Source organism: Nipponia nippon, unplaced genomic scaffold, assembly GCF_047370975.1.
Source record: "Nipponia nippon isolate SJK-2023a ecotype South Korea unplaced genomic scaffold, ASM4737097v1 scaffold_1, whole genome shotgun sequence".
NCBI classification, from domain to species: domain Eukaryota; kingdom Metazoa; phylum Chordata; class Aves; order Pelecaniformes; family Threskiornithidae; genus Nipponia; species Nipponia nippon.
In genome coordinates this window covers 63,708,261-63,779,740 of record NW_028262290.1, presented here as the reverse complement: position 1 = coordinate 63,779,740, position 71,480 = coordinate 63,708,261, and the positions used below count along the sequence as shown (strand labels likewise).

At 39.7% G+C, this 71,480-nt stretch overlaps 2 protein-coding genes across 4 annotated transcripts; one reads left to right on the top strand and one right to left on the bottom strand.

Annotated features, from left to right (window-relative positions):
- Window positions 1-14,609: 14,609 nt before the first annotated feature.
- Window positions 14,610-23,094, bottom strand: TIMM21 (translocase of inner mitochondrial membrane 21). Of its 2 annotated transcripts, XR_015704756.1 has the most exons (7): window positions 22,549-23,094; window positions 21,206-21,268; window positions 21,009-21,106; window positions 18,812-18,885; window positions 16,691-16,796; window positions 15,265-16,596; window positions 14,610-15,122 (listed from the first exon to the last, which is right to left on the bottom strand). XR_015704756.1 is itself a non-coding variant. In XM_009471337.2 (6 exons), the coding sequence occupies exons 1-6, from the start codon at window positions 22,841-22,843 to the stop codon at window positions 16,504-16,506; spliced, it is 729 nt and encodes a 242-aa protein (XP_009469612.1). In that variant the 5' UTR covers window positions 22,844-23,094; the 3' UTR covers window positions 14,610-16,503. The 2 variants fall into 2 exon arrangements, 1 of the variants encoding a protein (XP_009469612.1); XM_009471337.2 differs by having other exon boundaries at window positions 14,610-16,596.
- Window positions 23,095-23,909: 815 nt separating this feature from the next.
- On the top strand, window positions 23,910-50,638 carry FBXO15 (F-box protein 15). Of its 2 annotated transcripts, XM_087736487.1 has the most exons (10): window positions 23,910-24,061; window positions 27,031-27,150; window positions 29,068-29,172; window positions 33,447-33,689; window positions 33,969-34,178; window positions 35,992-36,121; window positions 38,487-38,569; window positions 39,789-39,934; window positions 45,521-45,645; window positions 49,216-50,638. In XM_087736487.1, the coding sequence occupies exons 1-10, from the start codon at window positions 23,910-23,912 to the stop codon at window positions 49,483-49,485; spliced, it is 1,584 nt and encodes a 527-aa protein (XP_087592613.1). In that variant the 3' UTR covers window positions 49,486-50,638. The 2 variants fall into 2 exon arrangements, with proteins under 2 accessions (XP_087592613.1, XP_087592618.1); XM_087736492.1 differs by lacking the exons at window positions 35,992-36,121; window positions 38,487-38,569.
- The last annotated feature ends 20,842 nt before the right edge of the window (window positions 50,639-71,480 follow it).

The window sequence follows — 71,480 nt, the reverse complement described above, 5'->3', positions numbered from 1 at the left end:
AGAAGTCATCTCTTGGGTGCCCAAGTAGAGGTCCCAGTCTCCCCACGGTAGCTGTGTTGGGCTGCTGAATGGATTTTGCAGCTGCACAACTCCAATACAGCAGCAAGCTGCTCAGCCGGCTTCACCATCCTGAGCACGAAGGACGCAAGGATCTGCCAGTACACAGAAAAGTTTCAGTCAAGAATATGAAGTAAGATGCTACCATTTAAAAACATGATGAAAAAGTTTTCCAAGAAAGGTATTCCCTGTTGCTTTCCATAAATCCCGAAGGAAAGGGTGGGGTGCTGGGAAAAGGCCGTTTGCGAGGCTCCGGGAGATTTCCTGCTGCCCAGTGGGAAATCTGCACAGATACAACCCAGCAGCCAGGGCAGAGTGGGGTACGGTCACCCTGGGGTGCCTGGGCTTGGGTGCCCCAAGGCATTTGATGGTGCCATGACCCAGGAAGGGCGGCCAGTCTTGGTTATCCTGGGGAGATAACCACAGGCAGAGGACATTGGCACTGGCCTGCAGGAAGCAAACAAGGTTAATTATCACTTTTTAGTGCAGTGGCAAAATTTGCCTGGATTTTCATGGGGATAAAAGGCCATGTTTCTGCAGCAGAAGCTGTCTGCAGGCAAATCCGAAATCCCTGCTTCAAATTGGAGGTTGCTGGAGCTGCGAGAAGGGGGTTGTGGTATTTCACATAAGGCAGAGGAGAAACAGAGACACATTTTTTGTTCAGCGTTTGCCCCAGAAATGGGCAAGCTATCTTGGCTGAAGCTTTTGGTGAAGGAGTGTGGGGGGAAATTGGCTGGTAACAGATGCTCATTGTATAAAATTTAATTCCAAATTGTTAAACAACTATAAGCAGGACTTTTCTAGCTTTTATAGTTGGTGCTATCTCTTTGTATTCATCAAACAATAATTGCTAATACTGTGTGCCTTCTGTTCTCTCTGTATGCCCTTCATTCTGTTCAAATTTCTAACAACACAGCAATGCTGTCAAATTTGAAGTGCAGCAGCTGGAAGACAAAGAGAGCATCCTTAATGGCATGATTTTCATGCAAATACCATGCTCAGGGGGCTAATTGCAAAGTTCACTTACCTGAAAGACAGAAAACCACTTGGCAAACAAATGTCTTCACCAGGCCAGTACTTTTGAGGTAGAAATCTCTTACTGCTCACAATACTTTGACTTACTTATCAGTCACTCATGAGGAAAGATGGATTGCACTGAAGAAAAGCATTAAATCGAAGTGACTGAGTCCATAGCTCCCACTCTTGCTTTTCTGCTTCAAACTGGACTTGATTTCTTGCAGGCAGCCCACAGACCCTTCTCCAGGCCACTCTTTCACAAGGCCCAAAAGTCCCTGGGTGCTGCTTTTCCCTTTGTGTGGACCTCTGCCACCACCTGCAATGCCGTGGGTGATGGAGAGGAAGACGGAGAACTACCATCAGCCCAGGGCAGCCGCCTGCTCTGTGGGCTGTGCTACCAGGACCATGGATTGTGATGGGCCAGAGCTGTAAAGGGCTTGCTATTCAGTGTTAGCACCTCTGAGATACCTGCTGGCTCATCTACAGTGCTAATGTTCTACAAAGAGAAGTCAGAGCCTGCCCAAATCAATTTAATGAACCAGAGATATAAACATTATGACTGGAAAATGCCATGATGCTTGAGTTCTCCCCATGGCTTTCCTGACTGAGCTACCCATCCCACATTGTGGCTGGTCCGGAGCTGATGATACTGAGAAATCTGAGAGGGGTTTTAGAGATAACGATTGGTGTCTGAGAAGATCTGGAGAGCCAAGGGAAGTACAGACATCTAAAAATAGTTTTCCTGTTAAGTAGGAGTTAATCTGTTTACACTGGGCATGAAAAACAGTAATTTCTGCAAGTGTAAATGTCATGTACAGTTGAAAGAACTCTCTGATATAATACATTTTCTATGCAAACTCCAGGTGCAATTAAAGTAAAATTCAAATTTTAACGGAAGCATCAAAAATATGTGTCATGTGAGCGTGCAGATCTGTTTATGCAGTTGCCTCTGTTAAGCAGCAATACCTGTGGAAATATTTATACGCTCCATTAATTGGGACAAGAAAATAATATATTTCTGTTTGGCATTGGACACTATCATGACATGCTTCAAACAGTAATGCATTTGGTGATTGCCTTCTCAAGGCCACGCTGGAAACGTAGTCCAAACAAACTAAAGATGTGAATTGAAACGGCATGAATCAAACTGCATTACACAGGATTATGTGGACGCTGTTAGCCAGAATTACAGTATTCTTAATTTGATCTGCTCTAGTTCTCCTTGGAAATTAAGTAAGTGAAATTAAGGCCACTTTAATTTTTTAATTCTGAATGAGAATATCCACACAAAAGTGTAAAGAATTTAAACTAATCCACCTCAAAAGACTCATTCACATGAATTTTCTTGAGGGTGCCTCCAGAAAGGATACAACAATTCACATGTGGAGTTCAGGGAAGATTTTAAAGGCTGACACCTACATCTCCTCTTTTCTCATTTATCATCTTCTCGCTGTGTTGTTGCCCAGAGTCAGCAGACGTAAACCTCTGTTCATTCCTTAGCTCACTGCCACAACTAAAACCACTGCTGGTTGCCACTGGGGTTCTGATTTCAGGAAAATAAGGTATGTAATAGAAGGGTGGACACCTGGCAAGGAAAGTGGGATGGTTGCTTTATATGCCACATCGGTATTTTTTTTCTTTCCCAAAAGAGATAAAAATGAGGGGTTGCTTTATATTCACAGTTAGATTATGCTTGAGTAATTGCATAGGCAAAGAAACTAAGACACAAAATACCTAAGAGATTTCCCCCTCGTTAAAAGCATTTTCTAAGTGGAGAATAATTTTACAAGCAGAGAGGGAAGCAAAGGCTTAAGAGGGGATGCAGCTTCAGCATCCAACATGGCAGTGAGCGGCTTAGCCACTGGGCTGTCCTGAGCAACACAGGCAGGACTGCCACAACTGTATCACCCAGAATTTTGTGACCACATCTTGGGGAACACCTCCTGTGAGTCTCTGACAGAGTGCTGAAGTGAAGCCCCAAGCCAAGCAAAAGTACACAGACCTCTTGGGTTTTTTGAAGTATCAACATGTGAGACTTTTGTAAAACAGGTCATGTCATGGGGGGTATATGCAGCTTCTGGGTCACAAGATAAGGAGCTCAGCCTAGAAGGAGGTTTTGCAGAGGGTGACCGTAAGGTAATTTTGTGATTAAGCTTATTCTTGGTTAGCTGATCCAGGATATGCCCCATGCAAGTGAGGGCATGTTGGGGAACATGCAGAAGGGGAAAACTGAAGAATGCATTAAAAAAAAAATATAGATGCTTCACTTGAATTTTCTTTGAGGTATGGGCTTTGAAGTTAATGCAGGTCAGTTACCCTTACGTCTGTCACCTTTACTCTTTTTCTTATCATCTCCTTGGATTATGGAAGAAAATATTTATATTGTGGACCATGAGGCTGCCAATGAAATACGCTTGTTAATTCTGTTTGTTTCTCAAGGACTCATTGAAACTCTTCCTTAACAGTTTTTTATGATGAAGTATAGAAAACAGGTTGAGACTTATTGCCTAGAATGTTGAGCAAATGTACCGTGTTCAGATCAAGCACTCACAGTCTCCTTTTTAATACGAAAATATGCTATATTCAGCATAAACTACAGTTTGCATTAGAAACTTCAGTTTTCATGACTTGGAACCATAAGCCATGGACCCTGAAACCATGACAGCACAGATCCACAGCTCTTGATAGAGCTGCTCTAACTAAAGTGCTACAGGGAGCACTAGTCTGTGGGATAGTTTCTAAAAACTGATGAGGTCTAAAAACTGCTGAGGATGGGCAACCCCATCTCATTACTAAAAATGTCTAGTAATTAAAACAGATGGGGAAATAACCACCCTTCTTTGTATTTTCCTTTTTCTTTGCTTTTGTATGAAGGCTTCAAGGCAAAAGATCTAGCAGTGCAAAGCTGTCATTCTTTGGTGTCTAGGAAGGTGGTGCTAAACTACAAATTATGGCAAAAGCCGAGGGAGGGTGCATTCTTTGCAGATAAAGGACTTACTGATGGTAGTTACTGTTTCTTGAAATCCGGAAAGATTGTAGAGGAAATGTTGTAGGGAGTCATAAAGAAAGGTGAATGGGCTTAGGGTAATATTATTTATTGTCTCCTAATAAAATTCCCAGTTCCATGTTAGGAAAGCTCAGTCCTTTCTGCAGCATCTGTTACTTTTGTCATGTGTGAGGAATCAAGATCTGCTCTCAGCTTTGTGGCTTCTTTCCATGATCGGTGAGAATCTATTATGAAAACTCCTAGAAAGCTTAATTAATGTGCACAGACATTAAATAATGTAGAACTTTCAAGTGTTAACTAAAAAGGTATTGGAAGTTGTAAGTGTTCCCACTTACTTCTGCCAACTTTTAAGCGAAAGTTCAATGAGAGCCAGGTATGATGTGGCTGGACCTGCTATTTGCGGTGAATTGATGAGTATTCATCAATTATTGCCATTGTTTTTGCTTGTGAACTACAGATGGGCAGATTATTGCTTTATTGTTCCCATATATTTGTTCACTCTTACAAATAATTTGCTCATTGCCAACACACTTGAGTCTGTGGATTGTTCCCTGGCCTGTTTACTACAATGTGCTGGTTAGTTTGGAGGCACAGGCTGTCAGGAGAGGCAGCAGTTCCTGAACAGGGATCATCTGCATAATCCTGGAGCTGAAGCAGCTGTAGATTAAGGTCTATGAGATGAATGTCCGAGACACAAACCTGCAAATTTCTTTTTGCAAATGCTTCACAATATCAACTAAAAGTCAGCCGAAGGAGCAAAATCTCGACCAGTCTACCTGTTAGACCACTTGCAGTGTAAGGTAATATCCCCGTGTTTAGCTGGATCTTGTTTCCAGACCTGCTTTTGCTCCCTTCCTCTCACTTAGGGCAGTTGTGCTCATAAGGGACTCGTGCTCGCAGGCTCTGCACCCTGCCCCTGCGCTTGGAGATGGGGAGCTGTGCTCCAGCCTCGCCTGCTCCTCCTCCCCAGCCAGACCCACTCGGTTAGTCAGAGGAACCTTTCTGACGGGTTAAGCTATACAGGGGCAAAAAGAAAACCCTGCAGTACCACGCGATGATTAGGCTTAAAATGTTCTTCCAGATGACATTTTGTAAATTACAGCATTGTCATTTACAGTAAGTGGCAGTTCAATGACTTTTAATTGCTATTAGTCATGCAGCCCATTATATCATGGAGAGATGTGTGTGCTCCCACTCATGGCGTGCAGTGCTATGGCTCCTGTTCGCATTAGAAGAAAGCTGCATCCAGCTCAGAGAAATGTATTTTATGCATTATATGCATAAATAAGTCCATGCTGTCCTCCAGTGATGGGTTTAGTTCTGTTATGCATAAAACTCTTTGGTTTGCTCTGTTTTTTAATCTGAGCTTAAAAGTGAGCTTCTGCTTCTTGTCATGTTCTTTTTCAAGTCCAAAGAGCTTTTCACTAAAACTGGAGATGAATTGCAGCACAGGGACATGGAATGTCCAGGAATAACAGGCTTGGGCCACTGGACACTTTGGCCCTTCATTATCAGCGCTAATAGGATCAGTTTCCTATGAAATGTCCTGTATAATCATGGATTCCTGAGGTATGGCCTGAGGGAAAGGTTGGTATCATGGGGTTTTTTTCTATTTCGTGACATATTATGTAATCATTTCTTTACTCATCACTTTAGTAGACAGAAATGATGAGATCTTCTTCCTGGAAAAATGCTTTTGAGCACCTGACTTGAAATGTGTTTAAGGAATGTGCGCAAGAGTTCCCGAAACCCCGTCCCTCCGGGGTTCTCAGACTTGTTGTTTTGTTTTGAGGGCTCCTGCCTACCTGCCTAGGCTTTCTGCAGATTCAGTCTGTTACCCGATTCTCACAGCACTCATCTGGGACAGGTGATTATAGCAGAGAGAACGACAAAAATACTCACTCCAGGCCCACAGAAGGGACGGGTGACAGAATTTAGTTTAGAATCAGTATTTCCTGAGTCCCAGCCCTGTGCTCATTACTGGTTTATGTGATGCAGAAAATATCTGTATCGTTACTGACAAGTCCTTATTTCTACTAAGTAAATTATTTCAGTGTGAAAGTGTGCTTCTCATGTAACCCTGTACATTGCAGCAGTCATGTATAGGCAGTTCCAAAAATATCCACGTTATTTCTTGTCTTTAAAATCCCAGTGAGATCTGCACAGAGTAGCTGCAGAAAGCATGGCCTGAGGAATGTGCACGGTACACAGAGGTCTGAAAGACCGGCCTTCAGCTGGCCTCCAGCAAACCACCTCTTATTCCCAGGGAAGAGATGAATGACCCTTGAAGTAGAGACAGGAAACTTCCCCGGGGCTCCAAGACTGACTAGAATATAGTTTTTAGAAAGCCATGAAATGTCTGCCATTTGAAAGGTGGAGACTCTCACGAGTATGGCACCAGCGGGCACAGCAGCAAACACCTTTATAAGTCATCACGATGACCTCAACATGGATACGTATGTGCTGGTTGCTCCTGAACTCTATTGCAAGGCACAGCAAAGTAACCACATCGGATTGGGCATATAGCAAAAGTATTTAATGCTCTCATTCAGCAGTCTTGTTCACTGATTATAGCGTTACCTGACAATGTTCATAGAAGTAGAAGCGTGTTAAATCTAAAAACATAGACTTCACTCCATGGAATACATACTCATTTTCTTGACTTTATGATGGTTTCATTTTTAAAGTATTAGTTTTCCTTTGATCTTGTGCATATATGGGTTGATACTTATGTTGTCATCGATAATTATTTTGGAGACGTCACGTAGGAACACTTCATTTAGGAAGCACAGGGCCAGTCCTCCATGGAAAGGAAGTCACTGTGTCGATTCAGTGCAGGAGAGAAGATTAGAGTTGACGGGCTCTAATCTTAGCACAAGTCACATCCTTGTGCTTATCTGATTTCTTCTTTTTAATTCCCCTTGAAATATTTGCCACTAAGAGATGTCTGGAGCTTTTGTAGGTGACAGTCACTGAAGGTTTGGATGGGGTGCTGGACATCAGTTAAAAAAAGAAGGTGTAGATCTGACCCACCATCCAGAATTCACCACTTGTGAGTTGCACGTGGCTTATGCAGATCACAGTGATCTCGGGATCATCACTGGAGACCTGCTCTCCAATGTGACTTGGTCAGTAATGGTAGGTGTCTGTTTTTGAATGGCCTCAGAAGCTGGTTTACTTCGATGTTACCTAGGTGAGGTCAAGAACATATATACATATATATATAGGTACGTGAATAGGTAGTTCTATTGCGTATACATAATATACATTATATAACATATATGCTCTACATTATATATTTAAGTATGTTTATATGTATACGCACATATAGGTATTTATGTAGAGACATATGCCACCTTAAAATGCAGATTGCAGTTGCAGAATGTGGCAGAGGGCTGGTTTGGATGACATTGTTCAGTTTCTGATGGGGCAGGAATTAATTCCTTGAGTTTTATTTTGGATATAAACCGTCATATATCATATGGCATATTGACATAATCATACCTCCAGATTTTCATAGGCAATATATTGAATGTTATACTGCCACTGTTTCATGTAGAAACCAGACACTCAGTAAAATTAAAATGATTTCCCTGAAGTAATTTCACTTTATTTACCTTAACATATGGTAAAATATTTGGTAGCTATAAGACTACTTGTCATCCAGATGATGCTGAATTACAGGCTGTAGACATTGACTTCATATCACCTTTTAAGTGAGTCAGCATGATGGAAAAGTTGGAGTAAACCACAGGAGAAAAGCTGCCAGCTCTAGAAACCTTGGAAACTGAAGGTGTAATATTTCTTCCTCAGCTTTCATTCTGCTAAATTAAATATAGGTAAGGAAGAGAAATACAGACATGGAAGTTAGGCAAAATATTTTGAAGGAAAAGTCAAATATATGTAGAGGCTGGCAGGACTCCCGAAAAAAGTGTTAAAAGAGAAATTCAGAGAAAAGAAGTGGGAAGAATACAAAAAATTAGCAAAGTAGGATATCTTTCATGGATGTTTTCAGGGCAAAATAGTTGTGGCTTATTACGAGGCTTTTATGCTCAAGGCAGTTGATAGAAAGCTGCTTTCTGTTTTAGATCTTGAGATGTCTCAGCTATTTTTCTCCACCATTTTTATCCTTACCTGTGTCACGCACCTGAATACGGCAGCTTTGCAGCCACACGGAGGAGGAGGGGGCGCCTGGACCTTGCCAGGTATCATGCTGAAAAGCCACTGGTGGCATTCTGCAACTCTGCTCTCCGCCAGTGGGATTTGGCTTTGTGTTATTAAACATAGGGTAACTTATGGTCCCAGACAGCATACAAAATAGCAAATCACTTCCAGCTCCTCTATGGATGCTGTAGTGCTAATGAAGCAAATCAGATCTCAGGAAATACAGCCACGTATTTTGTATGTGTACAAAACAGCTGTAATAAGACATTGTTATGGCTGAAATTGTTATGGTTTTAGTGGAAAAAAAGAATTAGGATTGAAATTGCAAAATAACCTTGTTCTTATAAAAAGTGAAAATGCGCTTGGATAAATGAAGGTTAATAGAGTTAATTGTGGCAAGTAATACAAGAAGGCAATTCATGCTAGAGAACATAGCTGTGATTCAGATAAAGGGGAATTGTAATTACATGGAGGCTGGATAAACATAATTATCCTGGAAAGTTTTCCCAGCACAGTACCGGGAGGTTTTAAGATGTGGAGGCAGACGCGTGTACGTGATCTGGAAGTAGAGACGCCACCGCCGCCAGCCTCCCTGGGTGCTCCACCACTGCGGCGGGTTGCCCACACGGCTGCACCACACAGCAACACGGAAAACAGCAGCAATAATTGGCAATAAATTGAGTTAATTTTGAAGTCTATTTTGCCTGTGACTGTAATTGCAAAGTGATGTCCCTGTGGTCATCCCAGACCCCAAGATTTCTCGTTCCTGCTGTATCCCATTTCCACCCCCATGCCGCTGGGGCGGGGAGCAGCTGGGTGGGAGTCTGGGTGCTGGGCAAGGCTCACCTGCCACAGTATGGCTCTGGACCGGAGAAGGTGAGGGCTTCCCACCCCCAGCCAGAGGGACAGCGGTGCACGTGCTCTCCCCACACCACCACCTCAGGCAAAAGCCTGTATCAAAGTACATAGAGCAAACTTTTATATAGACAGGTAAATATTTGCACTTGCCATATATGACAACTAAAACTGACATTTTCTATTAGTTTAAAATCCCTGGTACTTTCTTTTAGATGTACTGTGTCATGTCCTTTATGTAGATAATTATAAGCTTACTTACTACGTTTTTTCCACAACTGGTATTATTTTTTATGTGTATATTTTAAATGAAATGTGGTAGTTTGATACTGAACACTGAGAGGATATAATCCTTCACCTGATCCACAGCAAACACAGGCCATCCAAACTGAACTGCTTTACTGAAGCAGGTACTTGTGCTTATTTCTTTTATTTGTCAAGTTACAAGAGTTCCTTGATGACCTGTATGAGATGAAGGGAAACAAATGTATTCCTCCTAGGACAACCACAAGACTTCCAAACAAGCTTTTTTATTTTTTTTCCTTTTCTTTCCTTTTACTTGCAAAATACTTTTGCTATATTTTCAACTTTCAGCTATATATTATTATTAAGAAATTCTAAATAGAATGAATTTGAATGCAGGATGGTATTAATTCACATTCTTCTGTAATTCCTATAGATTATTTTGCATAACACATGCAGAATAAAAAGCCCCTGAGAACTTCCTAAGAAAAACTATCAAATACTTCTGCTGTTCAATTATTTACAGTACAGTTTGGAATCATTAATTCATACTCCTTGGTATATTACATCATAATGATATACATTCCCAGCTGCCTTAGGAGAATGTGCACTGGAGTTTTATTATTCTCTGTTCTGAGCAAGTGAACATCTCTCTAGGGATTAGGCCTTTTTTTTTTAAACAAAAAAGGGGTGAGGGGGAGATCTTTTTGCTTTCAGATTTCTCTGTTTTTCCAGTGCCAACTGTATTCTAGATCTTCAAGCAGACTTCCCAACCCCATATACAGAGGCCAGTTAGAAGCCCTTACTCTCATCTTTAAGCTTGTTCCTTGAAACTTTTTATCCTTTAATCTGTCTTTTTCCCTTTTTTTTTTTTTTTTAATCTTTGTGCTTTCCTCATGTATTTCCATCAGTTTACAGGCTGTAATGAATCCTAAAAGTGGGCTTTGACTCAAAATGTGCACCCAACGTTTTTTGGACGCAATCTTTAACAGGTTGGGTTGCTGCTAATTTACACATAGGAATAATCCTGTGAGTATTAGAATGGATGGCATCCCTTGTGGTAGTGAGACGAGGCTGAGAACAAAGCGAATTGAATATAACTGTGAAAACCCCCAGCACATCTTGTCTTTTTATTTCTGCAGTTGGCATGTGATACAATAATTGTCTTATGCACATTCCTCTCTCCTCTGCTTGTTAAGTGAGTTTGTTGAAGTTTCTTGTATCAGACCTGCCTTTATTTGCAACCATTCTCAAGATCATGACTCTGTTGCCTAAATTGGTTGTTGAAACTTGATTTCCATGCTGGAATTATTTATGTATCAAGGTCATTTTTAAACTCAATCAGTCATGCACAACAACATTTTTCTTTCCGAGTCTAAAATTCCATTTTCTTTGCATGACCTTCTGTTTACTGAAGCTTAGTAAAAGAGTAGTCATTTTTTGATCTTTTAAAGTTTTCACAGAATTAATTTCCTGAAGGTATATTTCTTTTTGTCATGAGGCAGCAAGTATATACAGGACCTAGACTCAAATAGAGGTCATGTAGATGACAGAGTAATATTATTATTCCCACAAACCAGTTCTAAGGATGTTGGCTGCCTATACTATATACACAAGGTTTGGCATCCACAGAAATGAAGGCAGAGACAGGAAAGTTAAGACAAAGTTACACACCTACCTCAAATACATATTGGCTAGTTTGCCATACAATGTTTCTGGAAAAACAGCGTTTTACTGGTGAGTGACATATTTTCATTTCCTAAAGGAGAACAGGTTTTGAGCATATATATATTTATTAATTCTGCAACGATCAAAACTTAACTCTGGAAAATGTGTTTAATTTCCATGAAAATGTCATTGCTTTGGCTCTGACTTCCTGGCAAATATTTTTTCCACAGCTTTAGTAACAATAACATGACAGTTTTACGTTGGAAGTAACTGGCACATGCTATAATTTTGTGCTTTCCCAGAGAAAAAGAGGAAAGAGCTTTAAAAAGGAAACACTGAGATGTTTATTGCTTGTGTTTACTGAATAGTGAAACTGAACCTCCCAGGTACGTTATTTTCTCCCCAGCCAAGCACCACGAAGTGAGAGGACGGAGCTGCTTGCCATGCAGAAGGAGCTCTGCACGGCTTACTGGCAGCGCAATGACCCAGTGAAGCAGGGACAACTTTTTAAGGAACAGTCTAGGCTAACAGTCTTCCAAATTACAACAGGGGCATTATAAAACATTATGGTGAAACTCAGTGAACGCAGTTGTTCTCCTCCAGTGCAAAACTACCACCAGGTAAACTGGTACTGCAGAAGAGATCAATGTTCTCTAAACCGCATGTCTTGCTGGACTAATCTTCTTCACCTAATGTTGGTGAAGGTGCTCCCATATATTTGCTTGCTTTAAACAGGATTTGAGAAAATAATTTTTTAAACATGGATCCCAGCTTGGCCCACAGGGACTGACAGAACTTCAGCCTCACAAGGAATATGGAAAGAAGTAACTAGTTCCCACAAGACTTCTATGTTAGCAAGAGCCGTTTAACTTATTTTTCTACTGCCAAACTACATATATATATAACACTTGAAGACCCTTGGAATCTTATGGGGCTTAAATAATCTCACTGGTGATAGGTATCTGGCTAGGAGGAGGACGATAAATCAAGTTATGAAGATCCTTTTTTTTCTTCACTGAAGAGATTTTATTAGAAAAAGCATTCCCAAAAGCTTTCCTCCACTGAGATTTGAGAGCATTTGAGCCTTGTATTTGTCATTTGTCCAAATTAAGAACACTAATATATCTAAGCCCAGCTAAAGGTGGATTTCTTCTGCTGCTTCTTTTATTTTGCCTTCATTTTATTAAGTATATTGTCAGCTTTTTCACAAAGCAGGAAAAGTTATTTCCTTTAGAGCTATGTCCCCTCGTTCCAGAAATATAAAGAAAAATACCCTTGTATATCTGTTTAGCTAGCCAGGTGATGCAGGCAGTAAAAAAAAATCATGAGGAACATTTTATGGACTGAGGACACATCCTGATAAATGCTACTTGTAGACATAGACAAGATGGGAATGAGAGAAGTATAAATGGAATATTGTGTTTTTCAGAACGTTTTGAAGGTAACGATAATTAAGGCTGGATAGTTTTCTTAAAGAGCCACCAGTGAAGATCTCACTACCGTTTGGCTTCCTGAACATTTTGTACAAAGTAAGAGAGATGCCCATCTCTCTTACTGTTGTATTTAGCTAACACTTTGGTAACAGGGCTGAAAACAAAGTACACTGCTGGAGTACACTACTTCTTGAGCACTTTAGTTATTCCACAGTAAAGGCAGCTTTAAAGGAAATACCAAATGTTCTCCTGGAATTACAGGAGAACATTTCTAGAGCTAAAAATCCCCTCCATTTATGTGGCCTTTTACCAATGGGAGAGTAACTAGCACTGCATGGTAAAAAGACAATCTGTGCTACGCGATTCATCCAGGGGCACAGCCCATGTCACTGATTATAAATAGGTGAATGTCAGAAGCTAATTACAGATACTGAGGTCTTTCTCCCTTTTCTCTGTGGGGGTGATGATGTTGAGGGAGGTGGCCAAGAGGAAAGCAGATCGTCAGATACAGGGCTGCAAGTGTTATGGCTCCCCTAGTTTGTGAATAACTTTTAGACCCAACCATGACAGGGTGTGTAATGCAGCTTCAGCAAAGAGGATGACTGAACGAACCCTGAAAGGGCTCTGTACCCCTTCCCACCAGGGGGGAGACTGACTGACTTGCTATGTTCCTTGGACTCCAACAAAACAAAAGAAGTGTATTGAGTTTGCCTGACAAGGTTTTGGTAGCGGCGGGGCTGCAGCTGTGAGAAGCTGCTAGCAGCTTCCCCCATGTCCAATAGAGCCAATGCCAGCCGGCTCCAAGATGGACCCACCGCTGGCCAAGGCCGAGCCTATCACCAATGGTGGTAGCGCCTATGGGATAATGTATTTAAGAAAAAACTGCTGTGCAATAACAGCAGCAGAGAGAGGAGTGAGAATATGTGAGAGTAACAACCCTGCAGACACCAAGGCCAGTGAAGAAGGAGGGGGAGGAGGTGCTCCAGGTGCTAGAGTAGAGATTCCCCTGCAGCCCGTGGTGAAGACCATGGTGAGGCAGGCTGTGGCCCTGCAGCCCATGGAGGTTAACAGTGGAGCAGATATCCACCTGCAGCCTGTGGAGGACCCCACACCAGAGCAGAGGGATGCCCGAAGGAGGCTGTGACCCTGTGGGAAGCCCGTGCTGGAGCAGGCTCCTGGCAGGACCTGTGGTCCCGGGGAGAGAGGAGCCCACGCTGGAGCAGGTTTGCTGGCAGGACCTGTGACCCCGCAAGGGACCCATGCTGGAGCAGTCTGTTCCTGAAGGGCTGCACCCCATGGAAGGCACCCACGCTGGAGCAGTTCATGAAGAACTGCAGCCTGTGGGAAGGACTCGGATGGAGAAGTTCATGGAGGACCGTCTCCTGTGGGAGGGACCCCACGCTGGAACAGGGGAAGAGCGTGAGGAGTCCTCCCCCTGAGGAGGAAGGAGCGGCAGAGACAAGAGTGATGAACTGACCGCAACCCCCATTCCCCATTCCCTGTCCCCTTGCGCTACTGGGGTGTGGAGGCAGAGAAATCAGGAATGAAGCTAAGCGCGGGAAGAGGGGAGAAGGTGTTTTAAGATCTGGTTTTATTTCTCATTACCCTACTCTGATTTGATTGGTAATAAATTCATCTTCCACAAGTCAAGTCTGTTTTGCCTGTGACAGTAATTGGTGAGTGATCTCTCCCTGACCTTATCTCGACCCGGGAGCCTTTCGTTTTATTTCCCGCCCCCTGTCCAACTGAGGAGGGGAGTGATAGAGCGGCTTTGGTGGGCACCTGGCATCCAGCCAGGGTCAACCCCCCACAGGAGCATTAAGCTCTAGTTAGGAAGGAGCAATTAGCAGTTCCTGGAGATAGTTATGATTTTGCATTTATAATAGCAATTGCATTTTTCCACTTTTTAGAAGCAATATATTATCCTGCCTCACTAGTATTCTGCTATTTACAAAGCAGGATGATATACAAAAATGATTTTTATATGATATACTCCTCCACTGCAGCTTTCTTCCAGCCTGTGAGACGTTTTGTTTGTTACGAAGCGTATAGAGGGTGCCAGTACGGCTGTGTATCCTGCTGCTTTGAGCAAGTGTGCTCACCCGTCCGCTTTCTTGCGGGAGAAAGACGAGTTGTGAAAATGACAACAGCGCACTCCATGTAAGTACAGGATGAGAAACATTTTATTTATAACCCTGTCATATTGGGGCTACCTGAACCAAAAATAAGCTTGAAAGTAATCCCCTGAGTTGTTTCTCTGGGTTCTCCAGTTTCTTGAACTGCAGTGTATAAAACAGAGGTTTGTACTTTGCTTGTAGACAGTCATAGCATCATGGAGAAATCGTGAAGGTCAGCTGCACTGTGGACAACTCCACATCCATCTGTGTCTTTTAAATTATACTCGTGTCTCTTTCCTTATTGCCAGTTTTGGTCTGTCTCCATTTTTCTCATACAGGTCTGGACCGGTAGCCAAAGGGCCAGGGCTGACAGAAACGCCAAAGTATGACACAGGCACTTAGTGCAAGGACCATGGTACTGACAGCTTTGCAGACAACTTTAAAAACTTCTGATGTCTCAGAGGGACCAAACAACCAGGGATCCGATTTCCAAACAGACAGTTCTTCCACACGACCCTTGAAATACATTATATTTCTGTGTATGTTAGGAAGTCCTTGCTCCTGAAAAAACATGGTAAATAAATCTCATTGCCAATAATCAAATTCTCAGTCTGTCTTCTCAAGCTGAAGCCGAACATACACATTAACCCCAGCGACCAATTCTTGCTGCTTTACCACAAGCCTGACATTGAATTTCACGTACCTGCACTGCTGGAAAAACATCATTATGTGAGGTCATCATCTTTTCCTTCCCAGAAAGTTTCTAGTCCTGACAGTTTCTTTCTTCAGTGCAAACAAGGCTCTAAAACAAAAGTAAACCTAACAGCTGGCCTTTTTGCCATACCTATACCCTTTACTATTAAAAATGGTTTCTACAGTCTGAATGTACCATTCTCATAATACAGGCTCATAATACAACTCATAATACAGGCTGATAACTGAACATCAGTATGTGCTTTACGCAGGAAAAAGCGAACTAAAAAGCTCATAACATGATAGGTAACTACAGAAAAACGCATTAGTTGGTGCTTAAGAAAGTGGTTAAATGTAAGAAGCCAAGGCTTGAAATTTTTTGGTTGGTGCTGCTTGACAGATGGGCACAACTGAGTCTGATTATTAACACACAGGGTTATGCTTGCTATCTGCCATGTTGCACTACAGAAGAAACCCAGGTGAGAAATGTGGTCATGAGTTGAGCTTTTGAGTTTGGGTAAACCTGTATGAATCTGATTCCCAGAAGATATAGATTAGTTAATGCAAAAACTGTGGGCAGTGCTGAGCAGCTACAACACCGTCATTAATTAGCGGAGCAGTACGGCAAACGTTGGAAGGGGCAGAGAGTACTGCTGTTCTGTGTGCTGTTAATCTATTTAGAATGCACCAATATTGAAGTCTTTATCTTCGGTCATTTGCCATGGATGTGTGTCTTCGCAATCCATATTCTTACATGCCTTTGGGCTAGATCCCCTTTGCATCACTAACATACATTCTTATTTTACCTCCTTATCTACACAAAGGCATCCAGAATGAAAACAGTGAGTTTGTCTACACTTAAAATAGCACTGCAATAAAGAAAGTGGTAAGTGGGAAATCCAAGCAAAGAAAGACAAAAGGCTCCCCATCCAAACCTAAAATCTTGGAAGACTCAGTTTTTGGGTGTGTAGAAGTATTATCCAGCATTAAACTGTTTATTATGAGCCATTATTTTCCTATGTCAAAAGTATTTTCCATAAGTGATGGCTCTGCTATTTTTCATTGGCTTCACTTCAAATCCTGTATCTGTTATTCCGGAAGACCTCAATGTAGGCCCTGAGAGGTTACGTCCTGTAACAATCCCAAAGCTGCAACATACAACTGAGAACACCAAACAATTCATGCGTAGACTGGCTACACCAGCATCATCCAATATTCAATAAGATGAGGCGGCAACTTTAATCATTGGCTATCTGTTGTCTTCTATGACAATGGTTCTTCTAGGATAGGTGTCAACATCCACAAATATGTAGCGGACCTCAAATCTTCCTCTCTCAGGATTCTGTAAGGAAAATAATTTCAGGCTCTGTTTTTCTCTCTGCGGTAGTTTAAATTCAAGATTAAGATTGTCAGCTATATCAAGCAATTGTACATACCTCTTTGACTTCCACATGGACTGTCCCCTTCTTCCCTGGTTCAGAGCCCTCAATATAGAACTTCAAACGCATATGTTTCAGTCCATCCTTTACGTATTCAATGTGACTAAAAACAGCAAAAGAAAACAAAACAAAAAACCCAACCCACCCAGCAAGGACACAAATTTAAACTTCTTATTTAGAGGAGCTGCTTAACTATTTTGTGAGAAAGTGTATTCTGATGCAGTCCTTCCGCCACTATGGGTTCCTTCTCTACTACTCTTCCCAAGCTTTATTGCAAGCATATAAGGAGTAGTGGAGTTAGAAGAACGAACTAATTAGCAGTTGAGGATTAACAGATGAAGTGCTTAAATGTCCTCACCCCAGTCCTCCCCTCAAAACTCAACAGCAATCCAATGGCTGAAAATTCTGGAATTTCCTTGTATTTATTCTAAAGAACCCCCAGATTCAGAGCCTGACATCTAGAAAGGAACACCCACACCACCAAGACAGCCAGGGTTTTTTTAGGCACTTAAACTAAGCTACGAAGCCAAAACACACAAAGAATGTTTTGTCAACTTATCAGGTTGGTTAAATCACATCAAAACAAACAGTTTACCATATAGCTTTACTTATTTTGCAATAATTTTGTGCTACTGAAGTTGTGTAACTTTGGCACTGATATAAGATCTCCAACCTAAATGCTGATATTTAGACTGGAGTTAGGTTATGCTCAAATATTAGATAAATAGAAAGGTCATGTCACTCTCAAGGCAACCACTTCCAGAAACCAATGGTCAAACTAGAGTTCTGGTGCCAGTTTATGTTTCCGACTGAAATTACTAACTGCTGCATGCTACCAAGCTCTTATTTCCATCAGTCATGCCCAGATACACACTGTGAATTAAACTTCCAATACAGTTTAAGGTGACCTGATGGGTTACAGATAATAAAGACAAATGAACCACAGTAACTTCACATTCAAGGTGTTCATACACAAAAAAAATCTGTACATTTTTGAGACATTTACGGTCATCCTTATATTGCAGACACAAATGCTACCATCGTGCAAAGTCCTCAGCTCAAAAAATGTATTTAAAATACTAGACTTTCAAAATGATGGAAATTGAATACTAGGAAAGCTATAGTACATTTACTTATTTACATAGTTTGTTTTACAGACAGATGCTTGAAACGTTTGTGCATATGCTTTTGGTTTAGCAGCTCCACTTTAAACACTTCTTCACAGTCTGGTGAGAAGATAAACTTCCACCAGTAAAAACCACCTTCCTCTGGAAAAAAAATTCTCAATTTCATGGTTCAAGTTGTATATCTGGGCTTATGTGTCCCATCCTATGTGAAATCTCCTTGAATAAATTCAAGTCAAAGAACCCAATAAAGACAAAGCCCCTATTGGGTTATAGTGCAGGGAGGATTTACATTTTGTAAGAATTAGTTCTGTTGTTTCCCTTAAAAGGAGATTAATAAATAGACACACTCATGAAAGGTTTAGGTGAGAGATGTTCTGTTAAATACACAGTAGAGATGTGGCCTCAAGTACCAAAAAGCAATGTAAGAAATGGGCAGTCAATACTGTGTATCAGCTCGGGACAATAGTCACTGCAGTGACGACAACATGTACAGTCAGACCCGGCCTAGCTTTAAACAGAGCAAGCTGGATTCTTGAAAGTCTGAAAGTTAGCACCTCCTGCTCTTTCTGGCCAGATAAGAACTACTGCTTCAAAAGGAGAAAAAAACTCTCAAAGAACAATTTTACTCTTATTTGGGGGTTTTCAGACTGTAAACTTCAGTCACATCACTGCTCCCCAGATGCATGCTTAGGCCTCTGTACCACTCTCTTCAGACTCGTCCTATTTTTTGGAGACACCAGCTCTATGTTTACCGTGCTGACCATTGCTTATTTTGAGGCACTCAGAATTGCCATTTTATATTGTATGTGCACTGTACTTAGTGGTATGTGCCACACAAGAGGTATTGCAAAAAACTGCTTTGATTTTCACTCAAAAGTGACAGGGTACGTCACACAGTTCATTAATCTAGATCGAACTTGCTATGATGTGACCCAAAATGTCCTTGCTGTGTGAAAACTAATATCTATATGGGGCAAACACCAAAGGGCACCTGACAAACTGTCGTCTTCCTCTTCTTGTTGCCTCCCCATAACCTTTAATAGATTCACCAAAAACACCAATTATCTACAAGAGAAAAGAGGTTTGAGTTGTCAGAAGGTATCACATTCAAACAGTATCAGCTCACACCCCTGTGAATGCTGTGAATGCATCTTCTTTCAACAAAATGTCCCTTGTGAGCCTGATCTCTCAAGATTAGAAGAGTTTATGAAAGAAAACAGTGTAAGGAAAATTCCTCTGTATTTCAGTGCTTTTCTTTTACAGTCACATATTAAAATCCTACTAATATGTTCCATTTGTACTGTCCTCTGAGATTACGACATTTTAATCTCTCGTCTTACTGTATATTTTCTACTTTACTGACATTTTGTGTAAAAAGGAAAAAAAACATGAAATATTTAGTCATATCTCCTCCAAAAGAATATGTTTCAAAGTTTAAAATGCAAATGTGTTCCCCTTTACATCATCTAAAAAACACTACTGTTTAAGAAATTCAATGCCTTTTTTTTTTTTTTTTTTTCAGATCTATAAAGCCAGACCAAATTAACCTAGTTTTAAACTTACTTTGAAGTTGGTTAGAAAGGAAGGGTGATTTTTACTGTACAAGCACTGGAGAGAAGTTTTAATTCTACAAACTTTTCCAAAGCAGTCTTCATTTTTATTCTAGTGACAACTTGTCACTTCATTTCTAGGTTATCCTCAGAGTCATCTGTGGCAATCTTGTTTGAAAGCTATTCCATGCATTTCTTGTTTTGCCTGAAGCAGTGGTTTTTAAAATCTAGTTTTAGACTGATTTTTGTTTACATCTAGCTACCTTATGTGACTGTGTGATCACATGACTGTTCTCTTTCTCTCTTCCTGTTAGCCACAGGAAGGCTAACCACGTTTCAAACGAAGAATTTAAATTCCTGGATACTTATAGAATCATAGAATTGTCAAGGTTGGAAAAGACCCTTAAGATCATCGAGTCCAACCGTTAACCTAGCACTGCCAAGTCCATCTATACCATGTCTTCAAGCACTGTATCTATCCGTTCTTTAAATACCTCCAGGGATGGAGACTCAACCACTTCCCCGGGCAGCCTGTTCCAATGCTTGACCACCCTTTTGGTGAAGAAGTTTTTCCTAATACCCAACCTCCCCTGGCGCAGCTTGAGGCCGTTTCCTCTCGTTCTATCACTTGTTACTAAGGAGAAGAGACCGACCCCCACCTCGCTACAACCTCCTTTCAGGTAGTTGTAGAGAGCAATAAGGTCTCCCCTCAGCCTCCTCTTCTCCAGACTAAACAACCCCAGTTCCCTCAGCCGCTCCTCATAAGACATGTGCTGTAGACCCTTCACCAGCTTCGTTGCCCTTCTTTGGACATGCTCCAGCACCTGGATGTCCTTCTTGTAGTGAGGGGCCCAAAACTGGACACAGTACTCGAGGTGCGGCCTCACCAGTGCCAAGTACAGGGGCACTATCACCTCCCTGGTCCTGCTGGCCACACTATTCCTGATACAGGCCAGGATGCCATTGGCCCTCTTGGCCACCTGGGCACACTGCTGGCTCATGTTTAGGCAGCTGTCAACCAACACCCCCAGGTCCTTTTCCGCCAGACACCTCTCCAGCCACTCCTCCCCCAGCCTGTAGCGTTGCATGGGGTTGTTGTGACCGAAGTGCAGGACCCGGCACTTAGCCTTATGCGGTGCTTCGCAGAATGACAGAACCCTAGTGAAGTGTTACAACAGAAAAACTGTGCTGAGGAAAGGCAGCAGGCCAGATCTACAAAACTTAAGTGGGACCATTTGCCTCCCTGACCAGCAGAACTCCTTAAGTACTACATTTAGTAGGCACTCAGGTATGTCTATAAGACTTTCTGTACGGAGACACGAGCACACGCTCTGAAAGGGCAGACACTCTTGTCGCATCAGTTGTTGTGCTGTGGTACATTCACTTAACTTGGCTTTTAGCAGGCTAATTCACTCTGGCTCAGCGCTTGCATTAACTTGTCCTGATATAGGCTCCAATCTGGAGCTGACCCACCTCTGGCCAGCTAAAAGCACAGGCAGATCTGCTGGTGTTTGCCTGCTAAGCACCGTGTGCATCTTCCTGAAGCTTTGCTTGTGAGACCCCTTGTGCAAACTTTCAACTCAAAGAGAGACAGTAACTACTGAGAAACAAACTTAGGACTAAGATTCAAAAACCAACCTCAGGGTGAGATCTGCATTTCTCCAAGGCGTCTCCGTAGATCTTACTTGGACTAGAAGAAGAGAATAGCTCTTTAAAAATCACATAGAACAAACCACCTGTAACAGAAACAACAGCAAATGGAATGAAAACTAATCAAATCAGATGGAATTAATGAAAAGTGTCTTCTGATAAACAATGTAATTTTTAAAAATAACCTGTAACACCAATTCCAACAAGCACCACAATAAAATAGGTAAAGTCTCTTCCAGCTTCTTTCACTGAAATAAACAGAAAACAATGCAGGAGTTACAATCTTGGACAGTAAGACTTGCATAGCTTTCTTACATAAATGTTCTTCTATTAGTCTGCAGCTCAAATAACATTTTGGCAGAAGAAAAAATTCGAACAACAGCTTCCATAATGCCTCATCACTAAAAGAAAGAGACCATGGAATGTCTCTTATGTTGTGCAGGGCATATATTTATCTCTGTATTAAGCCTTATTATTTTCTGTTTTCCTACTAGATGTTTTCAAGACTCAGAACAGCATTTACTGCTACTTTTCGTGTACATGACAGCTAGGGTTTTTTTAAGAACTAATGAGGTATCTAGCACTGCAGTATTCAAGCTATCATATAAACCCACAATCATTGCAATACTTACACAGAGAAAGGGAGAAGTAAAAATAAAAAAGTGTAAGCTTATAAATTGCACACACTGACTGAAAATAACTGATTTTATGAATTCTCAATCAATTGAACAATAAAAAGGAGGGATAGGAGACCAAAATACGTATTTTATTTGTTGAGACTGTTAACTGCAGTTTATCTGATTAGTTTTTATGTGTTGGTTTTGATCTAATGTACTAGTAAAAGTGTCAGTATACACTCCAAAAAAGTCGTATGAGATTCTCTGTTACAAAATATTTTTGAGAACTTGGAAAGACTACTGATTTAAGTGATAACGTGTGCCTTTCAGTGAAGTACAAGTTACCGAGAAAACTTTAATAACCATTTTCCCTGCAGCCTTCTAATCAGTTGAGGATGTTTTTCATAAAGCCTTTCAAAGCACTTACAGTTTCTGAGGCTAATTACATAGTAATCACTTTTCACTGAAGTGAATGAGACCAACCAAAGTGATAGCCATCCTATAAAGAAACTAGTACCACATGTAGAGCTTTGACAATTTTGCTGGAAGTAAACTTGTTTTAACAGCATCGAGACGGGTTGTGTGTGGCGGGTTTTCCTTTTGAAAAGGGAAATGAGAGGCTACTACATCTTATCCCTGATGTGACCTAAACACCAAATCAACAAGCTGCTTGGACGAAGCCACAGAATTTCCGTTCTGTTTGTGCAATACGTACACTGAAATGTATCAACTGCTGCAAACAAGAGGATATGAATAGAAAAGGGCCTGTTGGTTTTCCGACAATTGTGGGTTTTTTCTAATTCCCGAGTTTTGGGGCTCTCAAATCTCCGCTGCAGCAGTAACTTTCCCCGTGCCAGCCTGTCTGAGCAGCGCTCAGCATTGCACTCACGAGTGCCTACAGCCCGGCTTACCTCTCTGAGCAGCCGACAGCCGAGTTTCTTCTTTCCCACCCCTCTGCACGGACACATGCTTGCTATTATCGCCAGGTTTTTCAGCTCTCAGCCCCCCGGCTTGCGTCCCGATGCTCTGCCGGGCGGCCCGGAGCAGCGAGGCGGGCTGGTGCCGCCACCTCAGGCAGTGCCCCGGTCCCGGCCCCGGCCCCAGCCCCGCCAGCGACCAGCCGGGGGGAGCGAGCAGCCACCTCCCCAGGACGACCCGCAGCCCCTCGCCGCGCTGCCCCGCCCGCGCAAGGGAGGCGGGCAGCATGCCGGGCCGCGGCCCCCAGGCGCCCTCACGGAAGTACGGCGGCGGCAGCCGAGCTAAACGGGAAGTTTCTGCCTCTCGCCACCGCCACCCTTTGTCCCGGGGGAGCCCTCGGGGGAGAGTCAGCGCAGCCTCCCGCCCTGAGCGCGCCTCTGCGGCCACTGCTTCAGGCCAGAAGCCCCCATTACCCTTTACCCGCCGACAGCCGCCCCTCGCCGTTGCCCCGGCGGAAATCGTGGGGGTGGGGGGGGAAGAAAGCAGCAGCGGCCCCTGGGAGCGGTAGTTTGAACCGGCTCCCTCTTGCGCCCGCCGCTAGGACCGGCTCCCGGCAAGATCACTACAGCGACCGCCGTGCCCAGCGCCTCACAGCCCGCCCGCCCTCGCGGGGCGGGGACCCACCGGCCGTTAAACGGCGGGGGCTGCTCGCGGCGTCGTGCGCCTGCGGTCCCGGTCACCCTTATTAAGCTGTTTTTATTTTTCAAGTTGTTTTTTGATCTCGCACGCATAGGTGCGCAAAAGCCATGCAGTTGACGTTTCCGCGAAGGGAGAGCAGAACACCTGAGAGGACCGTGCTCCGGCTTCCCGGGGAACGGCGCACCGGCGCGGAGCTCGCTGTGGGGCGGGGGAGGGCGGGGAAGCTGACAGGCCGCCTGCCGGGGGTCCTGCCGCGGTATTAACGCTGTCCGCGTGCCCCACGCCGGACTGCTTGGGAACCCAACGCCGCCGGGGCGGGCGCGGCAAGGTGCAGCGCTCATCCTCCGGGGCCGTCCTAACCCGGGTCCACCCCGCTGGCGTATCCGGCGCCGACTGGAAGCTCCCGGGGGAGGCGGTGTCCCTTCTCTACAATTAAACTTCTTAGGTGCTAACACGAGTTCCCGCAGGCTGCCTTCCCCGCGGGCAGGAGGGCGCGGTGCCTCCCGCTGCCTGCCTGCTGCCCCGGGGCAGCGCTGCCGGGCGCCGCCTCCCCCGGGCTGGGCGCGGTGCCGCCCCGCGGCCTCGTGGGAGGCGGCGGCGCCCTCCCCACCCGCCCCCCGGAGGCGGAGCCGCTGCCGCACAGTGGGAGCTGGCCATGGCGACGGGCCGCGGCAGGGCCCTGCGGCAGCACGGCCGCGGCGCGGCGCCAGCAGCCGGTGTGGCGGCTTTCCCTGGTGCCGCCGAGGTCGGGCGGTCGCGGCCTTTTACCCCGGCTGCTGTCGCCGCCTCTCGGGCCGCCGGGCCCAGGTAACGGTCTCCCTGCCCGGCCTGAGGAGGGGCCGCCCGGGGGCGTCGAGCGGGGAGCAGGGCTCTGTCGCCCCAGAGCTGCCTGCTCGTCCTCTGTCGCCTTCTCCGTGGGGGGTGGCTTGTTGTTTCCCCTTGACTCCCATTGCTTTTCTGGGAGACCCCTTCCACCCGCCTCACGGCTCTGGTTTCCGACTCTGAAGTTGCCACAGCTCGGGTCTGCTCCTCACGGTCACGGTGCTCTCCTCTCCCTCCCCTTGGCCCTATGGAGGGGGGTGTCTTTGTAGGGAAACACAAGCATTTCCAGGTGTACGGAAGGCCTAGGTTTAACGCACTGTTTTCTGTCTTGGTAGTGGGTTAAGCTTGGGTATGTGTTTGAGCTTAGAGGAGATAGTGTAATAAGCAGTAGCTCGTCTACAAAGCACTAGCTAGCTTAGTGGCTAATGTATGTATGGTCAGGGTAGTAAGGCCTTTGTAATAAATGGGAGGATTGCATTGTGGAAGGTGTGATTAGCTTAGTTCTCATAGTACAAGTTCAGCTTCCAAAAGTTCAAAGCACCAATCTTAGAAGCGAAGTTGAGAAGGCAGGTTTTTCTGCTAACCCATTTGTACAACCTTGCATTTCATAGCTGTTTCATTCCCCCCGTTTTTTTTGTTTTTTTTAACCTGTAAATGGAATGGCCAATACCCACCTTTTAAAAAGACTTTGGAATTGTTAGCTGAGGAAAAAAAAACAGATGTCCAAACATTACTGTCATTTCTGGTATGCTTTAACATTTGGAGAATGAGACAGGTTTTGTCACTACTTACAACTTTCTATACATTCTTTGAAATAGACTTGTTCCCTGGCCAGCAAAAAAACAATAGTCACACTGCAAGTACTACAGGGTATGGAAGTGAAAATACTGGTACAAAACTGAGTCCCACAAATTAAAAGCTAATGAAATAGCAGTTGAGGTGGTTGTGCCTCTAAGCAAGAGCATCTCAGTTGTTACTAGAAGTCTCTCAGGAGGGGGAGTAACAGCTGTCATAGATTTTTAACTTGGGCAGGCAAGCTTTGTCAATGCGGTGTAAAAGCATTTTGTTAATACTAATGTCAAATCTTGGCACACACAATACTTGAAAAATAGTTTATGCAATGGATATGCTGTTGTTTCTTTATACTTTGAGAATATTTTTATTTTGGAAGATGCAAAAATTAAGTACTTTTTTGAAATGAAGCTTACAAAAGTGGTAGATATGTTGAAGTTTTCAAGGCATGTGTAGGCAACGTTTTTCTTACTTCAGAAATTCCTTCCTGGGGTGAAGAAGAGGGGGATGCAAGGAGTGGTTAAAAAGAGAGCAAGAAGGACTGAATATAGGTAATGCAGCTTATCTTGTACCAGGTAAAGTGTGTTGCAAAATTCAGGATCCAGCTCCTGATGTGAATTACTCCTGTACCTGGAGTGTGTGCAGGTATGTCACTGTGGGGTATGTCCAAACTAGGTACCTTTGTGCCTTCAGCACAGACACAGGGCAGAATAGCCTGGGACGTGCTGCCCAGAAAGATATAGAAGTGGTAGTTCTGCTGCTGTTCAACAGGGCTTGTGTCTCGAAGTCCCTTTAATGGCTTTTGAAAAATGCAGTTTGTTACAGCCTAATCTCATCACCTAAGTGTACTTCTTGATAATGATGCACGAGTAAAATATTTTCTTGACTTTCAGGGTGTATTTGATATATAGGTACTTTTTTGTAGTTGTTAATTTTGTTAGTCTGTTAAGAGATTGGCACCCAAGCTGAAATGTGCATGTCTTTTTGTGCTATGCTTATAACCATTCCCATAAAAGTTCAGGGACTTTTTTTACATAGCACAGTTGACGATGTAGGGCAGAGTTGTTTTTTTGTTCCGACTTTTATTTTTCTTTGAGCATAAACCAGTCTTAAATCAAGAACAGCATGTATTAAATGTACCTGGTACCCATGTACTTCAAAATTGGATTTTTTTTTCCCCCCCAACATCGATTGGTTGCTTACAAATCCAGAGTTGGATTGACCAGGTGTTGGAAAGTCAGCTGTCAGTACAAACCATCACTAAGAGAGTATACGGGGAGTTCTGCCTGCTCTGTGGCATCAGTGGGTATGAATTGTAAGGATTTGATTAAGACTGAAACTCCGCCTGAATATTTCTATGCGGTTTAATGATAGTATTTGCTTACAAAGTTCTCTACTATCAGAAATCTTGGAAAAAATGTGTGGCCAGTTGGATTGTAAGAATTTATTTGTGTTTAGAAATATGCAAAGTTGCTTTCTCTAGTAAAAGAAAGTAATTTCTGTCCAAATTTTTATGTGTTAATGAGCAATACAAACATTGATACCTATCTTGCCTGTTGAACTAACACTTATCTCTGAGTTGTGAGTATTTTAGAAGGGGAGAATCTGAAATGAGACCATAACTTTGTTTCAAATATGATTCTGTTGTGTAGTCAAGGGAATTCTTGTTGAGCTTTGTCAGTTTTTGAGAAAGTTTCAAGGTTTTGTTTTATTTGATATTTTTTAATAGCTTAGCAAAGTTAAACCTCAAAAACCTCTCTGGGGTAATGTTGCAAAATAGAAGATTAATCAGTGAGTTTGACTTACTGCAGGGGCCTGTCTGGAGCTTGATTATGGTGGCCACAGTGGTGCAGCTGTCTGACATTAATAGATCTCTACCAGATTCAAACCGATTTGGTGGTGCGGCACTATTCCCTTCTGACTGCTGTGAGAGATTAATCATAGGAGAGACACCTATGAGTTTAAATAATGAGGTTTAATACCTGATCTCAGGTATTTAAACTTGGTGATAATTGTTCAAATTTGTGAACTGATAATAATGAGTTACCATGTGGTGTATTCCCTGAATCCTGTCTCGGTTGAGATGTGGTGTCTAGGTGTGCCTGATAGGCATATTTCTTCATTTTGTGATGATATGACTCCTAGCAGCTTTTCTTTTTTAGAAATAGGTCAAGGAGTTTTGCTGCCAGGCCTGGGGAATGTTCTGAAACTGTAAATTCTGGAATTAAGAGTCTCCATTTGACACCTTCCATAAAACCGAAACCTAATTTGTGCATTGAGAGGTGAGTATGCCTTTAGTTTAAGAGTGGAAGACCCCTTGCAGACTATAAGCCATCTTTTGACTGCTTACAGTTATGATTTTCATACCTTGGGGATTTCTATGTCAGATATTCTGAGCTGAACAGAAAAGATTTGCTTTCCTGGCTTACTTTGTGATCCTATGTTGACCTTCTAATGTGTTCTGGCATGGTTCTCCCTCACTTCCTTTTCTAAGTTCATACGAAGTATGTAGGTTTTCCAAGTCCTATGAAGCCTTCAGCATCTCCTTTGCAAATCATGGGCTGTGTTGTTCCTTGAGAATAAAAATTGTTATTGTATTACTTTCATAAAAGCCAGTTTGGAATTTAACTTCTGATGTTCTCTTGATGCTTGTTGCTTTGTATAGAGAGGCTGTGGATGTAGATGGTGGAGTGGGATGAGGGGGGAGGCTGCTGCATACTTGCTGCGATGTAAATGTTTCCCTCCCCGTTTGACGGTGAAAGGGCACTTTCAATGTAATTGTAAGTTGTGTTCTTTTTGAAAATTAGTTACGTTTCTACAAAAAACATCTAAGAACATGTTACATGAAAGATTAATTCATTTTCTTTGTTTTATACATTTTGTAGCTTCCTGTGTAGTCATTTCTGTTTTCCATTGTATGTCCAGTTTAATCCCTTATGTTGTTAGTTTGGTGTGAAAGACGAGAAAAAGAAAAAAAATTTCCTTTCTGTCAGCTTCCTTCAAAGAAAAAATAATATGGTTGTAAAAACTGCTGTTGAGAATTCTAGATCAAGCCTATTATTTTAGCTTATTTGCAGCTTTTTAGGGGATCATTTCTAAATTCTCTCTGGAATAAATGCACAAACTGCTTTGGGCTCACAGTGTTTGAGTTATTTCACATAGTAACTGTGCCAGTTTTGGCATGGTCGCCTCTATGTTAGTGCAACTAAGATTCTGAGTTTTATTACAAACCTTGGAGTATTGGCATTATTATCATTCTATGCTTGAAAGCTATATGCTTCTGGAATAAAGTATTATAAATCAGCAACTGTTGTAAATGACACAGTAGTAAATGGACAAGAGACACCGCTGAGGTGTTGACTTTCAAAGCAGCTTGTATTTTCAGCGGTGATTTTGATGTTACCATACTCTCATGCTCCAAAAAGTTAGAGTATAAAATACATCTTTTTATAACTTTGTGCAGTTACCAGATACTACTCGAAGGGTATGAGGTTTCTGTCTGTTAATGCAAAAATCATGGTGACTCATCTCCAGCTTATGTTGTGGTTGTTGTACTTAGGCTGGCACCTGCATTTCAGGCAGCCTTACAGATGCACAGAAACATTAATGTTCTCAAGATGCCGCTCAGCTCTTATTTTGAAGTTCACATCTTTCTGTTGATATAAATGAAAACTGCATGAGACCCCTGAGCACACATGGTTTGAAGATTTTGATGAGGTAGAGCATGATCTCACTGTTTGACTAGGACATTTCTGTCCTGGTGCATCCTGAGACCTGACACCACAGTCAGGAGGAGAATGAGTGTGCACAGTTCTGGTAAATGCTGGTGGTTATGGACTAAGTGTTAAAATCATGGTACAAGCAGTGAGAAACTGAAGTTGAATGAGATAGTTTCGTGTCAAACTGGGTGAAAGTTAACAAAGTTTAATGAAAATGCAAACCCATAACTTTTCATGTAATTGTGCTGTGACACTTGAATAGGTTGTGAATTGTTTTAAGCAAATGTTTTCATCAGAGAGACATATCAGAACGCAAACTCTGCAAATTAACTCTTCAGGTGAGTTTTGATTTGTGTATTTAGAAACTACCAGCTTGTATCTCCTTTGTTTTGCTCTGGCTTGGGATTAAATTCTTTGCCGTTGTCATTTCTGGAGTTTGCAGGCAAGTCTAACAGTATTTCGCTTTCTCTTGTTTTCTAGCATGCCATCAGAAATGCTGATGAAGATCTTTTCCTATTTGGATGCTGTGTCCCTGTTGTGTGTTGGTTGTGTGAATAAGCACTTCTATCATCTGGCCAATGACAAGTAAGGAAGAGGGAGGCATAAGTGCTAGTCTTAATTGTGCAGCAGTTGAGTTTACCTGAGTTATGAATCTTTCTAACTTGGTTTCACTGATGCCAGAGCACTGATGCATGTACCTACTGGCAATTACTCTTCTGAAAATGTACTGCATAGCTCACAGTAGAACGTGCTATATGGAATTCTAGCTGTGCAAGCCCTGTTAAGTTTAATGGGAGTTATGAGGTGAAAACTACATACAGTGTTTTGAAATGTTGCTATTACCATTTATTTTGTTGTAGAATTTGCATATATTTATTTGTATTCACGTGTGCCTGCACAGACTTTTTGGTTCAGGCAGTTCTTAGTGGTGTGTAGCCAGTAGCTTTGTAGAATTGTCATAGCTTTCATAATTTTGAAGTCCTACTTATTTAGCTCTATTATCAGGTTTTTGCAGAGGGTTTGATTTAGTCAAGTGATTCACTAGTGGGTTTTATCTGTTGCTCTTTCTGTCAAATTTTGGTGACTTCTAAGTGAAAACAAAAGGGACAAAGATGAGTACTGACACATTTTTTTGTAAGCGATTGCTTACAGAGAGTTCACAAATTGCTCCTACCAGTATCATTATAATTTTGTGGAAGGATCGAGAGACCCTGGTTGGTATGCAATAACTAGGATGTCTGGATATCCCTTTTTTCTAGGATTCTGCTGCATTAGTGTTGTTTAAATGAGAAAACGTCTTCCTGTATAGGAAGTTGCTGCATCTGGTATTCATCCATTTCTCACTTACTTGCCAGAACTTGTACAGTGAATCGGTTAACATTGGCATTGACACGTGTAGAACTGATGTATTTAAAGGGAAGGCCATAATCCAGATTTATTTTTTCGGGCTGTCAGCAGGTGCATGTAGATAAAAATTGTGTAGTTGACACAAATTCTATATCTTAATATGCGTTTTCCACTTCAGGATAGTGAGGTAGGATAAAATCATTGTGGCTGTTCAAGGGAAGCTGATTTGTCTCTCTCCATCTCAAGAATGTCTGTTTCCATTTTCTAATCTTGACAAAGATTACTGTATGTGCACAGATGGGACTGGAGGAAGAAATACTTTCCCTTATCTAGGAGACTGACTAGTTCAGTGGAACCAGGTCACTTCTTCCTGCTGGATTTCCATGGACCTTCTTGAGTCCCTGAATCTTGTGGTGAATTAACAGAAGTTTTAATTGAAGTTCTTGCATATCTCTCTGACAAATCTGTTCTTGGTTTTTAGGCAGAGTATCTTTTTGAGGATATTTCTGCTGTCCTGGATGTACAGGATGCTGTCCTGGATGCAACAGGACCATCAGTCTTTTATTGTGATATATCTGTGCTGCCTAATGCAGTGCTTTGTCTTTGGGCTCTTCAAATAATATCTGTTCTTTAACAGTTCCTGGGCACTGATGTCTTCATTGTGACTGTTGAAGGCAAGGAAATGTTTCTGATCCCCCTTGTCCCAGCATGTGGTATTATTCCAGCCTTCCTGTGATGCAATGTGGGATGCTCACATAGATGGTCTGTCTGAAAGCCTGAGGGTTTTGATCACCAGCAGAAAGTGCTTGTATAAGAGGAAGTGAGAAGCCAGAGCACAGGGGAAGATCTTTTTGCCATTGTGGTCAAATGATGACTGACAATGGTGCATGTCTGATTCTGGCATTTGAGTTAGCAGTAAGAGGTTGGGTTGTGTTCTTGTAACAACGTCCAATAAGCGGCCTTGAAATGAATATTATACTTAAGACTTTGAGGCAGAAGTGGCACGTATTCTTCTGTGAAAGAGGCAAATTCGTGCTTCCCTGTTGGATGCCTTTTTGAGTTGTCTGCCCTGAATTCTTCAGAAGTTGAGGATGAAGGGGCGGTGATACCTCCATAAACACTTGTGATTCCAAGTCCCCCTTTTTTTCTCCTCTGCCTCCCTGCCCTGACTGAATTTTTGAGCTTCTTGAACTGATTTCTCATCTGCTTGTACAATGCTGGTTTGGGAAAGGAAGAAGCAATATGTAACTGAGAGTGAAGAGAAGGGTGGTAGGTATTGGTGGCAAGTCTGTCTTCGTTCAGATTACATTGCCTGAGACTCTACCTTTAAAATGCAGGAAATGCCTGCTACTAACCCCTGTCTTTTCAGCATCATGCAGCCAGATGCTGAGTATCTCTCCCCATGAAAGAAAGGATGTCTGTCTTGGAAAGGGGTTTCTAGTTAACACGAGAGAGTTATAGGAGGACATCTTACTGGACTTTTTAGGCTGAATAAGAGCAGATGGATGATACACAGCTCAATTTCCCCTGATGATGGTGTGTCAAGGACGTCTCCTCTGTTTTCATCATCCCGCAATTCTTAGCTGCTTTGGAGTTAAATAAGAATTTCCTCCCTCCATCAGGAATGTTTTATACTATCTGATAACTGGGTTGTCTTTTCCAGTCTCAAAACTGAGGTATCTTAAATCTTTGTTTTACTTATGGCATTGTTTTTCATGTCCCCCTTCCCAGATTTTGGTGAAAGGAAAGTTGGAAGCTCATGTTGACTGTGAACCCCCCCTTTACCAGTCACAGAAGCTTTTGTGTGTGTGTGTTTTAAACAGCTTTGACTCAAAAAATGGCAGTGGGCAATTGTACATATATCTGCAGAGCAGTGGGCTGAAAGGCTTTTGCAAAATTGCTGAGTATGTTTCCATCAATAACAAAGAGCCTGGCTCTTGGCATGTGGGGACTTATTCTCAGCAGCTGATGAAGTGAGAGTGGTTTTCATGGGTAGGAGGCAGTGTGGGATGGATGCAGTCCTTGAATGCTTTAATGCTTTAAGGAGAGGAAAAATGCATTACAAAGCACGTTAGTGTAAGTTTGCCTGGGGATAAGTGAGGACTGGTAAAGGTAATCTTGCTGATAAATGGTAGAGAATTTCTCTTGAGAATTAGTTTCTGTTACTATTAATTTTCTTTAGTGCAGTTATGTAGACTGTGTGGCTGGCACTTTAAAATTAGAAAACTTATTGGAAACCTTTATTCACAGGTTGTTGTTTGAATTCTTGTAACTTCTTGTACTCAATATTCCCTGAACTGTCCTAGAGATACTGGGGTGTGGGGGGTAGAAATGTGACCTCATCTTTTTCCTAACAGGAAAGAGGTGAACCCATCATTCCTGTTGCATGTGTCTTTGATCTTTTCAAAAAGACATCTCTTCTCTGAGCTTTTCAAAAGAGAGTGCAGAAGAGATTGATGTGACAGTGGTACCACCACCAAACATATGTGATTCTAATTGTCTTCTTCCACCCCACTTTCAGCTGGATCTGTGTGAGAAACTTGAGTGGTCCAGATTGTCTTTGTTGAGTAAGAGGTATTAAAACACTTTTTCCACTAGCTGATTTTGTGTGAAGAGAATGCATGATTGTTTTGGGGTGGAATTTTCAAAAGTAACTGCTTAACCTTAATAGGTTTTCACTTAAGTTGCTGAGTATGGCTATGCTGTTTCTGAGCTTCATCCTGTATCCTGTATTTTCAGCAAGACAGACAATACTTACCTTTTCTTTGTTTCCTCATGATAGCTTTCTCTCAGATATGTACTGTTTTGGGTTTTTTTGTTTTTGTTTTTGTTTTTTTTAAATCTGCTGTAGTGAGTGTCTGTGAAGTAGCAGCATAAGGGGAAGAAAGGCTTTTTAAAAGCCACATGCTCTAGTGTGCTATTGAGAGGCATAAACCAGGGGGAAGTTCCCAATATCTGATGATCCTACTTTCTAGAGTACTAGTCAAACATTTTCTGTATATATAGTTGAGATGTTTATCAAACTTACTGGCATATTGTAAGAATTAACTGAATAACTTCTTTCTTCCCCCCTGCCCCGTGGTAGAGCAGGAAGTCATAAGTGGGTCTCATTTGGTATGTATAATCCAGAACAAGAAATGTGTTTAGAGATTCCTTGTTCTTTGAGATAACCTAGTAAGCCCATGAGAAATGCTGACATCTAGCATCTTTTGGTTCCTGAGCCTTCATGTTTGCAGCAGGGAAACTGACCTCATATGAGGTGTTGGAAGGTCAAAATGGGGAAGAGTGTACAGCTGTACCTTTGCATTTTTTTTGACTAGTACCTAGGAGGCTACAGTTTCTGGTCTTCTATAAACATGGATTTAGATCAAACCCAGTTTGCTGATAATCTAGGCCTTTATTTTTCTGCTAACGTTATGCTCAGTGGTAGCCGAGACATGCGTATGAGAATAATTAAGTAACTATTCTTGAAATTTATGTGGTTTTCATCTTTATTCTATTTTTATTTTCAGTGGAATCTGGCTGAAAATCTATTCCAGTTGTTTTCAACCAAAAAGGACAATTTGGAAAATGGAGTCTGAACAAACAGAAACTGTTTCCTGGGGCTGTGCTGCACTACATGACAGAAAGCCTGGGTACTGGAAGAAAGAATACATCTTCAAACAAATAGCTGCTGTCAAAACTAGAGTAATGCGACTTGTTAAACCTGTAGATCCTTATACAGGTCTTCCATGTAAAAACAAAGAAGCTATGAAGTAAGCAATGCCTTGTGACAGAAGATGTTTACTTGAGAACACTGTACAGAATATTAATGGCTTTGGAAATGCTGGGGGAATATGAAAATAGAGCTATAAAAATGTATATCATAATAGGAAGATATGATGATAGCCTATAAATGACCTAGCCTGAGAAACATAAGTAGCAGTTAGTAGAAATTTAAAAATTCTGTTGGAAGCATAGTTTCAGTTTTGTCACTTTGAGAATCTTTTTTTTTTTTTAAACATCCCTGTCCCCTCTCAATTCTTAAATAACAGAGTATCTGGCTTGAGTTGGATAATTGTTCTAAAGGACAAAAATGGAAAAGAACATGTAATGGAGAAGGCAAACATATCATTTAAGGACACATCTGTTACTATACTTTGGTATAGTACAAATTGGCCATGCTTAGACATCCTGTCAACCCTAAAACTATTCGGAGTTACGCCATTGCTTCCTGACCCAAGCAGAGCTCCCAGCAAGAATGGGTGAGTTTTAACATAGGATTTTTGAGGGGGTTTTGGTGTAACTGGTTGATAATGTGCCTGTCTCTTCTTTTTAGCAAGAAATGGATATAATCCAGCAAGCTATGACATTAATTCATAGGTTAATGTAGCTACTGTCATGCACGATACAGACTGATAGGTCCTGCCTTGGAAAGCTGAATCTAAGGTATAGAAACAAATGAGCATGAAACAAACATGTAAATCTAGGAGAATTTAATGTGAGACATTTAGATTGGAACAGTTCATCAATGTTTATGTGGCTACAATCAGGTAATCTATATTACTAACATTTATTTTTTTATATCTGATAGTTGTGTATGTGAATTTAGGCAACTTGGTGTTTGGCTGCATGTACAATATAAGTACATGCATATGAAAAAAAAATAGTCCACAGCACAATGTAGGATAGCTGTTGTTTTGTAACTTAAGTGTGTACAATATTTTTCTGGCATTATATTCTGAGAAAAGATGTTTAAATTAAAAGTGAGTATTTGAGGTAGGTATGTATTTGGTTGCTGGCAAGGAGTTTTCCACATCTGTGTCTTATGTGTCATTTTAGTATATGCAGTATCAGCTACACGCTTCTTACACAAAACCACTAGCAGTAGAGCTCTGAAGAGAGAGAATTGTTCACCTACAAAAAACATGGTTCCTCAAGCAGAAGCAAAGTATTTGCCTAAAAAAGATCAAGGGAAGCCTTTTGTCAGCTAAACAAGTCTTGCAGTGAAATTATGTGGGAAATGTAGTTGTTTTACCAAGATGATGATTCATATGTAGAAAATAGTAAAAGAAAACTTGCAGGCAGTTAGTGTATTTATTTCACAGAATCCTAAGTTGTTAGAGCTTGTGAATATACATGAAGGTAATGATTTCACAAATATCAGAATGCTACTCAGAATGTTAAGACTTTAAGGAGCTAGTGCAGGGACTTTGGGAAAGTCCCTGTATAAATACCAGCCTGATTGACTTAAAGATGGAAAGGATCGATGTCCCATCCCTGCCCCAAGTCTTACAGTTCAAGGTAACGCGGTGAAGTTCCTGTTGGTTGCTGTCTGCCTAGCAGTGTGTAGTGGTAGGTGATGCTACTGTGATACTACTGGGAAATCTAGGAACAGTTTTGAATATAATAAGAGCCTAAGTCTGCGAATGGTTTTAGAGTTATTTCTCCATTCTGAATAGGTAACGCAGACTCCGCTTTCTCCTCTTTTTTATGCATCATTAGCCAATGAGAACATCTGTGAAGTATGAACTTTCGTTAAAGGGTGTTACGAAGCTAAATTGCTTTAGTTACAGGCAAAATCTAGAGATAATGTTCTAAAAAAGGAAAGCTTCCTCTAACAGAAGCTTTTAATTTATTATATACACAGTTTGATCCTTTCCTTGGAATTTTGCTTCTGTGGAGGAAGAATTAACCCTCTTAGTAGCTTGCTTCACACTGACAAATGTTCAGTGATTCCATCTAGTACCAACATAGTATTAAAAACAAATTATAAAGTAATTCTGTGGCTATTTTGAACTATTGGGCAAGCATATAAGTTTATCTTCTTTTTTAAGTAGTATATTAGACCATCCTGTGGTAGCTTTTGTTTCTTTTCTTTTTAGGCATTGAGATCCTGCTAGTAAGCTGTAGTTGTTCAGAAGTAAAGCTTAGGGCTGTGCATGCTGAATGCTTTCAAAACCGTTTTCATCATGTGCTGTTGGTCAGACTTCAGAGTGAAAAATGAAATTAGGCTGAACTTTTACATCAATAAGGAGACATAGTCTTGTTGCTACATTCTGTATGTTCTTTTCAAAGACCTCGTCGACGTTCCTTAATTGCTGAATACCATCTTGCTAACCTGACTGAAAGTAGTGTAGCAGTTGGTGCTGATAAGCTTGTCCAGCTCTTCAGTCTGAATCCAGGACTCTTAGTAGGACTTTGGAAGGTAAAATAACATTTTGATTCAACACTATTATGGCTTGAAGAAACAGATTCTTTTGCCTTGTAGTTTGGGATTTTGGGAGGTGTGTCGTCCCCCCCCCCCCCTTTGGATTTTGAAAGATCTTATATAAACTAACAACCAGAAAATACAGGTAGGGACAGCTAATTGATGGCTTATTGTATTCTAAAGAGCTGTCACAGGAGTATCTGTACTTTTCAAAAAAATCCACCTCTAACTGCCAGAAGAGTTATGTGTCATAGTATATTAGATACTGTACTGATCTTATTTCTGTGTTCAATTGTATTTATTTTGCAGTCTTCACATGCCAAAGTTTGATATCCTAAAGACATTTTAAATAGAACAATTTGAGGAGAGATGTGCTTCTTCCCCCTGACTCATGCCTTGCCCTGTCCCCATCACTCAAAGTGATGAATTCCCACAAGGCAACTTTGCTAGTTGTTTCCTTTAATCTACATCAGCAGGTAGTTGTATCCTGCTCCAGCAGTAGGAACACTGTAAATTGTGCCCTTTTGGGGACATTCAGTTCTTGGTATTAAGTGTCTAAGTTAAGGGATTAGTCTCTGTAGGCTGTGTGTAGAGATGAATGTCTTTAGAGAGCAGTGCAGAACATCTGAAGTAGACTTCTACTCTAAAGAAATCTGCGTCTTTGCACTGAATATGCTGGGACCTAGGTGTCTGCCTGAAGTTGCATACAGTTAGGTGCTATGGAAGCCTCTCTAAGGTGTTCTGCTCTTGGACTGAATTCAGAGGTGGCAGCCCTTTCTTCCTCCCCCAGCCACGTTAATGACGTAGACTTACATTATTTGGCACTGGCAAGGAACTTCCCTCAGGGAGCCTGTGAACAGTTGCTCTAAGCTGTGTCTCATTTCCAGCTGGAAACTCTTGCTACCTCAAATGTGTGCAATCACCAGAGGAATTGTTTAAAAGCACAGAAGGAATGGTTGTTTGACTCTTATTTAAAGGTGTCCATTTCCTAGAAAACTTGACAGTGGCTGGCCTGCATGAGTGTATTACGGGTTGTCTCAATCTATGAAAAGCTCTGATAAGTGAACAGCTGTTTCTTTTGTATCTTCAGTTTAGTGGATTGGTGTCCCTGTGTTGTCCCTGTGGTCTTGCTAGCATGTTATCCCTTCCCTTTGGAAAGACAACTCTTTCAGCACCTGGAAATGATTCAATCATAACTAAGTTCCACAAAGTTATTAAGCATTGAGTGCTTCACTGCACTATATTTCTCCTGCTTACTTTTCTGAACAGCTGTTCTTATTCTCTATGTGGGCAGAGTAACATTAGGCAGTTAACTGTATGTAGATGGGTGTAATAATCGTAAATGCCACACATCTTGTTTTTTTACACATAGCTGCATAACCGAAATTGTTGATGCTAGTAGTTTTGACAAGCAAGGACAGGTTATGTGGGCCTTCTGATATTTGGATAGAGAAAGAGTGAGAGACTCTATGTGACTGATAAATCTCTGTCATTACATCTTTTATAGCTGTAATTTTGCACACCAAAAGTACAGGAGTAGCTTAAAAAAAAAGAAAAAGTTCGAGTAGGGGATGTCATTTTCTGATTGGTAAGCCAGAGAGATGAAAACAATAATTGCTTGCTTTTCAGTACAGTGGTAGACTGCTGGCAGTGAATAATTTTGCTATTGACTTGTGTTTGCAAATGTAGGACTTAAAAATGCATTTTTCTTTAAAAAAAAAAATGAGCTGAAATCCTAGCATTCTTTGTTCTTCAGGTAAATAGATACCTCTGGCTCTGTTAGTTCTCACATTGAGCTCTGAAGTTTTCTTTGAGCTATATAGGCCTATTAGAAGGTATGTCTTATCGTTTTCCCAGGAGTACGTAATCTGGTGAAGACATCTGGGGTTTTCCTTTGAAATTCAGTATTTCTATTGAATAGCTCTGTATTCCTCATTGATGTTAGCCCTCTTTGCAAATAGTTCCTTACATATGAAAATAAGCTTGATGCTTTGGTATTTAGTAGCTGGGAGTAAGGCCTGTTTGACTCTTTAGGTATCTGGTTTAAAGTGCTAAGTAGAAGCTAGAGAAGTGCAATTCATGGATCGCTGCTGATAACTTTTGCCCTGGCATAGCTAGTTTCCCTCCCTTTCCCCATAATATAGAAATACTGTGATCTTTTGCATATAGTCTGTACTCTTGTGAAAAGACAGTAGCAGTTATAGGAGTCCCAAGTGTTAAAGCAAGCCATTATTAACATTATTACAGTAACTGGCAGAGTAATAAGCAGCAGCATTTATCTATGAATTTTAATGCTGAGGAAGACCTTGTGAAAAAAAAGTATTTCCAGATGAAAATACATCTACTTTAATTAACTTTTCAGGAGAAAAATGAAATTGCTTTTGTTATGGTGAGTCTTCATTGTCATCAACTTCTTGAGAGAAGCACTTTGGGTTCTGCTACTGTGTAAGTTTTGGTTTCTCCTTTGTGGGTAATAAAGATAACCTTTTGAATAAAGCTTTGAGTTTTACAGTTAAAATTGGCTGCTGGTAAGAGGTTTATATTTAGGCAGTAATTAACTATTCTTTTTTAATATAAACAACAGTTATGGTAATTATATACAAAGCTATAGAAGTATTTTCATACTAAAATGTTGCCATTGTTATGCTATTAAGGAGATAATTTAGTCATACAAGTGTACTAGTACTTGCTATATTGAGAAAGTTAGAAATACACTGCCCATACTTTCTCCTTTTTCACAAGTAGTCTTTTTATTCCCTCTTCCTATCTCAAAGACCTAGAAAAGAGGGATACACTTTAGGAAGTAGGAAGATAATTTTTAGCTGCGTAAGAGGGGAGAAAAAAACTTCTAGTAAACTGGTAAAGTGCCTGCATTTATCTTTCAGTCCTATTGCAAAACTAGCTGGATTTCCTATGAAGTATTTGTGTATATGTGTATGTTGAGGTATATAATATAATACCTGTCTATGCACTGCAAAATGTTTAAGAAGATGGAGTCTTTTAGCTTTAGAGGATGATTTGGGGGTTTTATTTCCCCCGCCCAGCCCACTCCTTCATTTCTGCTCAGATACTGTTGTATCTACTGGTAGTCTTATGTGTCCGCTATAACTTAGTATGGCTCTTTTCACATAGAAGGTAAGACTTAACCCCATCTCCCTTACTACCAAATAGGATCCTATGTAGGAGCTGCTTAGTTGCCTCTGGGATTTGGGCTCTTCTGGTCATTTGTGTGGAGTAGTTTCTCTTTTAGATTACGCACAGACAAAATTATTCAATAACTGCTATTCCAGAGAAGTCTTTACCTAGTTGGCTTTTAGATTTGTAGTTAAGCTGATGCTTTTTTTTTTTTTTTTTTGCATAAACCAGTCCATATTTTGGAGTTAACAGTGTACCTTTTAAAGTTGACTGCCATATTTTCTGCCTTTGGCTAGGCTGGACAGCTGATTAGAAATGTTAGACACTGTATTGGACAGCTTAAAAAAAAGTAGGATGAACTAGAGATGTTTGATTTTCAAAAGCATTAATAAAGAAGAAAAGTTGTATCTTATAATAATTTTTTCCCCTCTTATAACCTCTCCTAAGATGATAGTGTAGGGCTATTTACTATATCTCTTTCTATTAAGTCATTCCCCCTTGCTTAATTCTTTTTTTTTTTTTTTTAAAGTCAATATGCCCTTCCACCTAATGAACCTGTGTTGGATGATGTTGACCCAGAATATGGACTGCATGACTACAATCTACATCTTGATATGCACGGTGGAAGCTGCAGCTACCTGTGTGGAACATTCAAGAGCCTCTTTTGCAGAAAAGGTAGAGACAGAACAGTAATGTCTGTTTTTTAAAATGATCCCTGCTGTTATGGTTTCCCTCTTATATCCAATATCGCTGTTTTAAGGGGAGAAACGGAAATGGATTTTTTAAGATCTTTTTGTTCGTTGAGTGATTTCTTTACATCTACTTGGTGCGTTGTGTGGTGTTGTAAGCTTGCTCTATATGAAGTCTGCCTGCTATTACATTGACATAGTGTCAGGCTTGAGATATAAGTTCTGCAGATTGTCAGGATATTTTTGTTTGGCTCAGTGCTGAGTTAATAATGCAGTGGCAAAGCTTTGGAAGTTCCTTCCACTTGTATACTATAAGGGAAAGTGAGTTTGTCCTCATACATTTTGGAGACCTATTTCTGTAGAATTCTTCTCAAGTATACTTTAGGTGCGTTGACAGATTAAATATTTAAATATATTTGTAGAAGATACCGTGAACTTTAAGATTTATAGCTTTTATTTAGGTCAACTTAAGGTTGCCTATTCTGACATCCTTTCATTGTGTAATAAACAATTTCAGTGATTGTTTTTAACTGTGCTGCTTTTTTCAGTTCTTAGCATTTCTTTTAATGAGGCATGATTGGCTATCCTCGTTCTTCATGTACAGCCCAACCTAATAATTCTACTAGGCTCTTGCGAAATATATGGATGATCTCTCTTTTGACTTAACTTAAACATAACCCTGTCTGCAGCTGCACAGCTGTCTTTCTGTCAGCAGAGACAGATTAAAATATTAAACTTTAAATTAAACAATTCCAATTAAATACTGTAAATTAATTATTGCTCCCCAGTATTTTTCTCATAACAGTACTAAGGAGCCTTCTGTTGATTTCAGAAAATACTGGTTTTGATTAAGACAGCAGAGGGCACTGCTATCAGGCTTGAGTGCTTTTGCAATGCTAGAACAAATTTCCCTATGACTTTTTTTTTTTTTTTAATTTGTATTTGATGACTCCAAGAACTGTCATTTAGAGTATAGCATTGTGCACAGTGTGGAGTGTTGTAGTCCCTTTAAGCTGAAACGTACATGTTTTCAGATTCCTGAAAAGCTCCAAGCTTGAAATAAAGGAATACCTATAAGGGTAAAACTTCAGTGAAATTCTGTCCATGTAGCAATACAAATCTCTCCTGAGGTGTTCAATACAGGAGTCCTCTTTATATCCTCAAAACCCATAATTTCTTCTGTAAATTGGCCAGAGGGTTGGGTTTTTTGTTTTCGTTTGGCTTGTTTTTTTTTTTTTTTAGGTGAATGTCATGTTTTGTTTTCTAAAATGAAAATTTTATGCCTGTAGCAATATAGCTGTACAAGAGAAACCAGTATGTGGCACACTTTTCTTTGTTAGTATCGCTTTTTTTGCAGCTTAGAAGCTACTTCTGTTAAAGATTAAGCTGATGTTTATGCAAATTGTAGCAACTGTCCAGGAGCTACAGTTGTGATGCCATCTCACTTTGCTAGTTATAGAATCTGTTTTATGATCACCAGTGTTTTCTGAGCTGTTTTGGTTTTGTGTCCTTTAGCTGTGTGACAGCCGCTAGATTCCACTGTCTCAGGACATCAGCCAGCTGAAGCCATGGTTCTGCAGGCAATAAATTCATTTGTCATCTAGCCCTTTCCATGTACTTGCACAATAATTTCTTTTGGAAAATGCTTGATTTCCTCTGTAATTTGTGTTCAAAAATGATGTAGTGAGGCAGCTTATGGCTGTCTGCTGTCACATATCTTCACAGTAATTTGTTGTTCACTTTGCTCTTTCTGGTAAACATGGTGTTTCTGAATGTGGCCAACAGCGTAGGTTTGTCCAAGCTGGTCGTATCTGACGGTTTGCACTTTGGTTTTAGGCTCCGTCCTAATGATACTCTTTGTCCCGTTCTCTGGGAGGGCTCTGAGGCATGGAGGGTCTCCGACATAGTGAGAAATCTTGCTATTACTTAAAATTCTCTACCCAATCCAGATTTATTTTAAATTATGGATGTGACATGCTAATGGCAGTTTCCACAAACTGAGACACAGATCAGTTGTCAGCTATTATACTGGGGTTTTACTTATTTATTTGTTTCCATTAGGAAGCTGTAGATGCTTCTAGGCTACCAGGGAATGCTCATTTGTTATTCTGCAAAATAACTGATTTCTTTGTTCATGCTTAGTTTTATTTTTCTCTGCTTTTTGTTAGTGTTCATTAATGTTGTGCTTCATTTTGTTGCTCTGTTTTCAAAAAAAATTATATTGCACTTCATTGAACCAAGTAGGTGGAGTATATATGGCTTCAGATCTTTTTTTCCTGTTATTAATACTTGCACTGCAGTAACTAGCTGTTTTGCAACTCTGTTTTGGCTGGTTTTTAGCATTTTATTTTATGTTTCCTTCCATTTAAACAGAATTGGTAATATAGTCTTGTTGACAGATACTGTAGGGTGAATATGCTAAATATTTTCAAACTGAATTTAATGTATTAGAAAACTTTTCTTGTTTTCAGGAAGCTGTGACAGGCTTTTCATGTGACTCATAGAAGCCATGAATACTACATCTAGCTTTTTAATAACCATTCTTGAAATGTATTTACTAGTTTTTGAACTTTTTAAGCATAGCTTTGTAGCCATATGGTAGTCTTAAGCTTTGGCTTTTCAATGCTATTCCTTTTGTGCTTGCAAAATGTAATGGAGTGCTTTTTGTGTGTTTCAAGAGCTTTTAAGATTTGTTTGTAAAATATCACACAGTGTGTTTGAAATGTTTTTGCTTGACCTTGAAGATTGATCTGCAAGTTTAAATGACCATTTCAGCATGGTAAGGCTGGTGGTTGCCACCAGAATTAGTGTTAAGCACAGCCTTCCCTGTGAAAATAACAATCAAATTACAACTTGCAGCAAAGGCTTGGTTAGCAAAACAAACTTACTTGGCTTTCAGCTAAAATAAGTGCCTTTGAACTATTGGGCTATTTGTTTCTTTCCCCTGAGGTTTGTCTTTGTGATATATGTTCTCTATATTGGCATTCCCTTTATTTGGAAATATTTGTTCCCTGTAACCTATACTGATTAAAGTGCTACTTTGCTGCTGTATGTGTCTTGCATGAACTCTGGACTGTAGATATTATAAGGGGACAATGAAACAAATTCTAGATCAGGCTGAAGAAAGCCCTGTCCAATTTGCTTCCTCTATGTTTCCTTTGGTATGTTTAACATAGCTTGCTCTGCCCTTTAATTTCCTTTTCTTATCTGACTGGGATGAGGAAGGGGAGATTTCAGTACTTAGCACTTCGGCTTCTTGCTTATTTCTAGGCATACTTTTTCTTCTAGATATGAGGACTGCAATGGAGCTTTTATATTTAAAAAAAATGTTACAAAGATTGCATTAGCTAACCCATGAATAATTAGCCTTCAGATTCCCGATCTGTGTCACCTCTTTCTGTTCTGGCTTAAAGTTAAGAAGTAACTGCAACAGGGGATTTAGAACTCGCACCTTAGCCAGGTGACCCATCTAGTATGCAGCAGTTCATGTTATTAATGCCATGCAATAGTAGTGATGTCCTGGGCTTCATTAATTTATTAGCAGTATGCTTTTTTCCAATCTGTCTTTATTCCATTAAAATTTTCATTTGTTTTGAATGAGTGAGAGGAATAGCTGCTTCCATTGAAATCTGAATTGCAGATAACTGAATAGTCCTTTGGAAAAAATGCATGTTGACTGATGTTTAAAGTCTCTTGTATAAAAGCTCAATTTTACATGCGGGCTTTCAATGTTCACTCAGTAAAGCTTGACTATTTATCTAAAATATTTTTATCTTGAATGAAATCTTGTCATTGGATTTGATTTACTGAGGCTTGGAACTGAACCATTTGGGTAGGTATCAACTTAATAGCCTTTTTTGCACTTTGAGCTGGATCCTGAATATGAATTCTGGTTACATTTTCCTCATTGAGTTCTCTGGGACTTCACTGCAAGGATAGTGGGTATCACCATCTGGAGTGATGCATTTTCCTGCAACCATATAAAATATTTCCTGGGCATAGTCATGTTGGTTCCACTGTCTTCACACTCCTATTCCAGACAGTGTCTGTGCTGAAAAACCTGCTGCTTCTGTCCCGTCATGTGTTGGGCTGCTTCCTCCACACAATAAGTGTTCTTCGGACTCCCTGCTTGTGAGTGGTGTCTTTCCAGCATTGGTTTGTGGCCAAGCATCTCTTGGGAGTTGCTTGGCCCTACAGTACCTGGCTTCTGTGGTGAACTGTGGGCTCTCTTTCTCTATCACTTCACCTCCAGCTGTCTGCTTTCAGCAGCCACCAGGCAAAGGCTTTTGCTGCTCCTTCACACGGGCTTTAGCATTTTATCTCAAAGCCAGCCTTTCTGATGTTGCTTCTTCTGTCTTCAGCCTCATGCTGCTACTTGGGCCTGATTGAAGGAGAACCACAGGCAAAACACTTCCCTCTTTTTTTTCACTTTTGCCACTTGTGTCTTAAACCTCTACAAGCCCCTTCAGTTATCGTGCAGGGCCTGCTACTAGATCCTAACAAGCTGTATTTTTCTGGGAATTCCTTCTCTCCCTTCTTATCTGTCTCCTGCAAGTGTTAGATACTTAGTTCTGTTCCTTTTTTTTTTTTTTTTTTTTTTCCTTTGAGGTTTCTAGTGCCTTCATTTGGTCTTTTAAGAGAGTATCTCTTGTTCAAGGAAATTTGCTTAAGTGATGTCCTGCTAAGAAATCTGCATGCATTGCGATGTGATGCATATTTCTTTTTTGTAGTCAGAGATATTGTTTGTTTTGATGTACCCTAAATTATAATTAGATTGTTGGACTCCCTGCTTAACTTTCCTCCTCCAAGAGCAAGGGAAAAAAGAACAATTAAAAAAAGTCAATCTCTTCTGGGAGCAGAGGAAGACATACCAAAGAAATATGGTTATGTTTAGGGAAAAAAAAAAAAATCACAAAGAAATTTTAATAATTCTGTCAAAAAATAGAAGTGAGCCTTTGGGAAGCTATTTAAAAAAATGAACAAATCCATTCCTTAAAAACTTGATTCAAATCAAGGTATACTGCTTGTCAGTTTAAATGATGCAATATCCTTTCCAGGGAGGACTGATAGTTATCCTTATACCCTGTTGTATAGGGTTATTTGAGTTACCATATGGAGCAGAGAGATTTAAAAAAAAAAAAAAAAAAAAAAAAAAGAAAAAAGAGGGGGGTAGGTATCTCATGATTTATTTCATGCGTTGTGTGTTGAACTTGACTTTGGGGGAGTGGGCAGTGATGGAGGTGCTGGTGGGATGAAATTTGAAATACTAAACACAGAATTTACTTCTTGCATCTTTGCGTAAGTCCTTTATGTGACATTCAGATTTTTATACTCAAATATACCGGATTTTTTTAGCTGCTCCTTCTACTGTGAATCACAGAATCAAAGCCCTGAACTGTGACATAAATTCTCTATAACGTGCTGGATATCTAGCTGTTGGTGTCGGGGTTCCTTATGGGTGAGTGGGAGGAAACTAAACTCTCTCCATGAGAAGCAGAGAGAACATTTACACTGTACTTGGGCTTAGTTTGATTTGTACTAGTATAATGTTATATATTGTTAATATTTTCAGGTGACATTGAAAATGGATATTTGAGGCTCACAGTTGTAAGCTTAAAGGATAATACGAAGCACTTGCCTCTTATTGGGACAGTTGGCTTATCCTGGGAAACAGATGTGTTTAAAGGCAATGTAAAGGTCAGTGAGAAATATTTTTTGTTTCTGGAAATGCTTATCTCAAAATAGAATAATATTTATGCATCCTAAATGTGCTAATTTTAAAAAAAGGTTTTTGTGGAAGGCGTGTGTCACTAGAAAAAGAACTCCATTCAAATATTGCAAAAACTATGTGAATTTTGAGGAGAAATAGTGTTATCATTTCTGTCTTAGAGTCTAGATTGCGTGATAGACCCATTACGCATGTGTGATGACTCCAGTGCTTTCTACTCGGCCAGGATGCTGTGACTGACCAGCATTGCTTGGAAATGCTAGACAAAAAATGTACTGCAGATGTGCTTTTTGTGGGGTTTTTGGTTGTTTGGTTTGTATTTTTTTTTCCTGGCAATAAGTCTTGAGCCCCAGGGAAATACTCTGCAGATCTGTTGCAGCATGTATGTGCAATGAAAATTAGGAGCTGTTGGAGAATATCAAAATGCCGATGGACACAGGCAGAAACTACGGTCCACGTTCATGCAGCCAGCGCGTAGCTCTTGAGTCATGTGCATGAGTCAGCTGGATTAACTGTTTGTATTCTAGAGGACTTCTCACTCACTCTCTTGTATAAAATTCCTAAAAGAATTATTTTAAAGAAAGATTGAGAGTAGTTCTGTAGATTTTGCAATAGTGGTGAAAGCATGTATTTTTAAATGTACTTCAGCTGCATGGATATTTCAGAAGTACCAAAAATTCTGATAAATGTAACTTAAGCACTACTGAAAAATGATTTTGTTCAACAGTTGATTTGAATTTTGGCACTTTGAAAAAAAAGTAAAAATTAATAAAACTGTCCTTTTTGCTAATCCTGTGTAAGCACGGAATGGAATACTGTTTGATAATATATTTTGCTCATAGACATTAACATACTTGCTTTGTGGTTTACAGTGTCAGCCAGCTTCCCTATGCAATGAGGAATACAAAATTTATCTTAAAACTTAGTAACCTACTAGTATCCGTTGGGAACATCAACTACAGTTAAGCTTGAACTGCAGTTTCCGTTCAGTCTTTCCTCTCTAATTGCTCATAGCAATTTTTTTTCTTCAAATTCCTTGTTTGCATAGTGACAGGTTTGTTCACTTGCATTTGTTGTCAGTTTGTACTAAACTTTTTTGAGTTCAGTGTTTGTTTTCAAAAGAACAACAAATTCTTCCCATATGTGCATTAATAAAAATAATGTATGTCGGTTATTAGAAGGAATTCAAGCTAACAAGAAAATGCTTTTAAGTCAGTTTTTTGCCATCTTTCTTTAATTGCTGTGAATGTTCATTGAGAACCATAATGCAGAATAGGTGCTTTTTTTGAAGCTTCTGAGAAATTTTAGACTTGAATTAGTTTATTTTTATTTTATTTTTGTGTGTATCCCATTAATTTCATTGGAACTATTTGCATGCTTAAAGTGAGTGGGATCTTAGCACATAATTACAGAATATGCTTCATTTGCTTGAAAAGCATATCATAGGAGGTAGGAAGTCTTGCTGCCGTGTTGGGCAGATATCAGAAAATCAAGGCTCCGGGGATGCCTTACTGTGGCCTTTCAATATATAAAGGGGGTTTATGAGGAAGACTGAGGGAGACTTTTTACCAAGGCCTGTAGTGACAGGACAAGGGAAAATGGTTTTAAACTGAAAGAGGGTAGATTTAAATTGGACATTAAGAAGAAATTTTTTTTTACCATGAGGGTGGTGAGACAGCGGAACAGGTTGCCCGGAGAAGGTGTGGATGCCCCATCACTGGAAATGTTCAAGGCCTGGTTGGATGGGGTTTTGAGCAACCTGATCTAGTGGAAGATGTCCCTGTCCATGGCAGCGGGGTTGGACTTAGATGATCTTTAAAGGACCCTTCCAAACCAAACCATTCTGTGATTCTATATGATTTACAGCTGCTTGGCAGAATTTTTTCTTCCATGAAAATAATCATGAGTACCACATAAAAATCTGGGAAATAACTGTCAGAGGAAACAGAGAGCTATGGCTGTAGCCTTTAGTTTAGCTCTGTCCTGTGTGCTTACAGCGTAAGTTATACTGAATGTTTGTTTCTAGGAAAAAATAAATAATATCAATATTTTTTTTTAAACCCCTCATTTTGTGGTGAGAGATTGCACATGTCAACGCATAGCTGTGGGTAGAATTCAATTCGGCTTTTAACATAAATCTCTCAAACTCTTAAAATATGCGAAGGCCAAATAAAATCAGCCACAGCAGGAGAACATGCCACTACTTTGAATTTATTTGAATTTTGTCCAGTACTCTAAGGGAAAAAAAAAAAGCTTTTTTTGGCACTTAGGGGTATTTTTTTGTAAAAAAATGAATTGCTGAAGTACAGATAGTTGGAAATACATGGGAATAAAAAACCCCCAAGACTCAAGGCCACCCTGCTTTACTTTTCATAATTGGTCTTTGATATGCAAGGTGTCAGACCAGAAAATAGTAATTCTTTCTTGTTTCAAGTAAATTTATAGCTCGTATAAGTGATTAAATGATCTTCAGATTTGATTTGAGTTTTGTACTTTCAGCATTCTACAGTAACAAACTTAGGAAAACTGTATGTATCGCATTACCTCTTATGTTTGCGCCATCTGCTCTGTATTGTTTGATTGCAGTACCGTAATAGTGAAAGAAATGTTAAAGCAATGGAAGCACAACTATGTAGTACAGTGAAATAAAGCGTTCCAAATTAATTTTTTGGCATGAAATATGTGATGTTGGTTTGTTTATGCTTTTGGAGCATATGATGCTCCTGGAAGTAATGCATATATACACCATAATTAAGATAATCTGATTCATTTAGTGATTCAGAACTCATGAGAATAGGTAACAGCTGATGATATTAACAATGACACACAACCCATATGCTTTTAAGGCACGTGTGAAACCATCAGTTTGCAGGTGCCCAAGAATTGGCATCCTGACTTCAACATTATAAAATGATGTAATTGCATAGTGTTTAAAGAAATATTTTCAAGAATTTTTAAAAGGAATAATTATTTGGAGGGCAGAAAGATATATTAGTATTAACTTTTTTGGAACTGAAGCTTGCAGCCATTCAAAATGTGCTGTATACCTTTCATTTATAGCTGGCATATAGGGGTAATTGTTGTGTGTGTACACTGCCTTGGGGGTGGTCTCTTTGTGTGTCTTTGCCAATACTGCAGCATTCAAAGAAGTTTAGCACCTGAGTTTAAACTTAGGTTTCTTGTTTGTATTGAAAGGACTGTCATTATTTGAATGGTAAGGTAACTAATAATTGAGAAACACAGATGTTAAAGGCTTAAAAATGTTCAAGGAATAATGTCTGATTTAGGTTGGCAGTGCTACCTTCTGTAGCACAGTTTTTCATGTCTGTAGGTTGCAATTTTGATTTCTGTAGGAAACCTCTAAATAAGTATTTGCTGCTTTGCAGTAGTCAGTGGAGCACTATTAATTATATTTTGAGTTTTTAGCCTTCATACCAAAAATTGCTCTCTGAACCCTTGATATTTCTCCTAAAATCAGGGATAGATCTACTTACCATGCCATGGCATAGGGAATTAATCTCTTCTGCTTCTGATTGTAGGACTGCTATGTGATGGATGTTACTCTCTTGGATGAAACTGGAAAGCCCTTCTGGTGTTTCAGTGCCCCAGTCTACATGGAACTGTCTTCCAAGGCATCCAGCCTTTATGACTACATGGGTCATATCTATACCACAGACTATGCAGATTCAGAGGGTAAAGTCTGTGTTGAGTTCGTATGGCTGGAAGAAACCAAGGAGTATTTTATAGTCAATTTGGTGCTTTATATAAGCACCAAAAAGGTAAATAACTGGTATGGAACAAATTACTGACTTAATTGGGTCACTAATTTCCTTGCTTTAAAAAAAAAACAAACCAAACAATACAAAAAACACACTAAACTTTTGATGCTTAAAATTGATACCAATGAGCAAGACTGTTCCTGCAAGTTTTATGCCTTTTAGTCTTTCAGTAACAAGTGCAATTGCATAATTTTGTTTTTAATTGGCATTGGAGGGATTGAAGAGACATGTTGATATAAATGAATATTTTTCTTCTCTATTGAACATCACATGGTTAGTCTGTTTCTGCTACTGGGTATATTAAATTCATTTATTTTTAGGAATATTTTTCTTTATAGATACTTGTTACCATGGTTAACAAATTGCTTCTTGTGAGAGACATACTGTGAAGATGCCTTGCCTTACGTAAGCTACGCTATTGTTGAGAACATTGACTTTTATGCCTAGTAGTAAAACAGCATGTGTGCTGTTCCCTTCAGATTCGTTAGAATGTTATTGGTAAATAACATGTTTTAATAGATTTTGTTAAATGCAGAAATACTTTTTTTCAGAAAATACTTCACTTAAGTGTATTTTAGTAGAGGATTTGAAAGATAGACAGGAAGTCACGATCTGAACGATACGGCAGTTAAGGCATTTGTTAAGAAAATCATGTATAACGTCTATTATGAAATTTCTTTAAATTCCTGTTTGTTCTGTTTTCCCATGTTCTAAACTTCTGTCTGATTTGAGCCTAGGTACTTGCCTTATATATTGACCTATGAATAAGTGTCCCAATTATCAGCGCAGCTGAGCTGACATCTGCTCTCACTGAATGTATGTAACATTCAGTTGTTTTGGAAACAATGCGTATCTGATACCGTTTATCTAACAATAAGTATTCATATAAAAATTGAATGTATGTGCCTGATCTTTCAGGTGCCTTGAAGTAACCGTGGGACCAAATCTTCTACTCCCTGTATAAAAAAAAATAAAATGAGATGATATTGGGACACCAGTGTCATTACATAGCATGTTACAAAGCACAGCAAATTTGTGTAGTTTCACAGTACTCTTAAGAAAAACGCACAACTATATTGTTGACTTCTGTGACTTTATTATGGTAGTGATTTCCTTAAAAATAATTTCTCTCTTTTCTTTATTTGTTTAAGTACATTAATTGGTTCATGCAAGCAATGTTTATGTGGAAGCACTTGTGCTCAATGCTACAGAGACAGTAGGAGAGCTATACTACAGTGATAGGGTTGTTTCTTAATTTAACTTTCAAAGATAATAAAGTTAAGGCTGATTCAATTTGAGTTTGATTTGTATAACCTTGCCTAATGAAGAAACGGAAACGTTTGTGTGTTTGGTGGTTAGCCAGTGTAACACGCGTGATCAGCTGCATTCTGTCCCCTTTCTTATTGACTGCTGATGGTGACTGGGATACCTTGAAGTAGTGTAAGTGTTTTAAACAAGTGGACTGGGTGTGATGAATGCCAGAACAACAGACACTGAAATTCATGCTGCACAGACAAGTGGCCACTCAAGATTTTCTTTTGTCTGAAGTTAGATTTTGAGGCACCACCTTTAGCAAGGAAATGGTAGCTTAATCTCAAAGTCCTTTCAGTCGCAGGCCTCGCTGCTAAACCTGTAAACGAAGATGTAGAATTATTCTGGCTGCTTTGATCCTTTGAGATGTGCAAGTATGTTCTCTGACCTGCTGTGAAGCTGCCAAAGTCGATGGGCACTCAGCAGCCATAAAATGGTAAGAGTTCTGTCACTGCTCATTCTAGCTGAATTTTTGTTGAATTTCCTTTTTTTTTTTTTTTTTTTTTAAAGTAAAGTACTTCCTTTTCTTTAAAAAGCAATTTCAACTTCTAAAGCATTTGACCGTTTTATACAATTGAACGTTTTATAGCAAATTCTGGTGTCACTACTTGAAATGAAACAAGAGTGTGCTGTCCCTACGCACAATACTCCAGTCTAGTAGCCTGAAAGTTTACTAACTGAATTAATGAGGAAGACAGTAAGTCTTTAGCAACACTGTCAACCTAAAAAGTGGTACAAGGCACAGAGGAGTTTCCCCAGGCTATTGCTAACTTATTTCTGCTAGTTGCAAACAAGAATGTGTATATGCAGCAGAGCCAAGCAAATGGTGGTTCTGAGATCTTAAAAAATGGACATAACTGTTGCAGAGCTGTTCTCGCACATCTTCGCTGAAGTAACAGGACCATACTCTTTGTCCTTTCTGAAGATATGAAGACTAAGAATCCATTTTTACCTCTTCAGATAGGCCTGAGATTGACCTAAACCTGCTGTGGTATTATGCCATGTGTACACTGCTTTAGTTTCAGCTGACAGTTGCTTTTAACTTGCACAGCGGAAGCAAATTCAGGAGTTACCACCTGTATGATCACACCTGGAAAGTTACTTGTGGCTTCACTCAAACTTCCATTTCTTCAGCTGCCATCTTCCTTTCTTTGTATAAGTGAGGACATACACTGAACATCCACAAAGAAAAAGGATGGTATTAGGTAACTGCGCTGGCCCTTTTCATGAAAGAAAATATCATCTGTTCCAAAAAGCTACATGTTTTGATAAAATCTTCAGCTAATCTTTTGCTAAGTCCCTTCTTATATACCTGGTACAAAAGATGGTAGGATGAGTTGCATGTCCCACTCTGTGATAAAAGATTCTTGCTGTATGAAAGGCAATTGTTAGAACAAACAGGAAAAATGGAGGCACCAGCTGAAATCTGACCATCGAAATACACAGCTGGTCATGACACTAAGCCTTGCATCACATTTTTCTCTTAATGCCTCAGGATTTCTTGCAGCAGCTTTTAACAATTTTGTTAGTGGTCCATGGTGAAGACAGGACAATGTCTTTGTTGTAATTGCATCATTTATCCAAGTAGTAGGACAATTTCTGTGAGAGAAAGTATAAGCACTTGTAAGTGGGGAAAAAAAAATGAAAAAGTTAAAGATTTTACTTGTATTTGTGTGCGCTTCAGGGACCAACTCATCCAAGTAAAAAGAGAGTAACCACCACCAATTTTTAAATGTGCATGTTTAAGTACTCTGCAACAGATAGAACTGTAATATTTTTAAAAGGGTGATTTACCTGGTAGGCAAGCATAAAAACAGTACTTATGTTTATTTTATTGCAAATATAATAGTGCTCATTTAACATAATGAGTTTAAATTTCATTGAAAAGGCATCAATTAGTATGAAAGAGTGATTTAATGAAAGGGCTTTTATGAGATTATTCCAACAGTGGAGGAGTTGTCTTTTTAATAGAACTGCATCTAAATGTTAATCCTGCCATTTGTCATTGTTTTGCCAGATGTCTGCTGTGTACCTAAATGCTTCCACATTCTCTGTTCTTTTTCTTTTTTTTTTAAAGAGGTACTTGTAAATGGAAAACGTCTTCAATGAACAATTCATTGATATTCTTGGGCACTTAATGTGATATTCCATTGATTCAAGCTGGAACTGTGTTGGTTTATATCATCTGAAGAATTGTCCTTAATTTTAACACTGCCACTCCGGAGTCATTGCTCTTTACTGCAGTTGACTTCCTTTAGTGGGGAACTAATAGCAGCTATGTATTTCTGAAGTCTTTGTGGTGTAGACTAGTAATCAAACTGGCCTTTCAGTTGTTTTGGTTTTTCTTCCCATCTTTTTGCAATTGCTGTTACAGAACCAGCTCTGCTTGCATGCTGCGTTTCTGTTCCAATGCGCTTTTGATACATGTGATTGAATACAGAAAGCAGTTGTATGGTGGATAGCCTCATCACAGATATTTTTTTTCATGCCTGGTCTCTCTCTCTCTATTTACCAGGCATGTTTTGATTTGCATTCATCCATTAGATATTTAGGTATGGTCTTGATTTTGTTGAAACTGTTCTCCTTGTCATATGCTTGCTTTTTGAGACAAGCACTGGGTTTTTTTTGGGGTATTTTTGGTGTGTGTTTGTTTTTTTGGTATTCAGCTACATGAGCTGAAATGGATTAATAACGTTTTAGATTAAGAATCTAGACAAGTGATCAAGTTGTATATCTTAAGCATATCTTAAGTATATCTTATTGAGCTGCCATCCAGCAACAGTCATGTAGTAGCCTACCTTGTATTTACCAGGTGTTCCAATACATTCAAACAATTAGAAGGAGATCTAGGTAAAAGCATTTGCTCTTCTGCCTGTCTGGCATACTACTACAGCTCAGCTGATACGCAGTGACTCACTAAGTTGTGATGACCAAATCCGAGCTCAAATATAACTGCATTAGAAACTGCACAGATAAAACAGTGTTTCAAGAAATTAAAATGAGAACAAGCAATGGGTTTTAATCTCTGCTTGTGTGTAGAGGTTGGAAGGACATTAATATGAAAAGTTAAATTCTGTCTTTGTTTCTTGTCTCTTGCTTCTGCCATAAATTAGAATGGGAAATGGTGGCAACAAGGGTAACTAGTGAGCTGTGTGTGGTGAGGAAAGATCTATTGTACCGAATTTCAAAGCATTGCTTATTCTTTTCTTACCTCAAATTTTAAATCATTTTTAGGAGTCTTTGTCATGCTGTGCCTCTCTTGAAATGTCCATGAAAAAGGAGTAATGTTACTTTGTATTAATGCTACTTCAGTTGTATAAGTGTTTACAATAAAGTTGAAAACTGTAAGGCTTTTAAACACGTGAAAGAACACTGAAATGGGAGTTATTCCTTCTAGGTTTAAGCTGTTTATCTCCTTTTGAAGAGAGATGAACCTTTTGAAGGGAAATGCACCTATGAGTCAGATACTGATCGTGTATTAGTAGGTAGGATTACTTTTGTTCTGCATACAGACCACTTGGAATGCATGTTGATAATTTTTTCCTCTCCTGAATCAGTCATACACAAAGTTAAATTCAGCTGTCTTGATGAAATCTTATCCAAAAAAATGCAAGGTAGGGAAGTGTGTGTAATAGCTAGTTAATGTCTTGTGTATTCACTGAAATACCATAAATCAGTTTAGTCCACAGGCATTGGAAAGTATTCAACTATTAAACAAAAAAACACCACCACTGAACCCCTCAAGCTAAGGCAAATGCTTAGCTTATCAGAGTGCAGTATCATCAATATTTCTTCCATACCAAAGATAAAAAAATATGTTTTTACAAATATGCTGAAAAAAACCCTCTTGATGTTCAGGAAAATCTGGAAATAATTAATAAAGTCAGTATTCTTATTAGTGATTATCAGTGGTTCTTTGTTCATTGTTCTCTCATGTGTTTTATAACACCTTGATTTATAACTTGCCCATATTTTTTTTTCCTGTTAGAAATGTGCAAAGAGAGGTGTCTGTGTGTACCTAATGAAAAAGTTTAAAAAAACCCCAACCTTAAAAGAGAGGTAAGGTACTCTGAAACTAAATCATTCTATTCCAAGTTTGCTACCTGTATGATATGGTAAGTAAAAGAATGTTTTTGAGAAAAAGAACCTGTCATAGTAATTATACAACGTGTTCACCATGTTTTGTTCTAATTTTTACACATGTATATAAGGATCTTAAAATTTCAGTTTTAATTCGATTATAGAGTAGATTTGTAAGAGTGGAATATTTGTGTGTGAGGAAAGACAGAACTTTGTAACTCTAATGTTATGCTATCCTGAAAAGATATTTAATGAATAAGTAATGGAATAATACAATTACTTCTTTTTTTTTTTTTTTTTTATTTCAAGTTTGGCATCTGCTTTCACATATGTAGGACATATGGTGAAGACTGAATTAGAAATACACTGTCTTCAGCGAGTAATAGAAGTAATTGACATCCTGTTCCTTTTTTTTAATCTCCACATTTCAGTTTATCAGCTTATATACATTCTTAAAAAAATCCCAATGGCACAAATGTGCTTGCATGGACAAGCCATTAAGTTACTGAACATGATCTATGTTTTGCTCTGGGACCAGCAGATTTATGTCTGAATCCTACCTCCTGTTGTGTCTTAAGCAGGTGATATTCTAGTATTAACAATCCATTTTCTGCTTCACTTCTCCCTCCATGGTATCCTGAAGAAATCAATTATATACATATTTTCAAAGTCTCAAGCCCAGTTAAAGATTTGCAACATTTTGCAGAATAAAGATTCATCTGATGTGAAATGATTGGTTCAGCTAATTGGAAATTAGGCATGTGACCTGTCTTAGACTTCTGGAAGTGAAGCTTGAGGTAAGGATAGTATAACAGCTGTAGCAAGGTGTGGAATTGAGGGGGAGTGACATGGTAGTAATTAGTTTCCCACAGATAAATTTACATAAACAGAGTTTGATATGTACAAAGCATGAGCAGAAGGCAGTTATTTTGGCCTTCAATTTTCACTGATTTTTGTCTCTCTGTAGGACTTTGTGGAGCACAAGCGTTCTTGCCTAGTTTACTCAGTATTCCTGACGGATCAAAGCTCAAGTATTGGACTCCAGTTTTATGCAGCTGCAGACCTTTACTTGTGGGTTGGTTTAGGATACACTTTAGAATCAAAGTGCTAGTTAACCTATCTGTTGTTGAACTGTGTATGAAAAAGTTTGCATTGTTTTATGCAGCCCTATTCCAGTAAAAGCCAGCCTGCAACAGTGGGTTCTTTCTCAAAAACATGAATTCAGAAATTTATCCCTTACTGGTAAGTATGTATATACATTGCCTCATTCTCATCAGCCAGCAAACAAAACTGGAAAAAACCCAGTGCCACAAAGTTTATGGCTTTTGAGAGACAGAGGATTTTTTCCTGGCATCTCTCCACAGTGAATGTTTGTAAGTACAGTGTAATCTCTAATGTACTAGAGGCCTTCCATTTAAGTTACTAAATACACTTATGTGTGGAATTTTAATTTACTGTGACAGAGCACTCTCTGAGACTTTTCTGCTGTGCCTTGGTCCCTTGCTTTGCACCTGCAGTAGGTTTGTGCAAATTGTGTACAGTAATATTTCAGTGCAAAGAGGAAGGTGTCTGCAAATTTTAAAGTCCAAAGAGAGGCCCATCTGCAAGTCAGACTGCACATCCATATTTATGTTACATGGGACATTTATTCCGGGATTTGTTAAAATCAGAGTTTTGGTCGGTGCTTTAGCTCAGGTCTTTATGTTTATTCCTACTAATTCAGCAGTAAGGATTTCCAGTGTAGATGTCCTTTAAAATCTCATATCTCTATGAGAGCTGAGATAAATTATATAGGAGTGAAAATGGGCAGAATTACATTCAGTAAGAGGAAGAAGATTGAAGTTTTCTGATTTGTGTTGATAGTTTCGTCTTGACTATTAAAAATCTGATTTAAGCAAATGACCTGTTTCCAACTGATACTTGGGTATTAGCATAAAACCAGTCTTGACTCTTGCTTTTTTGCCAGAATTTATGTAGAAACTAATTCTCAGACATTAGCAGACTGCCCCAAATTTATGACTGCTTGATCCAACTGAAAATAATGCACACTGACTGTTGTAGCAGGTGCTTGTTCCTCTGAGATTCTTCTCTGAAAAAGCAATTTCTTCTCTTTTAGAGATGAGAATAACAGAAGTTGATTTACCCCTTTTGTCCTTCATTAATAATTTTTGCCGAGCTTTCATTACATTTATGTTCTCGTAGCGTAGGCATACTTACACAGGTAGAGAGTACGTGTGTATCTGTGTGTGAAAACTTATTTATATAACTCCAGGTGATCATAATACATTTTCTAGCCATGAATAATTTGCTGCCTTCTTTAAATCTGCAATTTCAATCTTTTTCCAAGGACTGAGTTTTTGGAAAGTTATTTTTCAAGACCCAGAGATGATTTTAAGACACTGGATATCTCTGTCTCTCTCCGCCCCCCCCCTTTTTTTTTTGCTCTAAATGCCTATGTCGCATCATTGCAGCAAATTTCAGACAGAGCACTTTCTGATTTTACTCCTTTTACTGATCTTTTTACTAGCCCTATGGAAGCACCCACCACCTTTTACTAACCTTGTTGTGCATTTGGCATTCCAGGCAGCTCCTGTGTAGAGCAATCTCATTCCTTTCACTTCCTTTTCTCGTTTCAATGTGATATATAAAGTAACACACACTAACTTGCGCACAAAGTCTTGTTCATAGAGAATGGGCTATGACCGTTCACTCTGTTTTTCACATGGGCAGCAACTGGCATCTGTGCAAGGTCACCTGCAGTTAAGCATTTTTTCTACCGTTGGGGTGCTTCTTCTCAAGGCACTAAAACAGCTGGTAGTCTGGCTGTCCTTGTAATCTGTTTTCATTGAATGATTCAGTCTTGCATATGCTTACCTGCTCTCTCCTTCCCTCTCCTGCTGTCTGTATTTCTTGTAAAGGTGTTTCTTTGAGGAAGGAAAGAACTTCTTTACTACTAAGTGGGTATAGGATAGGCAACAACTGGTAACTTTTAGGAACTGGTCACTATTGATGTTTCTCGTGTAGCAGGCTAAGACTTGAACTGGAGAGCAGCACTGAGTTCTGCTGTCATAGAGGAAAATGAATGCTTCCTCCCCCTCGGCTTCCTCCGTGCACCTCTTTCTTTCCTGTGAAGGTAGCGAAAGACTGTAGTAACAGGATTCCTACCCTAGGTAACTCGCTAAGGTGCATAGAGGCAGGTGAGATAAATCTGAGACCTTTGAGTCCTTAACTTTCTTGCACCAAGGTAGAACAAAGAGCTTGTCATGAGACGAGTCCCAAAAGAGAGATGGAGTTTGGGTGGAAGCAGAAAGTCAGTGTGGATGGCCCATGGAACCCATTGGTTTGTTGTAATCCTTATGGAGAGGTGAATTTATTTTATTTCCAGGATGTCTCTCAGAATACAAAGTTTAGCCATGAGCTAGGCAATTTACTGAGCAGTAATTTACTGGAGTTTTGGACTGGCCCTTCTGTGATTTAATTGTGATACTGATGATACCAGTCTCCTGTGCTGTGGACCACTGTGGAGGGTTCAGGAAATGCAATGTAAGGCTGGTACAACAAATGTAGCCAACAAATGGTAATCTTTGCAGCTCCTCCTTGGAAACTGCAGCAGGAGACTGCAAGAAAAAGGTCACTATGTAATGGCACGTACAAGGGTTGCAGCTGAAGGTACGAAAAAGTTCTGTACTTCAGGCTTCAACCTCTACCTCTTTTTCTTATTTTTTTCCTATTGCTTTTGCTTCTTTACCTGTTTCTTCCCACCCGCAGTTTTTTACATCAGATACTGCCTCTATCTTATCTTAATCCAAGTGATATCCATAGAGGGGATCAGGAGGATGTTCCTTTTTCATTTATCTGCTGAATATTTGGCAGGTTTGCTGCTGGGAGCTGCCAGGACCTTTTTTAGCTTCATCAGTGTCAAGCATATGGTCTGGCCACATAGTGATTACAATAAATCTTGTTTGATCTCTTCCCACAAGTATCGAACTGAATATCTTATAAAGGTGTGGGGCGATTCCTGATGTCCTTGATGAAAACAACAGTAGCTGCGCAGCACATTAAAGCAACTGAGAGACAGAAGATTCCAGTATAATGTAAACTTGTAACTCAGCAAAGTTTATACAGAATCTGTCACACTGGTAGCATCTGCTTACTACTGGTAGAATTGGACAGTTTATAGAACAGGTTTCAGCCATTTGTAAGGAAAATGTGAACTGAAGCATGAATTTAATATGTATGGTAGCTGCAATCTGGCAACGGGGACTTAGTGAACTTTCTAGCCTTCTATTCTGTGAAGGACATAAATCATAAACCAGCACTTTTCCCTGCCACTTTCACTAATGCTTATTTTCACATTACACTCCTATAACTTTGTGACAAACAGTGAGAGAAGTGACACAGGCACGTGAGATTTGGCTCAGCTAGTAGAAGTTTCAGGCTGTAAAACAGGGAGTGGGGGAAAGAGAGGGTCCTTTTGTGAAAATGTTTAGCTTAACTTCTGTTGAGGCTTACAGATTCAGTAGAAGAAATTGCATACTAATCATTTAGCCTTAAGAACATCAACACGTAAGGGAGTTTAATGAGTTAGTTTAAACTGAAAGGAGTTTTGTAATTTGCACTGAAATTGGTTAATCTTACTCATTGGGTTTAAAAAACTCCTGTTATAGGTAATGCTTTTCCTAGTTTGCATTTTAAGTGAATTTAAGGCTGTGGAAAGTGCTTCCTTCAGGCAGAGATCTAAGTAGATCAAGAATGGTGCAGTGTAGATGGCACTAAGGTTCGTCAGCAACTTCACCCTGGGAATGTCACCTCCAGACATATGCAAGTAGCTCAGCAGTCATGTCCTCTCAGCTTTGCTACCTCTAGAGATACTAAAGGTGATGCAGCAAGTTAGCATCATCGTCACACAGGAATTCCATCCTGCAGTAGCATAAACTTGCAGTTTGGTTACAATCTTCAGTTAACTGGGGGGAGAAACAGGTTTTGACATGCAAGCAGTTTATATCTGTGTTACCTGCTTTTCAGTTATGTGTCTGATCTTATCCTGCTGCCTTGAAATAACTATAAGGTAGCATATCTTATGTGATAACAAAAGAAGGTTATGTTGAATTTCTTTGACTGGATTTTAACCAGTGACTTGAAAGGTACCATCTACTACAAAATCTCACTTTGAGTATGTACGCATACATTTAGTTTAGCTTTTTGGGAATAAAATCACCACCTGTTTCTCCCATAGTCCCGGATTCGTTTCAGTGATAATATTGACAGAAGCATATCTGTGGGAAAGGGCTTGATCCCAGCAGGACTTATGTGATAAGTGTACTTAAACATGTGACCATACATTTGAAAAATCTAAGGTTCTGCCAATACATAATTTGCTTTTTGTATTCTCATTTCCCTCATTGCTTTTATGAGAAGGTTTATTCCTGTGCTCATTGGAAAATTTCTTTCTCTGTCTTTCCAGCATTACACAGGAAGCACTGTTCTTGTGTTGAAGCACTAGCAGTCATGTAATGTAATGGTAAAATGCACCTCCTTGTAGTGGGTCCTAACCAGGTTACTGTGAGAAAGATAATTTTGTAAGGTCTCTGTCAAAAATGCCAATTTTTTTCTGAGAAGTGAAGGTTGACAATTGGATGCTTGAAAAGAATTCTAAAAGTAGCTGTGCCAGTTTTGCTGGGCTGAGAAAAATAAAGTTTATGTCCTTTCCCTTTCTCTCTTAGCAGCCAACATACCTTGAAACTGCTGCAGTAAATCTAGGGGTGGTCACGCAAATATCCTTTCCTAGTAACTGCTCGCCCCATGTGGTCACACTGATTAGCAATCTTTAGTTTGTAGGTCAGGGTTCATGTGATTATATGTGCTTGTTTATCACTGCCCTAGAGTCACTCACTGAAGAGCTAGTTACTGAGTGTACAGTTCTAGTTTGTACTCCTTGTGACCTTTGGGCTTCTGCACATTTGTCTGGAATAACGTTTTTTTTCAGTAGCATTCTAGCTACCATCTACAGTTCCTGTCCTGGTGAATTCTGTTCCAGGCTCCTCCTTTTCATTATGCCTGGGTCAATCCCAGGGTTAGTATATGCTGCTGCATTAATTTCGATAGTATATAAGAAGTCACTTTGTGTGGAAGAGTCAAGATGGTTCCACTGTAAAATGTGCAAGTGGGGTCCGAGTTGGACTGAAGCAAGAGATTGCTTTGAAATGTTTCTTATGCCAGCAGATCTTTGATCAACGAACCAAAAATCAACAGCTTATATAGATTTGAAACCTCTTCACTGCCCATGCTCTGCAAATGACTTATGTATTTGTCTTTGACATCATAACAATGTTTTTGTCTGGTGCTCCCTTAGAACTGCTCAGTTTTCTGTGCAGCATGAAGCTGGATAGATTCAGAAAATGTTCTGTTTTACCTGAAAGCCTCAAAAAGCAAAGTTTTTAGGGAGTAATCCTAAGTATTATTTTTACTATAGGATTTAGAAGATCTGATAACTTATATTATGCCTTTGGCAGTGCAGCCTTTGGCAATGTGATTCCTTATTGTTCCCCCTCCCTCCCCGCCCACGTGTCTGACTGCATGGTGGTGGAAGCAGGCATGAGAGTATGAATCTTGAAGACTTAAAAATCACAGGAAAATTAAAAAGTGTCTGAAATACATTATTTAAGACCTGTTATACTGAGCTGGTGGTTTATGCAGAATTGCCCATTCCCAGGTGGTAAAAATTTATTTGGAACTAAAGCAGGAAATGGGTCACCAGCTAGCACCTGCCAGACAAACGGCATTCCCCGCCCCCCCCCCCCCCCCTCCCCGCCAGATCCTAAGCTCTCACATGGAAAGGAGAAGTGACGGTGTGTATTTGAGAAGACTTTGGACTGTTTATCTTTTGTTAAGTGTGAAGAACATAACTAAGTCATAAATCTTACTGCTGTCAGTGCTGTTAAAACAGATGTATGTTCCCATTTAAAAGTGGCTATTACATTTTTGTTCTGTTTTGCATTTTTCCCAGTTAATTTCCAAACCCTGTTGCACCTTATTGAGATGCTGTACCATCCCTGTTTAAGTGTTGTTTTGTGTGGAGGTGATGATATTGTTTCTTTTTATATGTAAATGTTGACCTGGAATTTCTGTTACCTATTGAGAGTCAGAAGGCTGCTAGTACAAACGGCAGCATCTTAGAAAAATCTACCACCATTTCTTATTACTTGTGATGAAGTAATGGGTAGAAGCTTCTGAAGTGCCAAGCTTTAGAAACTGGAAAAACAATTCAATGTGTTCTTACTTGACTGCATTTATTTAACCTGTAGTTAGCAAAAGAAACCAAAATTCCCCAGAAAGGTCTTTGCAAGATGGAAGAGTATCCTAAGGAATGCCAGAGTCCAAGGTAAGTGCTTCTATTTATGCAGTTGTTCTGTTTCCTGCTTGTGCGACAATGTAAAAATGTTGGGAAAGTTATATTTAGATGTTTAATATGAATAACTCTGTTCTGCATCTTTCACCGTAGGCGTATTCTTTATTCACCATTTCTGTGTTGTAACAGTGCAGTGGAGAAAGACATCTGACGTAAGACGTGTTATCACCGTGTGATGCACTACTGCTTTCAGGATGCAAAAGGTGACTCTGAGATACATAATGAAACTCCACTGCTCAAAGACGTTTGTAGATCCACATACAGGTTCAAAGAATAGTGTAGCTCTGGCAATACAGGGTTAATGTGTTCATATAGGACTGTGTTGATACAGAACTGGAAGCAGAGTGTTAGCTTGGGTATTTTTCTGAATTCTTCTGCACAACACACAACAAAATGTTAAATGATTCCATTTTTTTAAAATAGCAGCCCCAAGGCTAAAAAAACTGTAAGTGTTCTCAGTTATTAGACAGTCCTCTTCCTGATTTAAAAAAAAAAAAAATTAAATCTACAGGCTACACTGCTTCTGGAATTGATGTGCAGCATCTGAAGGTAGCCAAGAGCCACTCTATTATGTATGAGATGAGGTTAAATGAGACACAACTGTAATGTGACACTGTACAATATTTCTAATAGCTGATGGACAAGAATGGTTCAGCTTGTGTTGAAGCCCAATAATTTGTCAAGTTGATGTTTGCAGTTAGTAGGTTGACCTTAAGTAGTATGTAAAGCCACAGTGACAGCTGAAAGATGATTCTAGCAGGTAGCAAGAAATACATACTCTTCTGAGACAAGAAATAAGATGTGCATTGTAACAGCAAACTTGTAATAAGATGGAAACTGAGAATAATTCATTATGGTGCTATGGAAAATGCTGTGGTTGCTGAACAGCTTATAAATTTTATTATTATTAGGAAATTATGGTAATTCTTTGGCCGCAGTGCTTCCCCAAAAATGTCACATTCGATGTTGTAGTGTTACGGACTTGTTGCATGCTGTATACTACACTCAGTGGAGATGGCTTTAATCCAGCATTTGCATGACATGATTTGTTTCAAATGTTATCTGTTGTGTGTGTGAGAGTAATTTATTTTAGCAGCGGGGAAAATGCACTTGAGTCTGTGGTATACATGGACATGTAATTTTCCATTTTCTTACATGCTGATGGCATTTAAAGGCTTTGAATTGTTCGCAGCAGTAGATGTCCTTTCTAGGGAAGTTAGAACAACATTTTCATCGTAGACTCAGTTGAATCTCTTTAGTGCGCCCTACTGGTTTTGGTATGTATTTGAATAAATGCATAGATATGGACAATGCAGACTTGTGCAAACTCATAATTATCTGTACTACGTGAAACATCGTTGTTAATGTTATTGTCTCAGAACCCCATTGTCAGGCATTGTAGCACATGGGAATAAAGATAAAACTGCAGCACAAAGCAGACTGTCTTTGGCCAACCGGGAAAAGGTTTATTTGCAGTTTGGGGAGAACAAAAAATTGCATCAGAGATAAGGAGCTGACTCAATGGAAATATAATGATCTGTCAATCAAAATGACTACTATAAAGGGGGTAATAATGTAAGTCTCTTATGCAGTCTCGTGTTTCTTTAGTATGTGAATGCATAGTATATCTTCCTCAGTGTCCTTTGTAGTCTTTTCCCCAGCTGGCAAAAACAGAGAGGGGAAGAGGAACTGCCTTCCTATTTCAGACTAAAATATCCCATTTACACAAGGCTTTATTTCTGTAAGTAGCTGTGTTCAGTAATGTTTACCTCTAAGAGAATAGTGGATATCCTGTTATCTCACTCATTGAATACAGGTAATAGCTCATTTTGCCCTTTGCCTGTGATCCATCTCTGTTCTGGGACCCACGGGAGGAAAGGATCCCTTTGAGAGGAGTGATGAAACTGGAAATGACTGGAAATTATTTTATAAAAGCTGGTCTGAAGCAAACTCCTAAGCAGGTAGTGATGCATGGTTATGGAAAGCAACTGGTTCAATGCTCTGATAACTACAGTACTTAGATCTGATCACTGTATCAAGTGGCCAGGCTCTTTTGTAGGATAACTTGTCCTGCATTGCAGTGCTTCTGATGCTGACACCTTGAAGATGTTCTGGTGACCTCACATAAAACACTGAGTTAATGTAAATCTTTCTTTCAAATGGGTAGCTTTGTAAAGAGTAGTTGGTGGTGGTGGTGGTTGCCACTTCTTTAAATTTACCATTTTCTGAAATGTCAAGACAGAAGTTTATATTACAGAGTTTCATTTAACATTTTTCAACCTTGCCTTTTTGGTTTTGGAAGGTGCTTTACAATAAAATGACTAAATTAATTGCTTCCTCACCCAGCCAAAAAAAGAAAGCCATTGCCGAAGTGTCACGGATAGAGTGTGAGTGCACTTCACGTGTAAGAGAGAAGCAAAAAAAAAAATACTTTATTGATATAAAACAGTGAGTTAACAAGGTTCAATGGTGAGTGTGACTGGTTTAACAAGATTTGATGGCAAGGTACACTTGATTATTTACTGCATAGAGGACAGGGTCAGACAAAACTGTCAGGGGGACCCTCTCATTGAGTCATGAGGTTCAGAGAGGACCCCTCGCTTTCTAAACTTCCTCAGGGAGGAGTCTCGGTGCAGCTGGATCCAATCCTAGTCCCAGACTTGGTCAACGGTTTATGTCTAAGGGATTATATATGCGCAATCAATCCTTTATATTACTTAGCTAAGATTTCAAAGTTCAGCATGCTATTAGTCACTTAGTGAGGATCCATTGCAGCAAGGAATCTCTCAACCTTGAGGAGTAACTTTGAGAGGTGTCCCTACTCAAGGGAAGATCTGGCATGCAATGCGCTGCTATGCAGGAGAGCTCAACGGGCCCTGGGCTGTCCACTATTTAAGGAGTAAGATGATTGACTTATAGTCATATTTGCATACTAGCAAGACATTTGGGTCACTGCTCCAGACATCCCTTGGTTACTGTGTTGCCATCTGTCCCCAAAGTCCAGCACCCATCGTGACCCCCACTGGTGGTTATGGCTTATGCAGGTGAGGCGGGAGCACACCGCCACAAGCTGGTGCTTTTTGATATTTTGAAAATCTGTAGCACATAGAGCCATAAAATGTGGTCGGCCAGAATAGAAAAATACTTTGCCATAAGTAGATCAACTTAATTAAGGCTTTGAAATAGTTCAGCTGTTAAAAACTGCCCAGTAATATGATTGATTCTAAGACATCTGACTTGGAGGGAAGAAAAAAATCAATGACATCATCTATGTCTAGTACAATGTACATGACATCAATGCAACTAATCTTTTCTTACTGCTTATATTTGTTACCCTCTATTTGCATTGCCAATATTTCTGTCCAATTAAAATGAGTATTTTAGCAGAGGCAGGGAGTGAAGTCTTTGTATTGAGATAGATTCTCTTAGTGATGAATACCTTGTGGGGTTGGAACCTAATTGCAGGAGTGGTACATTGACAGAGGCAGGTGGCAGATGTATTCTCCTGTTTGTCATTCTCATGTTGTAATAGCTGAGGAGAAAGAGTGAACTTGTGGAAATGCTTATTGATAAGAGTTATTATGTTCAGTCAGTTTTTTGTGTGAAGCCTTTTAGAATGCAAGTATATTAGAAGTAACTGCAATGATTAAAGATTGTTGTGCAAATCCTCTTCCTCTTTATGGTAATTACTCACCTTTTCAGAATGACTTCCATTACTTTCACCTCAGCATTAATACTTTAGCTGAGGGATGTTTTATACTACATTTCCCAGAACGCTTATGTAGCTGACATCTGAATACTCTCAAAATAAATCACAATCTGTCATTTTGATGCCAGATTGATGGCTTATGACTTTATGTAGGAGGATTGATTATGACACTACAAAACTGCATAATAAGGTATAAAACTGTGTATTATTTATTATTTCCATCTCGAGGCCTTATTATTTCATTAACTCTCTGACCTTCTCTGTCAGATGTTGTTTCAGAATCTTCCTGCAGAATTAGAAGTTGTTCTCAATATTGAACTGTGTCCCTGCATTATCTTATTGTATGCAAATGGAGTTTCCTTCAGTATTTTTAGTAGGGACTGGTTTTATTTTTTTTTTGCAGTTCTTTCAGTTTCTGATAATACCCTGCTCGCTTATACCACCGAGACCTACAGAAGCTTTGATGCTTAACAAATAAAACTTTTTGCTAAGTATCAGTCAGAAGTGAAAGTCTGCTTGAAGTTACCTCTTTAACAAGACAGATAAAATAAAATTGTTATAGTTTAGGACTCAAATTCTTCCAGTGCAAAGCAGAATTTTAGTCTCAAAAACTGCAGTTGTAATTCTAGAAATTATAATTTCTGAGCAGGTTCATTATTTATGCAACATGACCTTTTCAGTAATTCTGAGATTATGCTAATTAACAGAATAGAATAATTAGCATATAAAAGATGTAAGGCAGCACTGATATATCATTACTTAGGGCAATGTAGATTATACTGATGAAGAGTGCAAAAAAGTTTTACGTCTCAGTGCATCAGGAAAATGAAGTGCTAGATCACTGAATTCTTGAGTTTATATACTGCACAAAGGTACTGATGTTACACATACTAAATCATCCTTCAGATTTAAATTACAGCTATGATCTGCACCGTTCATAGAATGAGCGCTTCAAACAGCTGCTTGTCTGTCTTGTATTCTTCTCTTTGCAGCCACTTCTGGAAGTATTTGAAGGCTTTTAGCTGGACTCAAAGTTCACTGGAGCCCCAGTCTGTGAAAAATTACAGCATGTGTTTATCATGAACCTACAGAATGAACAAAAATGCTGTGATGATTCTTGTATTGCGCTGCTCTTCTCCCTGCTTGATTTCCCTCTCTTTCCTCAGCCATCTGTACATCTCTCTCCTGGTAGTACTGTTCCCACAGTCTCATATCTCTCAGGTATAACAGCTTGTCCTACCTTTCTTGGTTGCTTTCTGGGATGCAAATAGGGATTTGCATCAGTACTGTTGCAATTTCAGTTAAGAAATGTGAGAGCTAAAGGAAAGCTTTATTGTATTTTTGTTTCTTTTAGTTTGGTGTCAAGTTTTCTGTCTCTTGTTTGGTGATTCTTCTGTCCTTCTTTCCTGGTTTCCTTCTCTGTTGCTATTCCAGCACTGACAGCATCTTTCTTGCCCATTACTTCATCAGAAAACTGCCTTTTTCTGGTCCAGACCTTTCTTTCACAGCCACTTTTTTTCACTGAACATTTGGAATAAATTTTTTCCTCATATGTGTCCTCCCTCCACAACATCCTCTCTTCCTCAAATGTTTCCATGCGCTTTCTTATTGAGAACAGAATTTGAGAAAACTGGAACATATCACAGTTGTGTGTGGTTGTTCTAGGCTCTTTTGGGGTTAAGAAATAATGTATTTTGCTCCTTCCCAGCCCTTCATGTTTTAGAGCTACTTCCTTTTTTTTTATTATTTTATTTAAAGGCCTATCTGTGCTTGTGAACTGTCAGATTAAGACCTATATTTAAGATCTTACATAAGATATCTCTGATGCATCTACTCGTAAGCGGAACAGTGTTGTAGATGAGACTAGAATTTCATCTGTCCTTTTCAGTGTCCGAGAGTGTTTATAGCAGATGCCTATGTAAGATTTCTAAGTCTAAGGCAAATACATGAGGATACTTTTTGCCAAGCAGTCTTCTAAGTTCCAGTGATTTGTCTTATGGATATCTTGAGACAAATGTGTGTGTCTTTGTATTTAGTAGTCCAATCTGGATATACTTTTTCTCCTCCTTCATTAGTTTGTCTACTCTGTTTTTGACTGCAAATTTTTAGTTTTCATAATAGCTTGGGGCAAGAAGCTCCACAGCTGAATCACACAAAGTATGAAGTGAAATGAAGTTTCATTTAATGCCCATAATTGCTGTGTTGGAGAGAGCGTGTCCATTCTACTTGCGATTTTTATAGACATCTCTCAGATCCCCCTCAGAAGCTAGCCAACGTTTGACATTTTTTTTTTTTTTGTGACTGACAAAAAGAAATGGGCTGATATTTTAATAGAAAACACAAACTCTACTATTTCTGAGTGATAATTGATTCACAGCTCATAACTATGTATGAAATGTTTTTTGGTATGTGCCTCACTTCATGTTGAGTAAGTACTCTGTGCCAGTAGCATGCCTTTGTGGTGAAGAAGGTTGAACTGCGTACTGTGGTTTAGGGAAGTGATTAGTCGCCTCTATTTAGCACTTGTGAGACTGCCTCTGCAGTACTGTGTCCAGTTATGAGTTCTCTGATATGAAACAGACATTGGCATATTAAAGCAAGCCCAGCAAAGACCATTGAAGATGGTCAGAGGCTGGAGCATGTGATGTTACAAGGAAGGGCACTAAGAGAACTGGACTAGTTCAGCTGGAAAAAGAGAGGGCTCAGGGGGGATACCTTACTTGCTGTCTTCAGCTATCTACTAGGAGGGTGGAGAGAAGACAGAGCCAGAACTTTTTCTTGGTGTGTAGTGCTTGTGAGGGGAAAAAAACAGCCACAAACTGAAACACAGGAATTCTCAATTCAATATAAGACTATTTTTCTTTTTTCACAATGAGGATTGTCAATGAGGTTGCCCAGAGTGGTTGTGAAATTGCAGTTCCTCAAGATACTCCAAACTAACTTCCTTTTACTCCCCCAATTTAAGATAATATTGCCAGCAAACTTTGTTGTAGCACTTCTTGTACTTTTTCTTTTTTTCTTAGATTGCTTGTGAATATATGGAACTGCAAGGTATTTTCCCTCCACTGAAGTGTCAGAGTAGGCAGATGAATGGCTACTTTTCTGTCTTTTAACATTTAATGATTATTTATTATTAGCTTTTTAAACCATGTGACGTTCTTCCCATGGCTGTTTATTTTCTTTACAAATTCTTCTGAGGGGCCTTCAGCAATCTGAGTAGACCTTATCAACTGGATCTTCTTCGTCCGCTTGCTTCCTAATTCTTTCCTCAAATGTAGAAGTCTGGGAGGTGTGACTCCCCTTGACAAACGCTATGCCGATTCTTTTTTGGTGGGTCCTGCTGATTCATGTGTCCACTAATGCTGTTCTGAAGAACTGCAGATGTCAGGTTTATTCGTCTGCAGTTCCTTGAATCTCGCTTGGAAGATTCTTTAAAATCTGGAGCATGATTTCAATCTTCTTGTCTTCTGGTACAGAGGCAATTTGACAAGGATTGAGACTTTGAGGACTATACACTACAATTATTACCTCTCATGTCATTTAAGTTGTTGGGTAGCAAAGGGGTGGGGGGTACACTGTGAGTGAAACAAGGGACTTAGTGCTTGTATTCCCCTGCTTGCCTAGGGAAAGGTAAGAAAACTTCCCGTTTTCATGAGCGAACAGAAAATTCGCTTTTTTTGATCTGATTAATTCATGCTGTTGACTCAGTGACTCACTGAGGCAACACAACAAAAATACCTCCTGAAATTTCAGGTAAACTTTTTAGGTGTAAGCCCACTTCTGGACTATTCCCACTTCTGGTGTTTCTCAACTACAGACTCATTTAAAACTTTGAATGTTAAAACTGTTCCTCTTTCGCAATATCCCCTCCTTCCCTCACGTCCTTTCCTAATTAAAACACTGGAATAGAAAAGAAGATTGCCACCCTTCCTAATTTGGTTTTCATTACTTCTAATCTGTGGTTATAGCACATTTCAAAGTGTCTCCTATGTGGAGAGCTGCTTGTCCACGTGCTTGCTTTTATTCTTGGTTGCTAATACAATGTATTTGATCTCGTGTGAAGGATATTTTGTAGTTTACAGAAGAGCTGATGTGAAATCTCACAAATAACGCTTATGTGGGATTTTAAAAAAAACTGTACTGAAACCAGGCTGTGCAATGCCATGGTACTTGCAACTTTCCTACTGGATTAGGTTCTGTAAACAACATGGTCCAGTCACAGGTGATACTATGGAAGCTACAGTTGCTTCCTTTGGCCTTACTGGGTAAGGTTAATTAACAATGTGGGACTGGGAAACAGACACCATGCTCCCTCAAGAAAATACTAAGCTTTACTCTTAGAAAAATGGAAAGAACTTTGATTTTTAAATGGGAAAAATATCAGACCTAGGTTTTCTTACAGACTTTGTTTTTTATAAAGTTTTGTTCGAAACAATATACTGCAGTTACCATTTAAATATTTCTTACTTTGCTTGTATCTCATACTTATTTAATGAGAGCATGGCAAACTTTGATTATTTTTTTTCCCCTGGTGACTGGGAAGATCCACATTTTTAAGCATTAGGAAATGGCAAAACTTTCCAGACCTGTTTGAAAAATTTGTTTGGTACAATAATTCTGTGAAATGCCTGTATTCTGTGATTTTCTGTATCAGGTGAAGGCCTGTGTTACAAGAGTTTATTTGAAACCCTTAAAACCTAGAAATATTCTACATGCCTAGCAATATGCTGGCTGCTTAGACACGCGTATGTTTTTCTTCTGTGAACTTGAGCAGTTGAGTTTCTGTTGGCTTGGCTTGCTTTTTTCAGAGTAAAATGAATTAAAAGTAAAGGCATTTTGAGTGACAATTAACTTGGGTTTGCCAGGATGCTGGAGATGTAGAGGTGATGGAAATGTACTATTCATATCCTTTGTTAATTCCAAAGTCTCAAAATGCAAATTTGTCACAAGCTCTCATGAGAGGTCAGTCATGGAATTTCTTGGGGAGATATTTTCAGAATTGTCAAAGCTGGATTTAAAAAATGAAAGCCAAAATAATAGCCTACAGGATGTGAGTTTTTTTGATCAAAGCTTTGTCTATATTGATCTACTAAGGTTTTTCTTGTAGGAATGTAGTATTAGACTAGAACTCAGAAAATGTAGTATTAGAAAAGAACTTAAAAAAATCCTGGCCTGCTGCAATGTGCCCTTACTGAACTGCGAAGAGAAGGCTGGACTTAGACTTATAAGCAAGATGAAATCCTTTCATAGCACAAAATATTTGTCTTGTGAATCTGTTTTAGTATTAGAAAATAGGAAAGCAGGCAGTAGGTTGGAAGGCAACTACAGAGAAGCTGGTAATAGAGATTTTAAAACATGAATGGAAAGAATATATATGGGGTGGTTTGTGTGCTGTAGCGGTACTAGTGAAATTACAATTCCTGTCAAATCCTCATAGTTGGAAGTAGTTTTTGAAAGAAGAAAGAATCTTCTGCGGGATATGTTTTTTTTGTTTTTTTTTTTTTCTTTTTTAAAAGA

Excerpts from the sequence above, each read along its gene's own strand:
- TIMM21 (XM_009471337.2), bottom strand. The coding sequence starts at position 22,843 with ATGCTGCCCGCCTCCCTTGCGCGGGCGGGGCAGCGCGGCGAGGGGCTG. Across the intron at positions 18,886-21,008 it reads AATGCAGATCTCACCCTGAG|ATAATTGGTGTTTTTGGTGA; the intron begins GTTGGTTTTTGA and ends TTTCTCTTGTAG. Across the intron at positions 16,797-18,811 it reads GGAAGACGACAGTTTGTCAG|TCACATTGAATACGTAAAGG; the intron begins GTGCCCTTTGGT and ends TGCTGTTTTTAG.
- FBXO15 (XM_087736487.1), top strand. The coding sequence starts at position 23,910 with ATGGCGACGGGCCGCGGCAGGGCCCTGCGGCAGCACGGCCGCGGCGCG. Across the intron at positions 34,179-35,991 it reads AGAGCTCCCAGCAAGAATGG|ACCTCGTCGACGTTCCTTAA; the intron begins GTGAGTTTTAAC and ends TTCTTTTCAAAG. Across the intron at positions 38,570-39,788 it reads ACTTTGGGTTCTGCTACTGT|TCAATATGCCCTTCCACCTA; the intron begins GTAAGTTTTGGT and ends TTTTTTTTAAAG.